At 46.0% G+C, this 64966-nt stretch overlaps 1 protein-coding gene, 1 long non-coding RNA gene and 1 other non-coding gene across 4 annotated transcripts in view; 1 reads left to right on the top strand and 2 right to left on the bottom strand.

Moving 5' to 3' along the window:
• The window catches only part of LOC107382354 (uncharacterized), a 3230-nt gene extending 948 nt beyond the window's left edge, over positions 1 to 2282 (bottom strand). The window contains exons 1-2 of the long non-coding RNA XR_001572597.3: positions 2152 to 2282; positions 1 to 330 (exon numbers count right to left, since the gene is read on the bottom strand). The exon at positions 1 to 330 is cut by the window's left edge and continues 948 nt beyond it. This is a non-coding gene — a long non-coding RNA (uncharacterized lncRNA). The remainder of the gene's footprint in view (positions 331 to 2151) is intronic.
• On the bottom strand, positions 890 to 995 carry LOC129167269 (U6 spliceosomal RNA). The gene has a single exon (XR_008566092.1). It is a non-coding gene; the product is annotated as a U6 spliceosomal RNA (small nuclear RNA).
• Positions 2283 to 24133: 21851 nt separating the features above from the next.
• LOC107382355 (zinc finger protein 638) lies at positions 24134 to 59680 on the top strand. Of its 2 annotated transcripts, XM_015954472.3 has the most exons (25): positions 24134 to 25665; positions 32885 to 32946; positions 33120 to 33149; positions 34273 to 34451; positions 36153 to 36257; positions 36566 to 36717; positions 36829 to 37044; positions 37135 to 37233; positions 40075 to 40106; positions 40378 to 40427; positions 41329 to 41360; positions 44734 to 44853; positions 48509 to 48640; positions 48720 to 48761; positions 48961 to 49098; positions 49176 to 49340; positions 49444 to 49788; positions 49878 to 50291; positions 50374 to 50538; positions 52661 to 52880; positions 52958 to 53188; positions 53506 to 53568; positions 55343 to 55447; positions 55554 to 55675; positions 58983 to 59680. In XM_015954472.3, exons 1-25 carry the CDS (start codon positions 24358 to 24360, stop codon positions 59031 to 59033), a joined length of 4578 nt encoding a protein of 1525 aa, XP_015809958.3. In that variant the 5' UTR covers positions 24134 to 24357; the 3' UTR covers positions 59034 to 59680. The 2 variants fall into 2 exon arrangements, with proteins under 2 accessions (XP_015809958.3, XP_054607800.2); XM_054751825.2 differs by lacking the exon at positions 53506 to 53568.
• Positions 59681 to 64966: the final 5286 nt, after the last annotated feature.

Below are 64966 nucleotides of genomic sequence, written 5' to 3'. Positions count from 1 at the left end.
TCAAGATATACAGTCCACTCTGTCCCTTCTTGGAGATGGCTTCACGCTTGTGTCTCCAGTCCAGTCTGTTGTCCAGATGAACACCGAGGTATTTGTAATCTTCCACCACCTCCCCCTTCTCCCCAATAATGCATGTTGAGCTATTCCCGTTTCTTTCTAAATCATCTCATTTGTTTTGTTCACATTCAAGATTATGTGAGTGTCCCCACACCACGCCACAAAGTGGTCCACCAGCTCTCTGTACTCTTGACCATCCCTCATAAACCCGACGACTGCAGAGTCGTCTTGAGTCTTTCTGCAGATGACAGGTCTCCGAGTTGTTCTGGAAGTCTGCAGAGTGAAAAGGAACGGTGAGAGCGCTGTACAGGCATCAGATGTACAAATGTGGAATAATTTTCCCAATGAGCAGATCAGTATAATATAACATTAAACAAAGAACATAAACAGGGAAATACCAGTTACAAACATGCTTTTACACTCAGAATACAGAAAATAGAGAACTTTGTGCCAACTGGGGACGTGGTGAAAGATCATTTCACACTACTCTCCTCCTCGTTAGTTCAGAAGAAAATACTACCATATCTTACAACATCGCTCGTAAGACAACAAACTGTTTTTTAACATGTTAAAAGTCTAATTGTTTTGTTTTTAAGGAACAATTGTACGTCTCAGTCAGTTCAGTAGCGGAGGAACGCCAGCTCGGAGTGAAAGAGGATCTATTTCAGAGTTGAAACAATCCAGCTCTCTATTTAGATGCTGAAAACCCTTGCTTCTCTAGCTTGGAACAACCCAGTCATTTGATTGGTCCAATGTTGGATCTGAGCAGGGGGACACGCTCCTAACTGCTTCATAACAGTGTCCTTTAGGGTTATTATGTTATTTAAAAAATAAAAATGAGGAACGCTTCACGAATTTGCGTGTCATCCTTGCGCAGGGGCCATGCTAATCTTCTCTGTATCGTTCCAATTTTAGTATATGTGTTAGCGAGCTAACACGACGAAAGAGCGATTCCTAAACCGGATTCAAGAGGTTAATGTTCGGGTTGCGTAATAACTTACGGTGTCAAAGGACCCAGCTGCATTGTGGGAGATGTGGGCGGACCAAGCGGAAGCACCGACTAAAACGTTGAGGATGAATGTGTTTAACTCATCTCAGTTACGCTATGAAAACACCGTGGCTCTAGCACTGCACACGTGATAAAAAATAACACCTAGCTCGTTGTGTTACACTGAACATTGGTTTTAGTCCCGCTGACCAACTTCTCAGCACTCTTAAACAGTACACACACGATCTGTCTGGTCCATTATCAACAAACCTGCTTGTTTTTTACTATATCGGTTGAATAAAACGCCTAACAGCTGTTTGCCATCTTTTAATTACCCGAAGAGTAAGGGCTTATTCACGTGGATTGTCGTAGGCGGAAAACAAACAAAATAAACTGTAATTGAGTTGACTGACCACCAGAGGTCGCGGTCAGACTGCTATAATTTCTGTTAAAACAGTCAAACGAGCAGTATGGTGTTGCGTCAGCTCCTCGTCGCAGAATTTATATTAACACCTTTAACCACGTCAAGCAGCACACTCTCTACCTTTCACTTTGTTTAACCAGTTCCCCTTTAACCAATTCTGAATAGTCAGACACTTATTTTACTGCATTTGACATGTTCTTGCAAAACTGGTTCATCACTACATGTTCATAAAATAATAAAACACTCATGGAACAAACTTAATAAAATATTTCTACTCAACGTGAGCTTTAAAATAATATAAAATATTTCTACTCCACATGAGCTTTAAAATAATATAAAATATTTCTACTCCACATGAGCTTTAAAATAATATAAACGTAAACCAGTTTAAATAACTCTTTTCTCATCAACTACCTTGCCTATTTTCACTATTTCACCTACATGAACAAAATAACACTTCTTTCTCGGCAATGCCATTCGTTTTACACGGAGCACACAAGGGTAAAATCCATGACGCAGTTAATGTGCCGCCGCCATATCAACTTCGCCATCGAGGGCCGTCGGGCCTACAGCTCATTAACCACACATTAAGAACAAAACTTCCCCAAAAAACGATTAACACATCTTCACACGGTTTTCTCCCGTTTTCACCTGTTTATCGCTCTTAAATGATGATACTAACCTGTTAAAACAGTCAAATGAGCAGACAGGACATCAGTAAGTTGTTGCTGCGCCAGCTCCTCGTCGCAGAATGAGGAAAAGCTAACGTCCGCGGCGCGTTAACGTGTCCCGGTCAGCTGCCAAGTATCATACTGCCCTCTACTGGCATTAAGGTGCATTACTTTTACAGAACAGTTTATAAAGACTGATAATAATGTCCTTAGAGACTCTGTTTTTTTTTTCTTTTCCTTTTAGCCTGGAATATATATATATATATATATATATATATATATATATATATATATATATATATATATATATATATATATATATATATATATATATATATATGCTGGGTCCCCGGAGGGCTTGCTGGCTGTCCTGGCAATGACTTTTGAGTGCCAGCCGGCGCGCTACTCCACTTCCCATTCCCGTGTCGCCCTGCTGACCTCACTGCTGACGGGTCGAGCCGGCGAATGGGCGGCGGCTCTTTACAACCAGAAATCTCCTGCCTGCAATGACTATGAAACTTTTGTGAAGGAGATGAAAAATACATTTATTCATCCCAGAAGCGAGGTCTTGGACGAGACTCGGCTGCTTCAGCTTCGTCAGGGCTCCCAGACGGTGGGTCAGTACACCTCCCGCTTCCGGACGATAGCCGCTCGGTTGACGTGGGATGACGCCGCCCTAAAGGCCGTTTATCTGGAGGGGTTGTCCCCTAGAATCCGGGAGGGCATGATTGGACATGAGGCCCCAACCTCCCTGGACCTGGCAGTGGATCTGGCCCTCCAGTTGGACCGCTGCATCCTGAACAGGCCGAGCACCATGCCAGCTCCCATCCACACCAGAACGTCACCCCGTTGTCCGGCCCACCAACCGACGAAGGAACCGATGCAGCTCGGCCATCTCCCCCCTGAGGAACGGGCACGGCGCTACCAGGAGGGACGATGCGCTTACTGTGGGGATTTGGGTCACCACCGTGGCACGTGTCCAAGAAGACCGGGAAACGGTCCCTCCGGGTCGGAGTAGGGGCTGTTCCGCCCAGAGTCTCCACTTTTCCGGTCCCACACCGCACCACTCTCCCGGTCTCCCTCCACCTGGACCAAGGCCCGACCAGACTGGAGGCTCTTTTAGACACGGAATGTTTTATCGACCAAGGACTGGTCACTCAGCTCAAGATACCCCTTACTACTCTCGACCGACCCATTCCTGTGACCTCTGTGGATGGCCGGCCCATCATGCCGTACCCTCTCACCCACCGAACCCAGGGCCTCCACATGACCATCGACCAACACCTGGAGACCCTCCACTTCCTGGTCATCCAGGCTCTGGCTACACCTTTCATCCTGGGCCATTCCTGGTTCTGCCGCCATGAGCCTCACATCTCCTGGTCCGCCAGTAAGGTCCTGGCCTGGGGCGCGGGTTGCCAGAACCACCGGGGCTCCCCTACACCTCAGACCGGAGCAACCCCTCCCAAGGACGTGGACCTGACGCTCGTTCCTCCTCAATACCACGACCTCGCTCAGGTCTTCGCGAAGGAACCCACTACCAGGCTACCTCCTCATCGACCCTATGACCTGGAGATCAGGCTCCAGCCCGGCACCACCCCTCCTCGGGGTCGTCTGTACTCCCTCTCTCCGGCGGAGACCCGGGCAATGGACACTTATATTGCCGACGCCCTCCAGAAGGGGTTCATCCGTCCCTCAACATCTCCTGTTGCCGCAGGGTTTTTCTTTGTAAAGAAGAAGGAGGGAGATCTCCGGCCCTGTATTTACTATAAAGGGTTAAACAAAATAACAATCTGGGACCCTCACCCTCTTCCGCTCATGGGCACCGCCCTGGACACCATCACCCAGGCCACTCTATTCACCAAGCTGGACCTGTGCAGTGCTTACAACCTGATCTGGAGCAAGGAGGGTGAGGAGTGGAAGACCGCCTTTATCACGCCCACCGGCCACTATGAATACTTGGTGATGCCTTTTGGCCTCTGCAACAGCCTGTCCTGTCTTCCAGCGATTCATTACAGACGTACTAAGAGACATGTTGGGCCGCTGGGTCTTTGTACATCTGGATGATATCCTCATCTACTCCCGCACGGCTGAGGAGCACATCCGACATGTTCGGGCTGTTCTGTCCCGCCTCCTGGACCATGAACTGTATTGCAAACTGGAGAAGTGTGCGTTTCACCAGGAGTCCACCTCCTTCCTGGGTTTTACCATCTCCTCCCGGGGCCTGAAGATGGACCCTCAGAAGGTTCAGGCAGTAGCTCAGTGGCCTCTACCCACGACCCTGAAGCAGTTGCAAAGCTTCCTGGGCTTCTCGAACCTTTACCGGAGGTTCATACACAACTTCAGTTCCCTCGCAGCACCTCTGACCTCCCTCACCAAAGCCACCAACCAGCCTCGCCCTTCCCGCCTTACTCCAGAGGCTGTCCGTGCATTCCATGTTCTGGTCGGGCGCTTTATTAAGGAACCCATCCTCCTCCACCCGGACCAGACCCGGCCCTTCGTCGTGGAGGTGGACGCCTCTGATGTGGGAGCGGGGGCCGTCCTCTCGCAACGGGGTCTGGACTCTAAGCTCCACCCATGCGCCTACTTCTCCTGGAAGTTTTCCCCCACACAGCAGAACTATGGGGTCGGCGACAGAGAACTGCTGGCAATAAAATGGGCCCTGGAGGAATGGCGGCAGTGGCTCTTGGGGACCACCGACCCTTTTCTGATCTGGACCGACCACCAGAATCTCATCCACCTTCAGATCGCTCGGCAACTCAATCCTCGTCAGGCTCAGTGGGCCCTCTTTTTCGAGCCGTACAATTTTCATATCACCTACCGGCCCGGCTCCAAGAACCTCAAAGCGGACACTCTCTCTCGGCGTATCGTACCAGACTCAAGCCCCCCGGAGTCTCTGACCATTCTGCTGCCTCAACGCTTCCTGGCTTCCCTCCAATGGCCGTTGGAACAATCCATAAGAGCCGCACTTCCTGGCGATCCGGCGCCCCCAGAGACTCCACCGAACCGCCTCTACGTTCCGACCTCCTGCCGACGAGAGGCACTCACGTAGGGGCATTGTTCACGGCTCGCGGAACATCAAGACCAAGCCCGTACCTTCCAGTTCCTCCGTCGGGCTCTCTGGTGGCCGTCTATGAGGAGGGATGTCCGCGAGTTCACTGCTGCATGTGATGTGTGTGCTCGATCCAAATCATCTAATTGACCCGGCGCTGGAGATTTACAACCTCTCCCTGTGCCCAAGCGGCCGTGGTCACACATCGGGCTGGATTTTGTCACGGGACTGCCGGCTGTCGACCACCTGGACACCATACTAACCATCACGGACCGGTTCTCCAAGGCTGTGCACTTGGTAGCCCTGGCCGGCCTCCCCACTGCCAAGAGAACGGCCGAACTGCTCCTGGAAAAGGTGGTGCGGCTCCATGTTTCCCCCAGGACGTGGTTTCCGACCGGGGACCCCAGTTCGTTTCACGCTTCTGGAAAGCGTGCTGTCGCCTGGTCAGCGCTTCCACCAGCCTGTCCTCTGGGTACCACCCACAGATGAATGGTCAGACAGAGAGGGCTAACCAGCAGCTTGGACGCTACTTGCGCTGCTTCGCTTTGTCCCAGCCGACCACCTGGCCCCGCTTCCTCCTGTGGGCGGAACTGTCCCACAACCTCCAGACCTCCTCTGCCACGGGTCTGTCTCCCTTCGAGACCTGTTATGGGTACCAGCCCCCTCTGTTCGACCATCAGGTGCCTGAGGTGGAGGTCCCTGCTGCCCAGATGCTGGTCCGCTGCTGTCGGCTCGCCTGGATCCGGGCCCGTGCGGCCATCACTCGGACCAACACGGAGTACTCCCGTCAACATCGCCGCCGCCACCGGCCTGGCCCCGTCTTCTGGTCTGGCGACCAGGTGTGGCTCTCCTCCGCTAATATGAGGATGCCGGCTGACTCCCGGAAGCTCACTCCTCGCTTCCTGGGTCCGTTCCCTGTCCTCAGGGTCATCAACCCTGTCATGTACCGTCTGCGCCTCCCGGCTACTCTCCGGATCCACCCGGTCTTTCATGTCTCCCAGCTGAAGCCGGTGGTCTCCTCTCCTCTCCACCCTCCTCCGGTCCGGATGCCTCCGCCCCGCTATGTGGAGGGGGATCATGTCTACACGGTCCGCAGGGTTCTGGACGCTCGCTGCCGGGGGCGTGGTTAGCAGTACCTCGTGGACTGAGAGGGGTACGGCCCGGAGGAGCGCTCTTGGGAGCCCACAAGCTCGTTTGTCGACCCTACCCTGTTGACTGACTTCTGGGCCCGCCGTCCTGGGACTTTGGGGGCCGTCCCTCGAGGGGGGGTCCTGTCACGAACTCCTCCAGCTAACTACGTTTACCAGCATTCTCGCCACCACTTCCCAACATTCCCGCCACCAACGTGGCTTGCTGACGTCATCACGCCGACACTATATACGGAAGTGCCGGCATTCATTCATTACTCAGTCATCGTTCCAACCAGACTTTGAATCGAGTTCTCAGGCTTACCAGCCCTCAAACCCAACCAAAAGGATCTAACCACGCTGTCTTCTTCCACCACTCCACGTCTGAGCCACAGACCATCTCCACCACGCTTCAGCTCAGCCACCAAACCTGACAACATTACATTCGCTGGTTAAAGCATCAATACGAAAAATGTGACCACATCTTTCTGTGTGCGTCACATATTTCCCAACAAAAAAAAAAGAAAGAAGGCTCCTGGCATTGCAACAAAACATAGAGTTAAACATCTGGATTCACACACAAAGGTTCAAATTCAGAGTGACATAACTGTCCCCCAACAAGGGCTAGCATGAGTGGTATAGTGGCCACCAGTAAGGCAACACCAACTTGGCCATGGCCACACCAACTGAGGTGCTTGCAAAAGAAGGAAAAGTGCCTGAATATAATAAGGTTCTGTCCCTCCCACTTGTGAATACCCCCTCCCATCTTTAGATATAGAGTTCACCATGTGTTTTGGCTGATAGGAGGGCTGTCCCAAAGACTCATAAGTCAACTGTTGAGCAGGCCTCCTCTCACGTGTAGATTTCCGAACAAAAGCTCTTTGATCCATGGACTGACCAGAGGCTGACTGGTTGGAACTGGTCAGATGATCTGAAAAGGGGTTTACCATCTGTGACCTTGTTGGACTTGAGCCTGCCTGAGTGTTGTTCAGCATTTGTGGTTGTGTCTCTGTTCCAACTTCTCCCTCTTGACTCCATGATGGACCAGCTGTTTCCTCATTGAAGAAGTCTCTCCCTGTTTCACTGCATGGTGTGCATTGATTGTGGCAATGAACGTCCTCCGTTTGCGGAATGACCTTATGAGGTGCATGGAAAGCTTCCTGCCTCGCAGGTATTCAAGCCCAGTGACCCTCTTCCTCTTCATCTGAAGAAGACGACACATCACTGTTCATGGACTGATTTCCTTTTCCTTTCCATGACCTTTCATTTCTGGTTTCCATGTGTGAAGGTGATTTGTTTTTGCCCTTGCCCTTTTTCAACCTCAATGAAGGTGATGACATGTCAATCGGTAAGTCATTCGCCAGATGTAGAAAGTTACGGTGTAATGTACGAGTTCCACCATTGCCCTTCTCTGGAGACACTTTGTACACAGGACTATTATTCATTTGTTCTTTCACCACATATACTGTGTCTTCCCAGTAGGACTTTAATTTTCCTGGACCAGCTCTCTCACTCAAGTTGTGCACGAGTATGCGGTCACCTGATTGCAGAACCACTCCTTTCATTTGACGGTTATGATGTTGTCTCCCTCTGTCACTTGATTGTTGACTGTGTTCAGCGGCAACTTTGTAGGCTTGTTTCATCCTCGCATTCCACTTTTCCACAAATCCCCTTAGAGATGTGACTTCCTCCTGTAGTGTCAGACCAAAGAGGAGATCCACTGGCAAACGTGGGTGCCATCCATACAATAAATAGAAGGGTGAATAGCCTGTTGATTCACGTCTTGTGCAATTGTAGGCATGAACCATTTGAGGTAAGTGCTCCTTCCATCTGGTCTTCTCTCTGTCTGTCAGGGTGAGAAGTAACTGTAAGAGTGTCCTGTTGAACCTCTCAGCCGGATTACCTTGGGGATGGTAAGGTGTTGTCCTAGAGTGTTCAACCCCCAAAAGCTGTTGCAGGGCCTTAAAAAGGTTATTTTCAAATTCCCGGCCTTGGTCGTGATGGAGCCTTTGGGGATAACCAAACCTTGGAATAAAGTCACTGAATAACCTCTCTGCTGCTGTCTTTCCTGATTTGTTGCAAGTGGGGTAAGCTTGAGCAAACCTTGTGAAATGGTCTACCACCACCAAGATATACTCGTAGCCACCTACACTGGACTCCAGGTGCAAAAAATCAATGGACACTAGTTCCAGGGGGGCAGCAGTGACGATAGAACCCATGGGAGCCCTGACATGACTTACTGGTTTCTTTTTCTTTATACAGGGGCATTTCCTTGTTACGTAAACCTCAATGTCTTTTTTCATGTAAGGCCAATAGAATCTGTCTCTGGCCAGACTGGTCACTCTTTCTGCTCCTACATGTTCCATTTCATCATGCAGGTATTTTATTGCTATCAATTTATATTTTTCAGGCACAACCAACTGTCGTCTCTGTACCGTCTTTCTATATAGTAGCCCATCTTCAATGTGTAGCCTTTCCCACTCATGCAACACTCTCTTCACTCGACCGCTCATAGCCTTCTTGGTGTGACTTGTGAGTTGTGTGTTTTGTTCTTTCAGTTTGACGATTTCACCGATTACTTTGTCCTCTCTTTGTGCTTGTCTTAGCTCTTCAGGACTTATGGAAGACTGAGTTCCCAGTGTGCAGGGCTCCAAGCCTTGATGCGAAAGGTCCAGGATACTCACATAAGCCGCATCTTTCTCTCTGGCAGCCTGGGTGCCTTCCCATGTTGCTTGAATGGTCTCTCTCGAAAGGGTCTCTGAGCATTCAACCACATATTTACTAATGTCACAAGGCAACCTAGAGAGGGTGTCCGCATCACCGTTGGCTTTGCCTGGACGGTATTTGATTTCAAAGCGGAAAACAGCCAACGCTCCAACCCATCTGTGACCTACAGCGTTTAGTTTGGCTGTGCTCATGACATAAGTCAGGGGGTTGTTGTCTGTATATACCAAAAAAGAAGGAGCATAGAAGAGGTAATCGCGGAACTTCTTACATACCGCCCAATTTAAGGCGAGGAATTCCAGTTTCCCAGAATGCATGTGGTACCTCTTCTCTGCGGGAGACAGTGTCCTCGATCCATATGCGATGACTTTCAGGTTTCCATCTTGGTGTTGATACAACACAGCTCCAAGGCCTTCAGCCGATGCATCTGTGTGGAATACAAAAGGGGATAAGTTGGGATAAGCTAGCACAGGTGGAGTGGATAAGATGTGGATTAGTCTGTCCAGAACATGCTGGTGTTCCTGAGTCCACTGAATAGGGGCTTTTGAAGAAAGCTGTCCCGCTTTTCCTTTACTGGTTTTCTGCTGAGGGTGAACGGCATGGTTCCCTTTGATCTGCAATAGATCATACAGTGGTTTGGCAGTTCTGGCAAAGTCCTGCACCTAAGCTCTGTAGTAACTCAGAAAACCTAACAGTTTTCAGACACCTCCAACTGTAGTTGGTGTCTTTTCCCTGAGGGCTTGGACTGCTTCTATGTCTTTCGGGTCAACATGCACACCCTCGGCTGACACCAGCCTTCCAACATAGCACACTTCCTTCCTGAATAACTTGCATTTGGTAGGCCTGAGTTTTATGCCATGTCGTTGAAGAGCACTTAAGACCTTCCTTAGCCCTTCCACATGGTCCTCAAAAGTCTTGGCATAGCAAAGCACATCATCCAGATAGGGAATGCAGCACTCATCTCTTAAGGAGTCAAGGACTTCCTCCATGCACCTCTGAAAAGCTGCTGGGGCATTTGACAGGCCAAAAGGAATGCAGACCCACTCGTATAGACCCCAGGGGGTTATAAAAGCAGTGAGGTGCCGGGATCTCTCGGAGATGTAGCCCTGGTGATACGCCTTCCCTTGGTCTATTATAGAGAACCAGTGGTATCCCCCTAGTCCCCATTTGGTCCTGGATTCGGTAGTGGATGTCGATCTGGAATGGCCTTACGATTTAAAGGGTGATAGTCAACGCAGAGCCTCAGTGTGCCATCCTTTTTCCGCACACAAACCACAGGAGCAGAGTATGGTGATTCGGATTTAACTATCCAATTCCTGGCTAGCAAATCTTGAATGTATTATTTAACTTCTTTGTAAAGAGGTTTAGGAATGGCCGAATAGGAGAGTTGTACCGGTATGTCGTTTTTTAAACTGATTGTCATTTGTAGATTTGAAATGCAGCCAATATCGGTGTCATTGCAAGCAAAAGCTTTGGATTCCTCAAACAATAGTTGTCTCACAACAACTTGTTTCTCGGACTTAGATGACTGATGTCGACTGGATGGTGCCAACCTGCTGCTGTGTCTGTGTTGTTATCTCCACTGATTGTGGGTTGTGTGTCAGTTCTAGTTGTCTGGTCAGTTTCAATAATCTTTTCAATGCACTGGATGTTTCCTAGCATTGTGAGATGAGGTAGGATAATTTCATGCTTTGTTATATTGCCCACTGGGATCTCAACAAATGGTCTTTCTGTGTGATGTACTTCAACTAGACCATCTCCCACATCCAGCCGCTCAACCTGATCGTAATCAGTGCAAAGTTCAAACAGAGCAACCGATTGGGTGAAGCTAGCAGGCACTGGAAACTTTATAATAGCTATTTGCCCTGGCTTAAGAACAAAATCATGATGGCCTCTTCAGATGTGTTAGCTCCCCTTTCTGCTTTAATAAAGTTGCTATCAGCTAGCAGACAAGACCACAACAACATAAAAAGGTTAAACAACACAGATGTCCCTCTTGCATTGAACAGAAGCTTGCTAATTGTCAAAGTAAGTATTTCTGCTTCCAGGCTCTGTCCACAAGACTAACCTGGGCGCCCGTGTCAAGCAGAGCTGTCACGGCGTAACCATTCATGTTACACTTTAGCAGATATTTGTTTCCAATTAACTGTGCCACTTTTTCAGATGTAGGCTCATCAGTGGCTGACATGTTGGTAAAACACGTTTGCTGCTGGCACTGTGGAATTTGTTTAGTATTGTTACTATTTGATTGGGACTGCTTGTTGTCCTCGATCACAGGTCGCCCCTCACATGTGACCTTTGTTGGTTTCCCGACTGCTTGCGGTTTAGGCAGCCTACCGCACGATGCCCTTCATCACCACATGAAAAACAGTGTTGACAATTAGCAAGCTTCTGTTCAATGCAAGAGGGACATCCGTGTTGTTTAACCTTTTTATGTTGTTGTGGTCTTGTCTGATAGCTGGCACAATAACAAGACTCCAGTGGTAGAGCCTGGGGTCGCATATCAGTTGGTTTTGGCTGTGTCAGCGATTCCACTAGTTGTGTTAATGCATGCACCTGTGCACTCAGCTTCTGCATGTCTTCATCCTTACTTCTGGGGTGGGGTCCTCTTTACTGTCTCTCAACTTCCCTGAAGTCACCTGCCCCCTCTGTGCATAAGCGTATTTGGCACGTGGGTTACGCCCAAGGCGGCTTCCTCTTTCGCTCTCTTCGCCGGTTGTTCTGATGACCTGTCTTAGAAGGGCATCATCTGAAACAGACTTTTCTGAGAGGAGCGGTTTTAACTCACGCCTTATATCTTCATGCTTTTCACTTAAACCCTGATAAACTGTGTGCAGAAACACATTCTGTACAGTTTCTGCTTCATATATAATCTCAGTGTCTTTCTGTTTTGATGTGAGTATCAGCCACTGTTTTAAACCCGCCATACGATATAGAAACTGTTGTGGTGTTTCATGTTCAAGCTGCTTAGCTGTTATCAGCGGTTATCAGTTCTTGGAAGAGTTCTGTGGTGCCCTTTTCCCCCATATGCAATCTCATATTTGTCATATAGAGAGGGTATTGGCGTTGGGGCTCCACCATCAGACGGTGTGGTAGTTTCTCCATCACTAGTCTGATTATTGGTAGAACGTGTAATCTTAGCACATGGGTTAACCTGAATAGCAGCAAACGGAACTACTACTTCTTCAGTAGGATCACTATCTAGTTTATGATGTGTGCGGCACTCCTCAACAACATCTTTTAAAGACAGTAAATATGATAGACCTTGATCTTCTAACTCAAGTAAGAATGATGAAGACATATATGAACAAATATAATCAAAGCAACCTCTTTCATCTTCTTTATCCAAGCTAGCCGAAGCTTGGTGAGGGAGTTCTGGAAGGTTCTGTGCAATTTCAAAGATCTGGTCTGCCGTCAGGTGCAGAAAACTCTTCTTCACTAACCAGACCAGTTCTCTTCTTGTGTGGGTTGCCATGGTCCACACCTATCAGGAGCACTGGAAACACCGAATCCCTCACTCTGATAGCAGACGTCTTGGGCCTGTGATTTCCCCCTCCAGCTCCAACAGCGTGGTCCTGGCAGTCCACGGGTTCAGTGATCACTGGACTGACGACCTCTCTCAGCTTCCTGGTGCCGCCAATCCCGGATGAGCCCCCATAAATCTGTTACAGGTCCCAGGGATGTGACCATGCAACAGGTGATTTTGTTAAAACAGTCAAATGAGCAGACAGGACATCAGTATGGTGTTGCTGCATCAGCTCCTCGTTGCAGAAGGAGGAAAAGCTAACGTCCGCGCCAACGTCCGCACCAAACTCTGTCCCGGTCAGCTGCCAAGCATCATACTTGTACCTTTACAGAACAGTTTACAAAGACTAATAATAACAATGAATCAAATCAAATCAAAGCTTTATTTATAAAGCGCCTTCCGCAACCCTGTCAGGAAGCCCAAGGCGCTGAGCATGGTACAGTACAAGTTAAAGAAAGTGAATAAATCAGAAAATAAAAGCAAGTCAAATTACAGATTACAAAAAAGGTGAAACATTCTAGTAGAAGACAAATGTGTAAAACAAGGGAAAAAGTGAACCAATGAAAACTGAGATAAAATCAACATAAAAGAGGGCCAAATTCAAACATGTTCAGGAAACGCCAAGCGGAGGAGATGGGTTTTTAGGCAACTCTTGAAGACTGGCAGAGATGGGGACAGCCTAACTGAGGGTGGCAACTGGTTCCATAGTGACGGTGCTAGGACTGAGAAAGCCCGGTCCCCGCGAGTACGACACCTAGAACGAGGGACAACGAGCAGGCCTTGGTCAGAGGAGCGCAGGGCGCGTGATGGGGAATGTCTGTTCAGGAGCGTGGCCAGATAGGGGGGAGCACCACCCTGGAAGAAATTAAAAACAAAGATGAGGAGTCTGAAGTGTGAACGATAACAGACCGGAAGCCAGTGCAGCGAGGCCAGAACCGGACTGATGTGGTCCCGTTTCCTGGTCCCAGTCAGGAACCTGGCTGCGCTGTTCTGCACAACCTGTAGGCGACTCAGTGATGACTGACACAACCCTGCATATAGAGAGCTGCAGTAATCAAGCCGAGAAATAACAAAAGCATGTAGTGCCCGCTCCAGGTGGGCTCTCGACAGCATGGGCTTGATTTTTGCAAGGCGTCTCAGGTGAAAGAAACTGGACCGGATCACAGAGTTGATGTGAGCATCAAATTTAAGTCCTACATCAAGTTTCTCCCCCAAACTGGTCACAGCTGGTTTTGAGTATGGAGAAAGAGGCCCAAGATCAACATAACGACCCACATTCCTGCTGTTGGGGTGAAAAACAATTAGCTCTGTCTTTCTCATTCAGATGCAGAACGTTGGCCATTAGCCAAGACTTCACCTCATTAACACAGGACACAAAGGACTGGATAGAGTGACCTTTCTCCTGACACAATGGAGAGTAAATCTGGCAATCGTCAGCATAGAGATGGAATGATAGGCCATGTTTACGAAAGATTGACCCCAGAGGTAGCAGATAAATGGCAAACAAAAGAGGACCAAGGATCGATCCCTGCGGGACCCCCAGCGGAGCCCCTCCCAAGAAGAAAAAACATCACCCAGTTTAACACAGAATGTCCTGTAGTGGAGATACGATCTAAACCAATCCAGAGCTGACCCTTTGATCCCAACCCATTGTTCCAAGCGATCGAGTAGAATCGTGTGGTCAACTGTGTCGAATCGAAGGCTGCCGTCAGATCTAACAACAGAAGCACCACAGATGTACCCTGATCTAGTGATAGATAGATGTCATTTAGGACCCTCAGTAGAGCAGACTCTGTGCTATGGCCAGACCTGAACCCTGATTGAAAAACCTTGAACAGATCAGAGTCAGCTAAATGTTAGACCAGTTGCTGATAAACGACTTTCTCAAGCAGTTTAGATGTGAAAGGCAGGGTCCTTAGAGACTCTAAATTTTTTTTTCTTTTCCTTTTAGCCTGGAATCCATTAAATATTTTTTTAACACAGGAATACATTACATTAGATGGTTAAAGCATCAATACGAAAAATGTGACTACATCTTTCTGTGTGCGTCACAATAGCACAACTTTTAAAAACATCAGGTTGCTGTTTCTTACGTACTTCGTCTTTAAAAAATCCAAAGCTAAACATTAAAAGAAATTAAGTCTTTCTGTTGAAGTATTTACATGCAAGTATAAATGGGACATAATAAATGTGCACTTGCAGAATAATATTCCAATGGAGCAGATCAATATATAACATTAAGAACACAAACAGTTAAATCCAGTTATAAAACATGCATATACAAGAAGAATACAGAAAATAGAAAACTTAATAACTGCCAACTGAGGTTATGGTGAAAGATTAGTTTATCATATATATCACAGCTCAGAGGATATTTCACAGTTGAAACAAAATCCAGCTTTGGATGCTCAGAATCTGTAATTCTCAAAACTGGAAGAACCCAGTCATTTGATTGTTCAAAAGTCCCCTTCGCTGCCTTGAACTGCTCCTTTGGTTGCCTCTCCCGGTATCTGCTAGGGTAGATGATTCGTTGTTTGACACGCTCTGGCAGGCGTTGCCAAAGCGCGATGAGTCTGTCTACTCTGCTGTCAGACAGGAGACTCCTGAGCTCCACCAGGGCCTGAGCCAGCTTCAGGACATGCTGGTATCCTGGCTGGCCGTCAGGACCCTGGATCTCCTCCTGAGAAACAAAGAAAATGGGAAAAAGAAGTTAAATTTCTGAAATATCTTTGAATACGTGAAAAAAAAACAAAATTAGGTGGGTCAGCTTTGAAATGATTAGCAGATGGGGGATCAAAGACCTCTGAATCAGAGGAGTGGTTTTCTACAGGAGTCTGGCTTCCAGGGACCTCGGGAGGGGCGTGATGCGCAGGGGCGGGAGGATGTGCTGGCTCAGACCCGGGTGCGACAGCTGGATCCCCTGACCGGGCTGCTCCTGAAGTGCTGGTGGACGGGACCTCAAGGCGGCGACGTGGTCGCCCACGTCCTCCTGGATACCCTCGTCCACCTTGTCCAGGTCGGTGACAGCAGCAGCCTCGTCCGGAGCGTCAGGGTCAATGCTGACGTCCTCAAGCACGCGGCCTGTCTGCTGGAACAGGTACTCCACTCCGATGAGCTCACCTGAGATTTTGTGGAAATGTAAACGGTTCAAAGCCCCTTCTTAGCAAAGTATTGGTGCACAGTGTGATTAAAAATCACGAGTAAATAAAACGTGTTTCTCTGTTCCTCTACCTGTGTAAGCAGCAGGCTTGGTGAAGTCCTTAACCATCTGATGACCAAGCACCCTTTGGCTCTTCTGGTTACGGGCGTGCCTGAGGTGGCCACCGTAGGACAGCAGAGGCGCCTCGTGTCCCTCAGCTGCCGCTGCGCGGTCCTCGTTCCACCTGACCAGTCCATCAATCAGGAACGCCTGGAAGTACTTGGCACTGGCCGACGTTCCTGCGTGATTAGATGAGAAAATCAGCTTAAGCTTTTACTGACACCTGAAAGTGAACAGTTTACAGAAATTTATTTGGGTGTCTGATTGTTTTAAAATTTTCAGAAAGACATTGGGTAGAAATTCAGGTGACCTGGTGATCCAAACATTTTGCACTTTTTATTACAATTTTACAGCCATAAAACTAACCTGGTCATTAGAGGGTTAAACATGTGATAAATGTTCTGCCTCGCACAAAGAGGTGGTCAAAGCGAATGTGAGCATGAATACATATGGTTTATTACTTAATTACGTATTTTTTAATTATTAACTATTACAGTATTACAATACTAGAAATAAATAATGAGGGAAATATTCTGGATCAGCACCATGAAGCAAACTTATGGCCGTAGTATGTGCAGTATTCTGGACATGGTAGGAAATGTCACTGTGTGTGTGTGTTTCCATATCAGATTGGCGTATCTAGATCAGAATCTAGATGAATGTGGGTTGTTGTTTTTCAGACTAATATAAACGATGTTGCAGTTAGGTTGGTAGCAGAGCTCTCAGGTTTAGTGTTAAGTTCAGAGTGACATCATAGATCATGGATCAGGAATTTCCTACAAATGGGAAAAAGATCGCAGATCACACTGGATACCTTTCTTTGGTTGCTGTTCAGTACTTACTGGATGAATGACTTTTTAAGAATGAATTAACAAAATGACAGAGAAAGATGGACAACTTGGATGTGTTATTCCCTTTTTCTTATTTTTTAATGCATTGCATTCCCACCTCAGATCAGGGGCAAAAAAGTGGTTGTGGCATCTCTAATAAGTCTGTTTTAACTAAACTATGTTAATGAACTAACATTGCCTTCAATGAATAACGCTAAATGAAATATGTTTCCTAGTTTTTATTATGTTGTTTGAACCAAAGGGTCTCACATTATCTGAAATTTAAAACTTGTTGGATCGTGAACCTGTTTTTAAAATTGGCCCTATATTGGGCACCCGCCCCTTCAAAGGTCTCTACACGCACTGGTTGGCATGGTGTGAGACGTGTTCAACAGGAACAGCTCCGGGGTCCTACAGCGGCAATAACGTGACGTAACCATCGACATGGACGTAACTCACCTCGAGCCTTATTTTGAAAATAAAAAAGTCTTTTGAAAAGCGGAAGCGGAAGTGTTTCTTGTTCCCGCCGATGGCAGAGCTCAGCGTTGTGAAAGCTACGAATCGAAAAGCTGTCTGGGACCACATAATTTTCAGAGACTCACTTCAGCTCAGTGTTAAAGGTATTTATTAAATGTGTAAATCACTTTGGGCTGTTACTCACGTGTATTGTAGCTAAAGAAAAGCGGTTGTAGCGCTGGTTAACATTAGCCACTTAGCTAGAAAACCATTCAAAATGGCTGGCATATCGGAGGGGGCCTACTAATGCAGGTCTCGTGTTTTCCTCTTACTGCCTCTATTTTCACATTCGACTGAGTTTAAAGTCCATCTAGCATTTTGGGTGTAAATACGATTGACTTACGTCGGTTACAAACACGGCAGCGTGTGTTTTATGCAGTGGAGGCTGGTGAATTTTGGTGGTGCGCAATTTTCAAGTTGCTGTGCCGAAAAAGATTTGCATGACCTGTTGTAGGAAGGTGTATACGAGTAACGATGTTTTTAATGTTTGTACTATTAACATGTTTCTTATTTGCTTCCTTAGAAAATAATTGGTTTATGGGCAGATAAATAAAAATGACGTTTTATTGTTCTACTGACCGAGTAGTCCTGTGCTGTATTTCAGATCTTCATTTACTTAGAGAAACCCCAGTGACCGACGCAACACGAGCCGTTTTCAGCTCTGTCTTGTCAAATGCACCGCGTACGTTATGAAACAAGTACAGAACATTATACAAACTGAGAAGGAGGCGAGCTGAAGAAAACCTAGGCACTGCTAAAGCAACGTGACCTAGAGAGTGAGCAAGCAAGCAGAGTGAAAAGTCACTTTGTGTGGGTGAGTCGAGAGTGGGGCACAGGCACAGCAGCTCCTCTGGCTGCAGGCTCAGATGGTTTTGCGTGTAGGGAGGGGCGGGCACTTCGTGTGACTGACCAATCACAGAGCGTGAAGACAGTCAGTCACCCAATCGGGATTTTCCTTCAGTACGGACACGGATATTGCAGACTTTTACTCGTTTTATGCTCGTACTCATCAAAAATGAGATGTATTAATAATAACCTCATCACTCATGATGCTAAGTATTAAGTCTGATATTTACAATTGTGACTATTGAGATTTCAGATGCACTATCTACATATCACTACCAGGGAACGCCAAATCACACCAACAAATCGGTTAAAGCAAAATGTTTAAAAAAAACCCTGCTTAATATTCACTGATATTCAGCATAAAAAACAAAGCTACTTTCATGAAGTTAAAAGCATTGACTCAGTCTTATCTTTTGTCGGTTTAAGGTTGTATTGTTAAGTGTTATAGTAAAAAACAATCAAATTAAAAATTTTTTTCCAAACTACACTTGAATGCAGTTTTTACACAACAATGCCATCAATTTGCCGCAACATCGTGGCAGCATCAGGTAGCCTTAGGTAGTTTATAAGTGGTCAGACTGTGGTGGTAATGTGGCGCAATCGTGTCCTTTTTGTAAACAATTAGGCGATGGCGTCATAAAGGGGAATGGGGCAGTCTGAGATGCCGCTGACTTCCATTTATCTTGAACATAACTTGCTTTTTATTGGGATTGAAGCTGCGATCGTTAGGTTTTAATTTTTTTTTTAATTTTTAACAAGCCCCCTCTAAAGGTGTCTGACCCCATCAGTCCCTGTGCGGTCTCTGATGATTTGAGCTCCAGCTCTAACAGAGACGCTTATGGTGCGCTGCGGCGCTCCAGTTTGCCATCTCAGCTGATTTTGTTCAAAAAGCAAACCTTACTGCCCGTGTTTACTTTCATTTTCAATATATTTGTTGGCCGGAGCTCGGCATTAACCCCCCACGTCATCGTGACGCCTCCCTCTGTTGCGCCATGACGAAACACAGTGCATCCGGAAAGTATTATAGCACTTCACTTATTCATGGAATGGGCAAAACTGCCCAAAGATAGGTGGAGCAATCTTTTGGCATCATATTCAAAACCACTTGAGGCTGTAATTGCTGCCAAAGGTGCATCAACAAAGTACTGAGTAAAGGCTGTGTGAATACTCGTGTTCATGTGTTTTCTCAAGTTTTTTATTTTTAATAAATTTGCAACAACTTCAAAGACACTTTTTTACATTATCTTTATGGGGTGTTGTGTGTTGAATTTTATGAGCAAAATGAATTTAATCCATTTTGGAATTAAGGACATTTAAGACATGTCTAGCTCTCAGCTGAGATGGATGGATAGTTACTTTATTACAGACTCAAAGACCAGTTTACATACAGTTACAAATATAGTATAAAAATGAACCAGGTAAAACACAGACATAAACCTTTGTGTGTGTTGACAGCTATACCAGTGTTTCTAAAGCTCAGACTGGTAGAGAATGGCACTAAGATTAATGATTGATAAGAGTAAATACATGTTTATGTATTTCTACTGATGCTTTTATGTATATAATTTCTCCAGATACCTTGAATGGAGTTAACTTGTAAATGTTTTACAGGAGGAAAAACATCCAGATATATATTGTATATCAGGAATTCAGCTAAAAGAAATTTGAGACATAAGTTTTGGTCCATATCGTCCAGCCCTACAAAAATCCTTTTAACAAATGCTCACATAAATGTGTTGAGTACTGTTGCTTGATGTCACAAAACAAGTTTGATGCAATGCGTACCTTGTTTGTAGAAGTTGATGTTTGAGTGTGTCTAGGGGGTGCTGCGTCAGATTAAATTAAAATCCCATTGAGATAGTCTTAAGTTGATGAAGATCATTTATTTGCAGTTTGATGTAAATCTGAAGTTGCATGTGTTGTTTATAGCCAAATAGCTCTTAGAGGGTGGAGCTAAAAGCATTTGAACAAAGGACCTCATACATCTGTTCAGTGCAGTTATGTGATGACTCCCAGCACCTTTGCTACATTTCTGAGTATTTAGTTTTTTTTGCAGAAGTTGTTAAAATTTTACTGTATACAGGGGGTGCTGTCCCAAATTCAATGAAAGTCTATTGAGCATGTTTAAAGTTGAGAAAAATCATTTGTGTGCAGTTTGGTATGAATGGCATAATGCTTGGTCTATTCAGGGCCAAGTTTCTCCACAGGGGCACAGCTAAAAAGATTGCAACAAATGACCACATGAATGTGTCCAATGCAGTCTTGTGATGATTAGGGATGGGTACCTTTGACATTTTACTCGATATGGTACTAATTCCCAGTACCTATGAATCGATACCGGTACTTAACGGTACCAATTTTTGAGTGTTTAATAATTATTTTAATAGCTTTTAAAATTAAATATATATTATTTTCCTAATATATAACCATATTTGATAATATGATAAATTACATACAGCTGTTTGTATTTTATCATCGTAGTGTCGTACAAAAACTGAAAACCTTTAACAACATTTTCTAAATGATGCAAAAACAAACCCAGCTCCATAGACTCCTAATCCTCTTCTATGCCCTCTGTCTGGAATAACTATCTTCATTCCATTTGCTGTTAATTTTCAAACAGTTGATTTTTCCTTCTCGGAATTCGGAATTTTCAAGTTCCGAGGAGGAAGAGAACGCACCATTAGCTGATAGCAAAGGAAGCTAAATTACTATTATTATTATTTACCAGAAGATCTAAAGAAATGTGTAGACTTTCTTGCCTGGGCCCCTAATGAAGAGTTGACTGATTTTGGTGGTGAACAGTCAAAATCAAGTTCACTACTTTTCTCCAAAATAAAACCTTAACTCATTCACTGCCAGCTGATCGGTAAAGCCCTTTGCTGTCAGTGTTTCTCACCGTTTTTACCGTTATTTTTAAGAGTCACAGAACGTTGCGCGCTAGGAGGATGTTGATGCCAAAACTACTAAAACAAAGCGGAGACTCACCTCTTACATCAGGAAGAATCCGCGCATTTTGAGCGTTATCCGTTCTTTCACAGTCCGTTGTTGAATTGTGATCAGCAGAAACTTTTCCGGTTCGCGCCTCATTTTTTTTTACAGCAATGGCCCAAAACGATTTCCTAACACATGTATGTTCTGCTTCCTGGTCACATGACGTATGTGGATGGAGATCAGCTTTAGAGCTGAGATGTTTGCTCTCGTGGTGCGGGGGCTCGTACCGATGCCCACACAGTAAAAAAAATGCAAATGATGACCTTAGTCGTCATTGGCAGTGAATGAGTTAATATCACAGAAAGCATGATTATTTGTTGCACATGTTACAGGATCCATAACTGTGGTTTGAATGGAAGTCAATGGGACGTTTTTGTCCACCAAGGTCAATCTGTTGTTACACAAAAACTATTGAGGCAAACATTTTTATTATTTATGGATATTTCATAACATGACCAAGGCCGATTTGTAATAAACGCTCCAGGAAGAAATAGTTTTTATTTTATTTTTTGGGGGGGGGGACTCATTGTTTGTGTATTTTGTTTTTTCTTCATAAATTACAGCAACAACTGAGTAATCAAACTGGCATTTGATGGGTTAAAATCCTCAAAATTACATTTTATATATTTGAGCAGTACTAAAGTTGAATAAATATGTGAAAAATAAAGCAAGAAAATAAATAAAAGTTAGTTTTTTTTTTTACCAGCGGACATTTTTGTCCTCTTAAGACTTGAGTGTATAGTAAACATAAATGAAAGTGAAGGCTGATGGTTAAAGCTATTTGCAGAATAATTAAGTTAGGACATGTGCAACAGTATCAAACTGTTTACCTGCCATTTTTTGGCTGTGTTTCTAAGTAACCAGGGTCCGGAATTAACACTTGCCACTCGCCAAATGCGAGTAAATTGCTCCATTTGGCGAGTAAATTTTTGAGCTCTACCTGCCACCTGGCGAGTAAATGTTTGCACCAAATTAGTTATGTTTATCAGTCATCTTCCACGGATTTCTGATACTCCTCCCACCTGCATGCAGCGTACACAAACGTACGCGAAACGTGAACGCCACATCCAACGTCATTTCCACCTATCCCATTCAATCAGTTTATCAAGTTAGCCGTTAGCTTCATGTTAAAACTAGCGGTGAAATGTGGCGGTGTTTAACTGGAGTCAGCCAGCCTTCCAAAAGAAAACTCGTCGAACTGGAAGAAAAACCACCAGGACCAGTGGCAACCAGAAGATTTTGTGAAAAGTGGCGAACCGGAGACGGCGGAGTCGTGAGACAGGCTACATTATGATGGCCACGTAGCGTTGCTTTCTTTCACAGACAACTGGCCCTCGGCATTCTTCAAATATCCAAAAAATGCACATACTTCCGACTTTGTCTTCTTTGAGGGATAATAAATGTCCCAAGTGCTGCCGTCTCCTCTGGCCATTATTTCAGCTTTAGCTTAAAGAAAGTTTTGGTCGTAAGCAACAAAGTGCGCATGTGCCGCCGGCAACTTCCAGCAGATGATACGGTGGCTGGTAAGGGTCACCGCGCCTACACCACAGCCACGGTACTTTTTTACCGGGGTTTACTGCTACACCGGTTACCGTGACAACCCTAGCCCTGACACACTTTCAGATATTCTCATGGTGCAGCTGTGTTCTCCAGAGATCAAGGACTAGGACCCAAATGAGGCTGTAATGCTTTGGCACAAAGCCGGTGTCAGAAGCAGGAGGCCAGACTGCATGGACAGAGAAAACAAGGAGTCTGACTAGATTTCAATGAAAGAGTTCATAAAAACATCTCTAAAAATAAATAAATAGTAAAAATGACAAAAGAGTTGTTTTTCTTATTAATTGATGTTTTTATTTTGTCACTCTGTTTGGAATCAACATAATATAGAATTACATGCTTTAGGTAGATCTAAATCATTTAGAATTTTGGCCGGTAAAAAATATGCTTGGCCGGTAGATTTTCATCATCTACCGGCCAACTTGGCCGGTGGGTAAAAAATTTAATTTCGGACCCTGTAAGTAACTGTTTAATAAAAACCACGAAACATTCAAGTTAACCCTTACCTGTTAGAAAATGATTGCTGCAAACTTAAGCACGGTCTATTTCAGCATCTCCTGTTTTTAGCTGGAGTTAACTGATCCACTTCTGCCGTCTTCTTTTTGTAAGTATTTTAAAATAAGGACTTTGACACACTAGACTTGGGACAAGACTAAATGCAGCGTTTCCCCTAGAAAATGAGTTAAGCCTGGAGGATTCTGGGGGGGGGGGTTGTTTGCGCGCTCCGTCCCGCAGCGCCCCTCCGTGAGAGAGCGGGGGTGGGGGTGTTGCACTTGTTCCTCCGCTGTTTCTTACCAGTATCAGCTGATGGAGGGCTCTAGATTCGTTGCGCCGTTCATGTCAGCGGACAGGGTAGGGTCGGTGAGGGGGTTGGGGCATGACGCTTAGCCTGGCGGGAGGCCAAGCAAAGCCTGCCGGGCCGCCAGGCTTATAAAGTGCTTGGGGAAACCCTGAAATGTGTTTCTTTGTCCCGATTAGAACGATTGCAACAACTGTAGACCGTACAGAACAGTGTAAATAGGGGTTTGTGCAGCGGCGGCTACTTCCTGTCCCCCAGCTGCATTTGGTGACGAGGACGCCAAGTCACGTGAAACCTAACAATTACAGGAAGAAATGACATCCAGTCAATGAAAAAGCAAGTTGATGAACTTTTGTAAATTTTTCCAGAGGGTTAGGTGTGTGTAGTTTTGGGGTTGTAAGCCATGTTTTGTCACATGTTTGGTCTGTTATTTCATAAATTGCTCTTACATGTTTCTTTTTCATCTCTAAACATTGGGCACATTTACAAAAAGGGTTACAATGGTTACAATACAGAGTTGCTTTTCTATGGAGACAGTATAGTCAGAATCGGGATAAACGTTTATGAAATGTGTGCTGGATTAAAGGAAAACGTCTTATAGCTGCTGTTGAAATGAATTTTGAGTCTTGTGTAATGTAATAGTATATTTCTGCTTTCCACCTCAGCCTCGCCGTGCACACAGACAGTTATTCACAACTTTATCCCACCCTTTGTTCGGAGCACAGTCCCGCACTCTTCATCGCCAGTCCTACGAGAGAGACCCGCCTCATTTTTGGACCTGTGGTTGTGAAGGCAGCTGTACAAATTGCTCAGATCAAGACTCAAACACAGATTGCTTTTAAAGCATTCAACATCATCTGCAATCAATTGCCAAAGTGCGATTTCAGCTGTGTGTCCTCACCTGACCCACCCGTCTTCTGACTAGACAGCAGGTGTCTGCTGTGAGCTCATACAGCAACACAACGTTTAACTGTTCTGCTATCTGCTGCAATGTATCACCAGCAACCACCACAACGGGGACCACAGCCTTTTTCAAACACACCTAGACCGTCTCATCACCAGCCACCTCCAAGGCAGCATCCAAATCGCAACACCGGGCAGGGGATAGGCTTCCAGTTTTCTCGTCCTAACCAGCTTCCTGATGAGCTAGAGTCAGCCCTGGCTATCAGAGGTGGTGGAGATATGGATCACCGCCAAATTGATCACATGAACCAACCAAACCCACACCAGAACCAAGGGCCAGGCTCTGGGATCAGTCAACATCGAGGCTATGGTTCCAACCCTTTATCAATTCCTGCTGATAATCCACCTGGACACCAGCAAGGAGTGGACTGGTCAGGCTACCAATCAGCCAACACACTCTTTTCTAGTAATCCATCAAGCGCTAACCTCCAGCAGGGACAACAGCAATCTCAGAGCAACCAATCAGGAGCCAGAACGCTAAACTGGAATCACCCTGACTTAACATCGACACAATCCCAGCAGTCACATGGCACTGGAGGTGGGGGGGAAGGTCAGGGGTTGTACACCCCAGAGAGTGCAGGAAGCATCTTGGCTAGCTTTGGACTGTCAAAAGACGACTTGGAGGTGTTGAGTCACTATCCTGATGATCAGCTGACTCCAGACACTTTACCGTTCATTCTTCGTGATATCCAAATCAACAAGTCGGACAAGGACAAAACTCTGGCTTCCACATCCTCATTTTCACGCAACATTCACGATATACCAACGGGTCCTTCGTGCTCTTCCCATTCTCCGGAGGTTCTCAGCCTTCTGACTGTCACACAGATGGCAGGTAAAGTCATTGACTATGGTCATGCCAGTCGGGTAAAGGACAAAACTGCTACCATAGAGACTTTCAAACGAGAGCAGTTGTCCAGTGAGAGGACAGTGAAAATGTATCCAACAGCTTCTTCACCATGTCCAAGCGCAGATAAAACTGAAAGACATCAAGTTCATTTAGAGCACAAGAACCCAAGCAAGCATGAAGATAAAGACTATCGCACAATGAGCAGAGAAAGAAACAAGAGTAGTCGGTCACCTGAGAGAGAATTTACACCCAAATCTCGTAATCTGGACAGAGACTATAGACATGAGAGCTCCAAGCCAAGGCCGCCATCTGAATCCAGAAGTGAGGATTCTTCTAGACGGAGTCTTTCCTCTTCATCTGCCTCAAGACCTCATGGCAGCAGCAAGAAGTTACCTACTCCCACCATGATAAGTGATTTTGAAGCTGCGTCTCCAAAGGTCTATCCTCATACCTGCTCCCTGTGCCACATACAGTGTGATCAGGAAACGGTGAGTACTACCACGTCCTCGTATGAATGTTCTAGTTTTATTTAGCGAATCATTCTTCAGGGAAACAGTCAAGACGAAATCTGTTAATCACTCATTTGTGTATAAACATATATTTCTCACACACACAAAATGTGTTTTTAAAACATTTTTTGGGGAAAAAAACACCTAATATTTCACAACATTCAGTGGGGTGATTTGAAAGCAATAATTATTTGGGTTCATATGAATATTTCTTAACCACAAATGGTGACGATTGCTTGACAGGAACCGCTGAAGATGCTGTGATAGACATCGTGAAAGTAGGAATACTACAGATTACAAGAGAACACCCCAAGTCCAGTAATTGTTATAGTCAGTTGAAGATGTAGGGGGAGGACCTACTCAAAACAATGACAGCAGAATAAAAATGGCTTCTTGTTTAAAAAAACAAAATATCGTGGACTTTTTAGCCATTTTGGAGTGTTTTTCTGTGTTAAAAGGTAAAAATGAGCATGCTGCATTGTCTGTCACTTCACTTTGTGATTGGCTACATGCAACAGGCAGCATGTTTGTTTTTCCTCAATAAATTGGACCAAGACAATCCAACACTTTGAATATCCCTAATGTATGATCAGTGCTGTACTGACATATTTCACAGAAGACCAGAGGGCTTAAAACTTACCAGACACATTTAGATTCCTTACTAAAAGGAAAGATGGGGTCAAAAATTGGCTTGATTATCTTGCAGAGTGTAGTGGGCCTAAAGCCTACTACACACTGGAAGCATCAGCAGCGTGGAACGGCAGTCGAATGTCACTGATTCAAATACGGAGGTGATTCAAACCAGCCCATAGAGGAACAACATCATTTATGACATCTAACAACGACATCAAATGTGATTTCCCTTTTTTGGGTGTAATGGCAAATGGCATAAACTTAAAGAATTCTGTGAGGATAGCGGAAATCTTGAGGGATTTGGTGATCTCGCGATTTGAGTGAGGAGCACAGAAAACGACTTGTGGTTGAGACCCTCCCGGTGTGCCCTGGAGTGCAGCGATTGTCACGAGTAAACCTTTCCGCTGCTGTTCTGCCCCGCTGATGCTTCCAGTGTGCAGTAGGGGTAAGTGTTTTGCTGTTTGTAAAAGGCTCCAATCTAAAGTCACAGCAGTATGTTTTTCAAAACGGTCAATTTTTCATCTCATGGATATTTATTGGGGGTGTAACACTACACTACAGCTAAAATCCCTATTCTATACATGCCTTAGGAGGTAGCCCTCATGGCACATCCTTTATTGCCACAAAGATTAGTTTTCATCTCTTTTTAGTTAGGCAACGGGACATATGCTGGTTGTAAGAGCCACAGACCTGCAAATCATGCTCATGGTCATCTTTTATCATCAAGACTCTGTTAATGACGTATTAATTGTTTACGATGGCCGAACAATGCATAATTTGATAAGAAACCCAGCAAACTGCAAGCAAAATACACTGTTGTGTCAGTGACTTTACAGCGATCCCTCATACTAAGCATGTATGTGGCTACTGTGGAGGGCAAACTCCCCTTTAACAGGAAGTTATATGTCCATGTGGGAAATCAATACATGTTTATGCCATACAAAACATTTCCAGTATGAATACATGTGCCCTTACACCCCAAATACAATTCATTACATTATTATTCTCATAATTACTGCACAACATTGTCAGAATAGTCATTTTCTTATGTCACCGGTACCTCTTGGGTGGATTCAACTTTAACACAGAAACACATTGTAAAATGGCCAAATCCTGCCCGATATACTGTACACTGTTTAGATATGGGATCACAACTTCGTCATATGTTTGTTCTAGACTACAGCTAATTTTCTGTTAGGAGAGTCATTTATTGGTCATGATAACAGATATTCAGACAGTGAAGCTGGTCTGAACTAAAAAAAAGCATTTTTGACTAAGCCATCATACATTGTATGCATGTCTCTGTTGTTGGAAACGAGGAAGCTATAGAATCACTTTATACTTCTGTTGCTGCTTTACATTTTGTGAACTGAAAGAGCTGTTGTATAAAGGACGAGTTCACACTGGGATCTATGGAACACATCTGTGTGGTCCTTTTGCCAAATTTAGAGGAATTACCCAGATTGTATCAGCAGTCAGAGAGACGTATAGTATAGTTGATCATAGTAAGGTTAGACTTAAATAAAGTGCTCAAATCACAAATGTTTCACAGTTTGGTTAGAAAACATTTTCTGCTGTTGATTTTATTAGTGTTGAATATGTTTGACTGGGTTTATACATTGTTATAGAATCTCAAACAGACTTTTTTTCCTGTGAGGATGGGTATCTGTGTGTTGGGGAAGTGTCCATTAACCTTGATGAAAAAAAATAATTTCTACTGTTTGAGTTTTTGGGGGTATTTCCTACTTTCATTAATTACGGTTGTGAGTCTTAGAACAAGTTTCTATTCTGAGTCGTGTTCATTACTAATAAAGTAGGATGGCTTCTCTCTATTTTTCAAACTGAAATCTAGATAAAGTATTTTTGAAAAACTGATATACACTAAAATCGCAAATAAAACAACCACACCCTATATAACTGTTATAAATGTATTTTTTCATGATAGAAATAAAATACAAGTTCCAGTGACTTTCCAGAATGCTGGTGTTTAGAAAAAAGGATGATTTAAGATTTTGTTCCAGCCAGTTTTTAAGACTAAATTTCTCTGAAATATGCTGACGTATGCTTTGGGAGTTGCGATCATGATGCAGCGTGTCTTGTTGGGGAGAGATGTTGTGCAGGCTGACTCACAGAAATCAGTCCTGTGTGATCCAGGCTTAAGAGGACCAGGAAATCTTATCTTCCAGTCAATTTCCACATCCCAGAATTTACCCTGAAGTTCCGACAGTGGAAACATGCCTATAGTTGGTTGTTGGTACCAGAACTTGCTAATCTACAGGGATTTGAACCCAAAAACTTCTCTAAGGTCTACAGAGACATAGTTAATAGAAAGAGAACAACAGTTCAGCACTGGTTATTTCCATGGTCTGCAGAAGCTCAACAGCAGCTCTACAGGTCCTTCTCAAATAATTAGCATATTGTGATAAAGTTAAATATTTTCTGTAATGTTCTGATAAACATCAGACTTTCATATATATTAGATTCATTACACACAACTGAAGTAGTTCAAGCCTTTTATTGTTTCTAATATTGATGATTTTGTAGGGCTGTAGCGAAGCCTCGACGAAGTCGACTGCTCGATTCTAAAAATTTGTCGACGTCAGATCCGGAAGTCGACGCACCGCGCCCACTTGTTGCATCCCCAGGAGTTTGTAAATAGAGGAAGAATCTGCCTGTTTTTCCTCTAGTTCGCCCTCTTCTCCGCCTTCACTATCATCTCCGCCAAATACCGAAGACCCGGAACAACGTCCGTCCACTACTAGATTATTTTCCTGTTTTGCCCGCCTTCGTCTCCCGGCAACGGACAACAACTTCCGGGGTCAGATGCGCTGCTCCGTCTCTACCGCAGATGTAGAAAATCACCGGGAGCGCTTCTCCCTTCATTAAGGAGCTTCTTTCAGACATGAGGAGAGCTGTTTTGGTGGTAGCAGTCTCTCCTCCGTGCTGGTCTGTTTGCTGCTGGGTGTTTTTGGTTTATTTAAACTTGGTAACTTGAACTTAACGTTGGTAAAGCTACTGTTAGCATCTTCGCTAACAGCTTCTTGCGTTGGGATAAGCCGTTACGTTTTGGTTTAGAGTTCATCTTTTTTGTGGTGTAGATCTCCCTTTTATTACATTTAGAGTGTTGTGGGTTTTCGGTTTAGTGTAAAATATCACCTGAGTTTGGTTTAACCCGTAAGACCACTCGCCTCACGCACATAAGTGACCAAAACAAAGCAGCATGGAGACACTCCATCTTCTACCACCTCTCAGGCAGCAGCCTGCACTCCCAAGTTCTACACGTCACCAGAACATAACCAACCGCAACACAATAAACGCAGTGTTATACAAAATGGAAGGCCTGTAGTGTTTATTCTCTTACAGTAAGAATTTATCAATTTTTTTGAGGAATTTATTTGAGATTTTCTGGTTTTTGTTAATTGTGCAATAGAAAAATAATCATTAGATTAATTTTCTAAATAGTCATTAGAATAGTCGACTATTCGATAAAATAATCGTCAGAATAATCGTTTTAAAAATAATCGTTTACCCCCAGCCCTATGATTTTGCCATACAGCTCATGAAACCCCAAAATTCCTATCAGATAATTAGCATATCATGAAAAGGTTCTCTAAACGAGCTATTAACCTAATCATCTGAATCAACTAATTAACTCTAAACACCTGCAAAAGATTCCTGAGGCTTTTAAAAACTCCCAGCCTGGTTCATTACTCAAAACCGCAATCATGGGTAAGACTGCCGTCCAGAAGGCCATCATTGACACTCTCAAGCAAGAGGGTAAAGGTTGGTTTATGCTTGACGCGTCTGCGAGGTCCGCACGGCTCCGCGCGGAAAAGTTGCGTCATTTTAACAACCACACCGCGCCTCCGCACGGCCCAAAATTTCCGCAACGCGTACCTAGGAAATTTTCTAACCACGCGGACGGTCGGACGTGGAAAAACATGGTGGTCCGGCAAGAACTAGTATGGCAGAGGTTCGTAAATACAGACATTTGTATGATTCAGCTCTCAGAGATCACCGTGATCAACATGTTGTTAATTCTTGGGGAGAAATAGCTCGCACTGTCGGAAAAGACGAGGACGCTGTTAAAAATGCTGGAATGCCATGTTGTAAACAGTAATTTCTACTTCTACTATGGTGTAGTGTTGGATGCATGCCGTAGAGCTCCATGCTGCCCCCTACAGTTTGGGAGAATATTGGCTCAGCGCAGAGACAAGCCGCATGAACCATAAACGCTGCGAGTTGTGAAGCTCGTTCCAGCCGCGAGCCGCATAACTCACAAAGTGAATGCGTCAAGCATAAACCAAGCTTTAGACACAGAAAGAAATTTCTGAACGAATAGGCTGTTCCCAGAGTGCTGAATCAAGGCACCTCAGTGGAAAGTCTGTGGGAAGGAAAAAGTGTGGCAGAAAACGCTGCACAATGAGAAGAGGTGACCGGACCCTGAGGAAAATTGTGGAGAAGGACCGATTCCAGACCTCGGGGGACCTGCAGAAGCAGTGGACTGAGTCTGGAGTAGAAACATCCAGAGCCACCGTGTACAGGCGTGTGCAGGAAATGGGCTACAGGTGCCGCATTCCCCAGGTCAAGCCACTTTTGAACCAGAAACAGCGGCAGAAGCGCCTGACCTGGGCTACAGAGAAGCAGCACTGGACTGTTGCTCAGTGGTCCAAAGTAATTTTTTCAGAGGAAAGCAAATTTTGCACGTCATTCAGAAATCAAGATGCCAGACTCTGGAGGAAGACTGGGCAGAGGGGAATGCCAACATGCCTGAAGTCCAGTGTCAAGTACCCACAGTCAGTGATGGTCTGGGGTGCCATGTCAGCTGCTGGTGTTGGTCCACTGTGTTTTATCAAGGGCAGGGTCAATGCAGCTCGCTATCAGGAGATTTTGGAGTACTTCTTGCTTCCATCTGCTGAAAAGCTTTATGGAGATGAATATTTCATTTTTCAGCATGACCTGGCACCTGCTCACAGTGCCAACACCACTGGTAAATGGTTTACTGACCATGGTATTACTGTGCTCAGTTGGCCTGCCAACTCTCCTGACCTGAACCCCGTAGAGAATCTGTGGGATATTGTGAAGCAAAAGTTGAGTGACGCAATACCCAACACTCTGGATGAGCTTAAGGCCGCTATCGAAGCATCCTGGGCCTCCATAACACCTCAGCAGTGCCACAGGCTGATCGCCTGCATGCCACGTCGCATTGAAGCAGACATTTCTGCAAAAGGATTCCCGACCAAGTATTGAGTGCATAACTGAGCATAATTATTTGAAGGTTGACTTTTTTTGTATTAAAAACACTTCGTTTATTGGTCGGATTAAATATGCTAATTATTTGAGATAGGAATTTTGGGTTTTCATGAGCTGTACGCCAAAATCATCAATATTAGAAACAATAAAAGGCTTGAACTACTTCAGTTGTGTGTAATAAATCAAATATGTATGAAAGTCTAATGTTTATCAGTACATTACAGACAATAATGAACTTCATCACAATATGCTAACTTTTTGAGAAGGACCTGTATTTGGACTCCCAACAGTAGAAGAGCACACCAGGTGTCTCTGCCGTCAGCCAAGAACCGGAAACAAAGGCCACAATTCCCTTAGGATCACCAGAACTGGACCAGAAGAGACTGGAAAAACCATTTCTGGTCTGAGTCCAGATTTCTGCTGTTGGGTAAGAATTTGGTTTCACCAACATGAACGCACGGATCCATCGATCTCTAAGTGCCACCTGAGTGTGGTTGAAACACCACAGCCTTCCTGAGTATTGTTGCTGACCATGTCCATCCTTTTACAACCACGTGGACCCATTTTCTGATGGCTACTTCCAGCAGGATTATGCATCATGCCACAAAGCTCAGATAATCATGAACTGATTTCTGGAACATGACTATGAGTTCACTGGACTGTAACGGCCACCAGTCACCAGATCTCAGTCTAGTCCAGAACCTTCAGGATGTTGTGGAACGGGAGGTTCTCATGGATGGAACTGTGTGAAGCTCTCGTCAGTTTTGACCAGAACGTCTGAAGAGCATTTACAACTGCTTGTTTGAATTATGACATGAACAATTATGATCATTTTAAAGGTACAAGAGGATCCAGCTTGGTAAATAGTAAAAGTCTTGTATTTGATAAAGCATCTTCATGGGCTCTACATCCCCCAAAGGCAATTTACGACACACCCCTGCACATATACATGTTGGTGGACTACTTTGTTGCCACAGCCACACTTAAAATGAAGCAAGGCTGCCAAACACAGGCGCCACCACTTCATGCTCTAACCACTACAAGCAGGCATGGTGCTAGCATAGTGTACCTAATAAAGTGGTCAGTGTATGTACATGTTGATAATGAAGATCCATCATTGATCTGAAAATGGTGGCAAAAATACCTAAAAGATATGTTCTGTGACTATTATGTTCTGTGACTATTGCTAACATCATCTTCACACCAATAGTGACGAAATTTCTTTGTTTCCGTTTCCATTTATCAGCTCCGATTAATGTCTCCAACCTCTTTCTGTTTATTTCTATTCATTCACTCATTCATTTCACTCCAGGACTGGGTCAACCACGTCAACACTGTCGATCACACAGCTGCCCGCAGAGACCTGCGCAACAAGTGAGGATCTTTTCATGTGGTGCCAAAGCCTTTGTTCCTTTATGGTTCAGTATAGTTTAAGTAGAGATGAGTAAAGATTAACATGGAAATGTTTGGTGTCTCTGAGAGGGCTGTGTATGAAGAAGATAGCAGTTTAAATCTTAACTGAGAGATGATTGTATTTGTGTTTGAAGGTACCCTGACTGGAGGCCAAATCCACAAAGGTCAGTGTGATTACTTTAGCTGATGAAGCCAGTAGAAGTTGATTCCTTAACTTCAATTAATTATTTATTATCAGGTGGGTGGGTGGGGTATAGCTTTAGTGGCATTGGAAATTGTCTTAAAGTGTCTTTCCCAAGAACACAAAAACGGCAGATGACTGAGCTACCGCTGGCCTAGGAAGCATGGCTGCCATACACAGAAACTATGGGCATCACACTTTTCCTTCAGTTTTGATAACTTTACTATCAGCCCCCTCATTGAAACCATTGCGCTTTGGTGTTAAGCGAGTTTTTTTTCTCTTCTGCCCGTTCTTCTGCCCGTTCTGTCGATTATGCGTTTCCCCACTGTAAGATGCATGCATCTGACATAGGGCCTTGTAAAGCAGTGATTCCCAGCAAGGGGTACGCGTAGTGGTCTGTGAGCGCATTACAGGGGGTAAAACCCGGAAAAACCCGAAGTCTGGTGTTGAACAGAGAGACATCCTCAGTTAACAACAGTAAGTTGTGTGCGTTAAAAGCTCGTTAACACTGATTCCCTTAAATGCCGTTCATTTTTTTAACACACGATAAACACACAGACTCCAACAGACTATGATTTCGTTTGAACAAATTTGTATAAACCTCCAACCTTATTTGATATTGTCAATAAAGCATGTTTTGCTTGTATTTTATTTAAATATCTTCACTTTAAGTTATTTTATGCAGATTTTTGTTTTGCGTTGTTTGGAGAATGAATCATAACACAACATAAAAACTACTTCAAACGTTTGGTATTTTATTTAAAGATAAGTTTTGAACGTTAAATGGTCTTTAAGTGGTATTCTATACCTTTTAGAAGTATTTGTTCTGTTGTTCTTATGTGAGATTATTCAAAACAGTCTTTTTGACATAAGCAGAAATAAATAATATATTGTGATATGTATTTTAGGCCACATGGCCCATTCCTACCCAAATGAAAACTAAACCAGCAACCCTCCAGTCATGAGGCGGGCACTCAACCCCTCTGCTACCGTCGGCCCTACACACAATCATTATTTAACACAGACACATGGTGCTGTATGAGACGTTTCTGAAGAAGCCTCACTGGTCCCTTTTGAAACAATACATGTTCTGTTTTCCATCATAGTGGACGTCATGGAGGTCATGCTCTGTGGGACCACAAGGATGGCTCTGCCTTTGACTCCGGGTCTCGATCCCGCTCTCGCTCTCCACACCTTCCAAAGGGCAGGTATCGGGGGAGATTCTATAGGCCACTTGAAAGGCCTTACTCCCCCTATCGCCAGCCACGGCCCCACAACTACCCAGGTAGACACGTTTCAAGTGTATTTCTCGTTAGCATCAAAATATGTCCTGCAGCTGGGTGGTGGTGTAGATGTCCTGCAGCTGGGTGGTGGTGTAGATGTCCTGCAGCTGGGTGGTGGTGTAGATGTCCTGCAGCTGGGTGATGGGGGTGTAGATGTCCTGTAGCTGGGTGGTGGTGGTGTAGATGTCCTGCAGCTGGGTGGTGGTGTAGATGTCCTGCAGCTGGGTGATGGGGGTGTAGATGTCCTGCAGCTGGGTGGTGGTGGTGTAGATGTCCTGTAGCTGGGTGATGGGGGTGTAGATGTCCTGCAGCTGGGTGGTGGTGGTGTAGATGTAGCTGGGTGATGGGGGTGTAGATGTCCTGCAGCTGGGTGGTGGTGGTGTAGATGTCCTCTGGCTGGGTGATGGGGGTGTAGATGTCCTGTAGCTGGGTGATGGGGGTGTAGATGTCCTGTAGCTGGGTGATGGGGGTGTAGATGTCCTGTAGCTGGGTGATGGGGGTGTAGATGTCCTGTAGCTGGGTGATGGGGGTGTAGATGTCCTGCAGCTGGGTGATGGGGGTGTAGATGTCCTGTAGCTGGGTGATGGGGGTGTAGATGTCCTGTTGTTGGGTGGTGATGGGGGTGTAGATGTCCTGTTGTTGGGTGGTGATGGGGGTGTAGATGTCCTGTTGTTGGGTGGTGATGGGGGTGTAGATGTCCTGTAGCTGGGTGATGGGGGTGTAGATGTCCTGTAGCTGGGTGATGGGGGTGTAGATGTCCTGCAGCTGGGTGATGGGGGTGTAGATGTCCTGTTGTTGGGTGGTGATGGGGGTGTAGATGTCCTGTTGTTGGGTGGTGGTGGTGGTGTAGATGTCCTGTTGTTGGGTGGTGGTGGTGGTGTAGATGTCCTGCAGCTGGGTGATGGGGGTGTAGATGTCCTGCAGCTGGGTGGTGGTGGTGTAGATGTCCTCTAGCTGGGTGGTGGTGGTGTAGATGTCCTGCAGCTGGGTGATGGGGGTGTAGATGTCCTGCAGCTGGGTGATGGGGGTGTAGATGTCCTGTAGCTGGGTGATGGGGGTGTAGATGTCCTGTAGCTGGGTGGTGGTGGTGTAGATGTCCTGTAGTTGGGTGGTGGTGGTGTAGATGTCCTCTGGCTGGGTGGTGGTGGTGTAGATGTCCTGTAGTTGGGTGGTGGTGGTGTAGATGTCCTCTGGCTGGGTGGTGGTGGTGTAGATGTCCTGTAGTTGGGTGGTGGTGGTGTAGATGTCCTCTGGCTGGGTGATGGGGGTGTAGATGTCCTGCAGCTGGGTGGTGGTGGTGTAGATGTCCTCTAGCTGGGTGGTGGTGGTGTAGATGTCCTGCAGCTGGGTGATGGGGGTGTAGATGTCCTGCAGCTGGGTGGTGGTTAACAGTTCTGATAACTGATCTGGGATCATGTGCTGGGATGTTTCCAAACCAAACCATTGTGCATCAAGGTGTGATGCTCTCTATTGTGAACCGGTAGAAACTGATCAGGGATCAGGGTTAACATGTCAGAGGTCAGACACCACCATAGCTGTTTATTACTGTCCTCAAATGAGAAAGTGTAGCAAAAGGGGATGAAAGAAAAGCAACATTGAACAGGATTGGCAGCCTAAAGGGTTTGGCTTCTTTAAAAATAGTTTTAGTAAATGTGGAACTAATTGTATCCATGACCTTTCATGTTTATTTCTGCTTTACGAAGAACGCGGCCATCGCTTTGCCCAGCGCTCACACAGCCCCCCCTGTTCCCGTCGGACATCTTTATCCTCCAGAGATCACTTGTCTAAGAGCAGCAGAGAGTTGTCAGGTTGGATGTCATGTTTGATTTTTCACACTCAGGTTTTTTTTTACTTGTTTTCTTCACTCTAATACTGAATTGGGAAAATGGGCCAAAACTCCACATAATGAGCGACTGTCAGCACACACATCAATGTTAAAAGTAATAATGTGTGGATTTTAGGTTTGGTCATTATCAGCTTTTTTTAGTCAAACATTTTCCACATGAAAACTGCCCATGTGATAAAATATCCTGTAAGATCATGACACATGTATGAAAATATTCATGTTTGAGGTTTGTCGATGATCTTGTTGTGTTTCCCTCCTGCGGTTGAACAGGAAGTTCTCGCATTGGTGTGAAGCGTTCACATGACACCAGTCGTAGTCCGTCATCCTCCTCAGCTGACCACAGCTCCAAACACGAGCCGTCGGCATCAGTCACCAAAAGCACCAAGACTGCAGCAAAGCCTGGAACCAAAACCACTAAGCCGGTAAGTGTCAGGGCTGTTTTGGGGTTAGCCCCTACACCTGCTCCGTAATGTGGTGTCAGGCTGTTGAACCTGAGCCTTAAAGCTCTACGTGATTGTGTTGTTGGATTTTAGTTTGTTAAACCTCCACCACTGAAGAAGAAGAAGAAGGCAGTGGCTCCGGCCAGCCTGGGCCCATCTGTTGCAGATCGCCTGGTTTTTCTCACCAACATCCCAAAGGATGCCACAGAGCAGGAAGTTAATGACTTGGCTGGGTCTTTTGGCAAGATAAACAATGTGGTTCTCATGCCGTGCTCTGAGGAAGAGGGCGAGAAGGACCAAGGACAGAAGGTATCCTCTAGGTGTTCTGAGTGGAATTGCATTATTTTGTGTCAGTAAAACATAACCATTAATCACGTTTGATTCTCTGGCGTGCATCAGGCGTCTGTGTGCATGATGACGGCAGAGGACGCCAAGGCTCTGGCTTCTGCTACAAAGCTCCACATTAGAGACCAGGAAGTCACTGCTTCAGTCGCCAAGGTGAGGCTTCCAGGTTATTAAGTATAAATATTATTTCTGTCTCTCTAATGGAACCCTTCTCATCAAATAGAAGGCAAGGGGCTGAAAATGATCTGGTTATCATGCAGAACAAGCTTTTTACTCTCAGCAGTACTCAAACATTCTCAGGCCTTATGCGCTGAATGACACGAGCATCCCAGAAAGTTCTGAGTGATAACTCAGAAAATAGACCTAGTTTAATGAAACTGTCTTCCTGAAAGAGAGGTAGATGAGTCTCGAGTCGCATTTACACTGCGGCCAGCTCGGTCTGGCCCTGGTGAAGTCATTGGCGTTAATTGTGCAGAGCCGACTGCATTTTTCGGTCCTTCTTTCTTGCGACCCATTTCGTGCTGAGCCCATCTATGTACTGATTGGCCAGCTGGAGTTATGTCACTCTCATGCCTACCTACTAGTAGTAGCCTCTGATTGGCGTGTAGAATCGGCCAGCTTGGGCTTCCCACATGGGCAATTCTCTGGCAGTGGGGTTAACATTTTCTCTGACTGGATGATGCTTCAGCTGTAGCTTGGGTATGAGCTGCTGCACAGTGAGCATAGGAAGCTGTGTGCTTGTTGCCAGTCTCCTAAAGCAGCACTGCTCATGCCTGATTTGTGGTCCATAGGAAAAACACCACCAGCTTCTCCGCACCTATTTAATGGAGCCGACCTATGTCCTTGCCAGCGTCTGCCTTCCTCTGGAAACACAACCTGGCCATGCTGGGGCGGGCTGTCCCCACCCAGCCCAGGCAGAGCTTACCAAAGTGTTAACCCGCTATCTGATGCATCTTTTCTATTGAGTTCATTCTGTACCAGAGCCTGACCATGAACTGGCTGTTTCTGGGTTTGTACGGGTGCTTGAAATCCTTGAAAATACTTTAATTTTAATAACGTGTTTTTAAGGTATGGAAAGTGCTTGATTTCTGTATTAAGTCCATTACTAAGCTGCCAAATAAATAAACTTAAACATGATTCCAGTGATATAAAGTCGTGATCTGGCCCAGTTTCCGATCTCGTGATCAGATAGGATCATCCCTATTATTAAAGATGAGGTGAAACATTCCTCTTGAGTCCTTAAGTATTGTTTTGTCTTCGTCGTATGGTGCTCGAAAAGTTCAAAAGTGTACCTTAAAAATGCTTGAAAAGTGTTTGAATTTGTCAGTGGGAAAAGTGTAAGAACCCTGTTCTTTGGTTTTCCATCACCAAAGCACCTGTTTTTTGGTTCAAAACCAGTTCCTTCCATGGCACCATCTATTTGTGGGGTCATTACTGGTGCTGGCTAAGAACCGTTTTCACCCCTGCCCGTATGGTGATCCAACCAAGGTGTGTGGCTAGAACCAGTTGGACTTCAGCCAGGCTGACAAGTTTACGTGCATTTTAAAAATCTGAAGGCAGTCTTATTTAAAGCAATAGTTTGGTTAACTAATGCACATGTAAACACACTGACTGACAGTCAATTTTTTTAATAGAGTACTTTTTTACGCCTGAATAGGAGACCAATGTGTTGTGTACACGAACATAATATCACACAGTAAGATCAACATAAAAAACATTTATGCTAAAAACGTTAAAAATAAAAACTGACTAAAGTTACCTGTCAGTAATCCTCCTGTGCTATTCTGAACCATCTGAAGCCTCGCAGCAGCTTTCTGGCTCCTACCAGCATAGATAGCATAATGATAAAAGCTAGGGATGGACAATATATCTGTATCGGCCGATGTTGGTCATTTTTTAACATATCGGTATTGATCCGATAAATAAAACCGGGCCGGTATTGACAGCCGATATTTTTCCATCTTGTCTCCGTTTGTTCACCTGCTTCAGAGGGTGGGGGTGGGGGGATTCGTAATTGTTTAGTCCAGTGAATGAAATCATCTCTGAAGCATAAATGTGTGTGTTGTGTGTACATAATAATGTAAATTCAGCTTTAATCGTTTTCATTTTAAACAAAATCTTCTGATTTTAGAAGCATTAACGTCAGTTTATCGGTTATCGGCCATAACAGTGATCTTGATATCTGTATCAGCCCAAAATTTTCACATCGGTTCATCACTGATAAGAGCACAGATAACAGTTTCTAATAAAGGCTTGAATAAGAATGGCTTAATCCTTGCAATGTGGCGAAGATCAAAAAAGCAGTTTCCACAAAGGGACCGGTTCTTTGAAAGATCATCTAAGAACATCTAAGCACTGGCTCTGGTACCAGCACCGGTTCTTCTTAGGTAGAAAAGGGTTTTGAGTATGCACCGAAAATAACATTCTTGGCTTAAACCGAGGTAACCAAGGCTGAAAACTGAAACACGGAAAGAAACGTTTGTCAATAATTAGAATAATAGCATTTATGGCTATGATGTGTACTAACCTCACTAGAATCAAGGCATTGCATCAAGTCAATTACAAAATCATGAAAACATAACAATGCATAATATAACTTTAAAAGGTTTCACTTGATCCCACTCATGTACATCAAATGAACATGAATGAATGAAACAAAAAGGGGTTCACCTGACGGCCTGATTCTGCCATGTTTGGTGATTTAGGTGTTTTGGTCAAAAACCGAAAATGTACTTTTTGGCGGTTTTCCACAGAAAAATTTTCAGTGGCTGAATTTTTGGTGCATTCCTATTTTTGAGTCTAGTTTCTAATCCTAGTCCACTCTTTCAACTTCCTGTTTTTCAATAATTAAAACATGACAACCAGTCAAGTTGACATCTCAAGCTAATTTATCTCAAACATTTAAACACATTTAACTGCTGATTTCATTGAAGAACCGTAATTTGTGTTTGTTCCTACATAAATCACTTGTTTGTTTGTTTTTTTGTGTTGCAGAGACCCGAGGAGCAGATTCACGACTATAATGGGTGTGTTTCAAATCTTTTTAAAGAGGTCCTTCACTAAGAAACCATTTTTAACTTATTTTTGAAAATCAGCCACTCTGTCAAATAGCAGAAAATAAGACTTTCTGTCATCTGAAGCTACTCCCTGTATGACTTACAAGGAATTCATTCCTACTAGAACACTGAAAATGTATTAAAAATATGAGTGATGGACCTCTTGAAGCCATTCTTTTCTATGCCACTGCAAAAGTTATCCTGAATTCAGCTCTCTAACTTTATTTTTGTCTCTTTGCAGCAAACCCGATGCAGACATAGGTGTAGCGGATGCAGCTGTCAGCAGCAGAGGTTGGGAATGAAAACAGGCTTTTTACCATAATAAAATCTGATAGAAATGAGTTGATCAGTGAGAAACGCACTCCAGTTTAAACACGATTCCAATTGAATCCAAAGCAGCTGTGATTTAAAGCAGAAATATAAAGTTTTTTTCTCAGAGGGCACCACCTGTACGCCCCTCTTCCAGCTTCTACGATGCAGCTGGAAGCAGCACCTCTCACTCATATGTTTATTTAAGATTTATATTCACTGGTCTGAGGTTTTTTATTTTTTCAAAAAGTTTAGTCCTTGAGTTGTTCTTTAATTTTGTTTGTCTTTAAGAAGTTTTTTTTTTTTTTGGACTGTGAAGGCGATTGTAGCCGCCCCCTCATTCCCCGTGTTTCTGGAAGCAGCTTGAGAGCACCGCCTAGTTTAGAAACTTCTACAAACGCCCTTGCATGCTCTGTGATTGACATCTGTATGTAAGCAGATGCCGAATGTTATTGGCTAATGCTGAGTAGTGGTCAAGAAAAATTATATGGGGCGCTATTAGTAATGCACAATATAAACTGTAGTAGAAATAATAATAATTTAGCCAACAGTAGAGATTAAGACTCTACTGCAATTGCACATGAATATTGTCAAACTCCGTCTACTTTAGACCAAAGCAGGTGGATGAGGAAGTGCTTGTAAAGAAGATGAGGTGAAGTTGAATGAATCACCTGCACATGTATAGCACCTTTCTGAGTCAGAGGACTCAAAAGCCCTTCATACGACAGTCATTCGTCCATTCACACCCTAGTGGTTCCCCGGGGCACAGTGACAGAGGCCAGGCTGCCGTACACAGGGGCTATGCACACATGTATGATGTGTCTGTCAGCTTTTACCAGCTGTGGGTTTTAAATGTTCTGATTCTTTTGATTCCTTCTATCAGGAGGTGATATTGACCAGAAGACTCCAGACCAGGTATGTGATCCCGATCCATGTGAATAATTGTGGTGGGGATTACAGTTCCTAGTGGGAAGTTGAACCCAACTCTGCTGCATTAGCGGTTGATCTACTGGTTTAGATTTTGCAAATGGGTTAGAGTTGAAGCTTAGGAGAGTTTGGGGGGTGTACACATCAAGTCCCTAGAGGCCACACGCCTTCATTTTTGACACACTTTCCTTGCTCCAACATTCCTGATAAAGAGTCTAGTTAAGGACTTGTTCAGTGAGGTTGGGTGTGCTGAAGGACAAAAACAAGCTGCAGAGGACCTTCAGGCCTTTACTTGGACTTAAGTATCAGATCGAGTCCTGACGAAGAAGTTCTTTTGAGCACAGACATCGCAATGTACGTGATCTTTAAACCGCAGTTCATGCTGTGATGTCAGATGTGTACAAGCTCCATGCACTCTCAGTAGGGATGCTTGAAATTGGCTTCTCTACCGATTTCTGATGCACCGGTATTGTCTGACTCTTAATTTCTGATACTGATATATGCTCCCACCCCCGTAAGAAAAGAAAAACACACATTTTAGGTTACTAATAGGCCTTTTCCATTGTCCAAACTGGCATGGAATGGGAAGGATTTGGGTCGCTAATTTTTTCGTTCCGATTGTAAAACCGGTCCAGACAACCAACCCGGACTGCGCCAGTCACTGGACTTTTTTGGCTCCCTTCTTTTGTAGGTCCAGCCACTTCTGTAGCAACGGTTAGGGTGGAGCAACAACACAGTCCACTGATTGGTTGACAGAAATATATCACTACTTCCAACAAGCAAAACAAACGAAGTTCTGCTGTTTGTATTTTCGTTAGCTGTACATAAATGTGAAATAATGCCAGCAAGTAGCAAGTTTTGGTCACCTTCAGAGTTCCATACATTTCTCATCGTCACGGATCCATCCATTTTCAGCCGCTTATCTGGAGTCGGGTTGTGGGAGCAGCAGCCTAAGCCGAGAGGCCCAGACTTTCCTCTCCCCAGCCACTTGGGCCATCTCCTCCGGGGGAAACCCCAAGGCACTCCCTGGCCAGCCGAGAGACATAGTTCCTCCAGCGTGTCCTGGGTCTTCCCTTGGATCTCCTCTCAGTTGGACGTGCCTGGAAAACTTCACCAGGGCGGCGTCCAGGAGGCATCCTAATCAGATGGCCGAGCCACCTCAACTGGCTCGATGTGGAGAAGTAGCAGGTCTACTCCGAGCTTCTCCCAGATGATGGAGCTTTTCACCCTATTTCTAAGGGAGAGCCCAGCCACCTTACGAAGGCCGCTTGTATCCGCAATCTTGTGCTTTTGGTCACTACCTAAAGCTCGTGACCATAGGTGAGGATAGGAACGAAGATCGACCGGTAAATCGAGAGCTTTTTTTCCTGGCACAGCTCCCTCATCCCCCCCAGTAAAACGCCCGCACCACTGCAGATGCAGCCCCAATATCACATATCGATTTCACATTCATGAACAAGACCCCGAGATACTTATTCCTCCACTTGGAGCATTCTACCCTTTTTCAACTCAAGACCGTGGTCTGATTCTCATCCCACCTTCTTCACACTTGGCTGCAAACTGCTCCAGTGAAAGCCAGAGATCACTGTCTGATGAAGCCAACAGGACCACATCATCTGCAAAAAGCAGACTTGATCCACCAAAACAGATCCCCTCAACACCTCGGCTGCGCCTAGAAATCCTGTCCATGAAAGTTAGGAACAGAATCAGTGAACTCTCACTGGAAATGAGCTCAACTTAATGCCGGCAATGCAGACCAAGCTCTGACACCGGTCATACAGGGACCTAAATGCCTGTATCCAAGAGCCTGTTACCCCCCACAGGGCCCCCAAGGGACACAGTCGAACGCCTTCTCCAAATCCACAATAGACACATAAATTGGTTGGGCAAAAGCAAGGATCCCCCAAAGGGTGTACATCTGGTCCAGTGTTCCATGGCCAGGTAGAAAACCGCATTGTTCCTCCTAAATCTGAGGTTTGGTAATCCGATGGACCCTCCTCTCCAGAACCCCTGAATAGACCTTACCAGGGCGGCTTAGGAGTGTGAGCCCCCTGTAGTTGGAACACACTCTGCGGCCCCCCTTTGTAAATAGGGGGACCACCACCCAAGTCTGCCAATCCAGAGAAACTGCCCCCAATGTCCATCCGATACTGCAGAGCCGCATCAGCCAAAACAGCAACACCCAGAGCCTTAAGGAAATTCGTGGGGATCTCATGCACCCCTGGGGCCTTGCCAACCTTTTTACCACCTCAATGACCTCTGCCCCAGAGATTGGAGAGTCCAACCCAAAGACCCAAGATTCCACTTCCTCACTGGAAGACCTGCCGGTGGGATTGAGGAGGTCTTCGAAGTATTCCGCCCCCCGATTCACAACGTCTCGACTAGAGGTCAGTAGCACACCATCACCACTGTAAACGGTGTTGGTAGCGCACTGCTTTCCATTCCTGAGATGCAGGATGGTGAACCAGAATCTCCTTTAAGCCACCTGGAAATCCTGCTTTGGTCTCACCAAACTCCCACGTACGGTTTTTCCCTCCATCACCACTCGAGCCGCATTCCACTTGGACTGCCGTTACTCATCAGCTGCCTCTAGAGTCCCACAGGCCGATAGGACTCTTTTGTCAGCTTTACAGCATTCCTAACCGCTGGTGTCCACCATCGGGTTCGGGGGTTGCCCCCACGACAGGCACCGACAAACCTGTGGCTGTGGCTTTGGCCAGCCACCTTTGACAATGGAAACACAGAACATGGCCTACTCAGGACTCGATGTTCCCCGCTTCCCTCGGGACGTGTTTGAAATTCTGTTGGAGGTGGAAATTGAAGCTCCTTCCGACAGGAGACTCCACCAGTCGTTTCCAGCAGACTCTGACAATACGTTTAGGCCTGCCAGGTCTGACCGGCTTCATCCCCCACCATTGGTCAACTTGACTCATACTTTTAACAGGTCTATAAAAAAAACGCAAGAGAAATATGAATGTATACATTTTCACAGCCATTTTTACAAGTGGATGTTTTGTCCACATTTCTGAGTGGTAATAAAGAGCATTTGCTGTGTCTGCGGCCATGGTTGGATCATGCAAATACACTCCAATTTAAGCTTGAGGGATGTAATTTCCTGCCATGGGAGGAGAGCAGCAATGGGTGGTTTATCTGATGAAAATTCATTGTTAGAAAAGTAAAAATGCTTATTGTGCACCCCTGCTACATGGTGTCTCTAAACTCTGCTGTTGTTGCTCTAATTATTGTCATAAAGTTTTTAAATTTCCTGCACGATGTTTAATGGTTGAACATATAAACTGTGACTTTATAGCTGGGAAATTGTGCGTCTAATATTCTAATTTCTGTACTTTGCCTTAAACAGAAGTGTAAGGTGTTGATCACAGGACTTCCCGCGAGTGGCTGGTCAGATGATGACATCATCAATCTGGTCCAGCCCTTTGGGCCTCCTTCTGACATCATCCTGGCAGCAAGCATTGGAAAGGTCAGCATCAGTGCTTTGTAAAATGAAACCTGACTTGTTACCTAGTGATAGTACTACTCACTGTATTACATAGTCCTGACAGTTTTCTCCGCTCACCACAGCATTAACCAGATAACAAAACACACACTGTTATACATAAAACTTATCAACGGGTTCCAAGCCAACCAGCGCAAGTCCCCCACCCAGCTCTGCTCCTGCCTTCGCCATTCCTAACATGGCCACGCCCCTCCCGCACGTTCTCCTGCCGGTGTCTTGTCAGCTCACTTCAATAGGCTTAATGAAATAAATCCCTCAGGAGCGGCCGAAATGAGTTTCCTCCGTAGGGTGGCCGGGCTCAGCCTTAGAGATAGGGTGAGGAGCTCGGACATTCGGGAGGGACTCGGCATAGAACCGCTGCTCCTCCTGATCGAAAGGAGTCAGTTGAGGTGGTTTGGGCATCTGGTCAGGATGCCTCCTGGACGCCTCCTGGGGAGGTGTTTTGGGCATGTCCTGCTGGCAGGAGGCCCCCGGGTCGACCCAGGACACGTTGGAGAGGTTACATCTCCAATCTGGTCCGGGAACGCCTTGGGGTCCTGCCGGAGGACCTGGTGGAGGTGGCCGGGAAGAGGATGGTCTGGAGCTCCCTAGTTGGGATGCTGCCCCCGCGACCCGGATAAGCGGAGGAAGACGACGACAACATTTAGCCATCCATGTCCACAGATCATATATTCCATGTAGGGCTGGGCGATACGGTCTAAAATCTAAAAAACAAAATATTGAGGATTTCACCTCGATAACAATAAATGGACGATAACTACAGGTATGCGCAGAAACAAAGGTTGTCCACGAGATGGGGCTGTCACATGTAACGGGTAACATCACATTTTTATGTGACTCATACAGCTCATTAAAGGGACATGAGCGTTGCCAACCTACACACATCTTTTCATTTTTCATCAAATTTATTGACATGGGAAAAATAAGAGTCAGAAATCTTGTTAACGAAAAATTTTCGATTTACTGCCCAGCCCTGGTTCCAAGTCTCATATTCATTCAGCAAAAAATGATGGAGTGGGCACAGAAAACAAGTTTTGTGTTATTTTTCGATATAGCAAAAATTCTAACCAAGCGAAAATGGCTTGTGGCGACAGCGCAAAAATGTTTTTTAGAAGAAAGGCTTTTAGCGCTTCTTGTGGTTTCAAAGACATCTTCAAGTCATGTAGAACAAAGCAAAGAGCTGCAGCGAACTCCGCTATGGACGCCATGTTTATGAGAAACTCAGCGTTGTGGTATGTGAATTCTCGGGGTGGAGTTATTTGAATAGAAGAATCAAAAGTATTGAGAAGACGGCTGAAAATGAGTCTATGGAGTAGAAGGGTTCCCAGACCCTATGCTTCCAATTAGATAGCATGGGCCTGGCTGATCAGGCTAGCCAAATTCCTCGTCGGGAGCATAATCGTGTAAAAAGCGGTGAATGTGAGGGTGATTTGCACATGCCTGATTGGCTTGCAACAGTTTTTTGAGCTGTCCCACGACCAAAATCGGCCTCCGAGAGTCTACAAGCATATTTGAAAACCTACAACTCCTGTCTGCAATCGATGAAACTGAATGAATGAAAATGAAAACACACCTTTGGCACGCCGCATCTGCAAGACTCCGCCTCTCTGCTTTGGTTTCAGTTCATGTTTAAAGGCAGATTTATAAACTACACACCAGTTTTTATTTTTCTTAATAGCCCAAGTTACACCGGAGTTATACTAAAAATAATTAAACTACATTTTTAGACAATCAGCTGAATTGGGAAAACTGCAATTCTGTGATCTGTGAGAGCTGAGAGGCGATGAGCTCACGAACATAAAAACTAAAACACAAAAACATGAGATTCCTTTTCTGTCGGTGGAAATCTCACATATTCAGCCGCTAAGGACGGTTCAGTGGCGTTTATCTGCAGAGGGACAGAGGAAGCTGCGCTCCGTGACAGCGGGTGTGATGAGCTGAACCACAGAAAAGTTTTGACAGTGACATGAACAATCCTGCGTGATGGCCGAAAATCGCAGTGTGATCCGGGCTTAACTCCACAGGACGGACGGACACACACACACACACACACGCACGCACACACAGGGTCCGAAATTAACACTCGCCAAATGCGAGCAAATTGCTCCATTTGGCGAGTAAATTTTTGAGCTCTATCTGCCACATAGCGAGTAAATGTTTGCACCAAATTAGTTATGTTTATCAGTCATCTTCCATGGATGTCTGTGATACTCCTCCCGCCTGCACGCAACGTACACAAACCTACATGAAACGTGAGCGCCGCATCCAACGTCATTTCCACCTATCCCATTCAATCAGTTTATCAAGTTAGCAGTTAGCTTCGTGTTAAAACTAGCGGTGAAATGTGGCGGTGTTTAACTGGAGTCAGCCAGCCTTCCAAAAGAAAACTCGTCGAACTGGAAGAAAAACCACCAGGACCAGTGGCAACCAGAAGATTTTGTGAAAAGTGGCGAACTGGAGATGGCGGAGTCGTGAGACAATGGCTACATTACGATGGCCACGCAGATGTGTCATGAGATTTGAAGCGTTGCTGCCTTTCACAGACACTTTTTCTGCACGTGCTGCAAACAGGATAGCCGTCTTCTATCAGCTGTCCCTCGGCATTCTTCAAATATCCAAAAGATGCCCATACTTCTGACTTTGTCTTCTTTGAGGGATAATAAATGTCCCGAGTGCCGTCTCCTCCTGTGGCCATTATTTCAGCTTTAGCTTCAAGAAAGTTTTGGTTGTAAACAACAAAGTGCGCATGTGCCGCCGGCAACTTCAGCAGATGATACGGTGGCTGGTAAGGGTCACCGCGCCTACACCGCAGCCACGGTAACCCACAGAGATAATATAGTTTTAAAAAACAAGACGGTTATTATTATTGTCAACTTTTTTACCGGGGTTGACTGCTACACCGGTTACCGTGACAACCCTAGCCCTGACACACTTTCAGATATTCTCATGGTGCAGCTGTGTTCTCCAGAGATCAAGGACTAGGACCCAAATGAGGCTGTAACGCTTTGGCACAAAGACGGTGTCAGAAGCAGGAGGCCAGACTTCATGGACAGAGACAACAAGGAGTCTGACTAGATTTCAATGAAAGGGTTCATAAAAACATCTCTAAAAATAAATAAATAAATAGTAAAAATGACAAAAGAGTTGTTTTTATTAATTGATGTTTTCATTATTTTGTCACTCTGTTTAGAATCAACATAATATAGAATTACATGCTTTAGGTAGATCTAAATCAATTAGAAATTTGGCCGGTAAAAAAATATGCTTGGCCGGTAGATTTTCATCATCTACCAGCCAACTTGGCCGGTGAGTAAAAAATTTTATTTCGGACCCTGCGCACACGCACACACGTACGCACACACACTCATCATGACTCCCTCAGGTACTGGCTGGCTGATTATTTTAGTGATTTTTATGTTGTGTTATTAACAGTCATGACTTTTTGTTCAACACATTTCTAATCTGGATCACTTCTAGTCTCCCCCCCCCCCCCCCAGCACAACTTACAAGGCATCATTTCTTCTAGAGACCAATTGCAAATGTATTAAAAGTTCGCGTGAAGTTGACCTTTAACACATTTTAAATAGCCAGAAGTGAAAAGAATCTGTTTGGATGGTAGGCACTTGTGTCACTGCCTGATCTGGAGGTGGCTGAAGAAATGGTGAAGGTCCACAGCTTCAAGCCTGCGAGGGTCAACAACACCGAAGTGAAAGTGAGCCTTTTGAAGCAGAACTGCGGCTTCGACTCTCCGGTACCGGTTGGCTCTTTGTTTTAGATTTAATTCAATGATTGATTTTTAGTTTAACACTAAAATTGTGTCTGACCCACAGGTGGCGCTGTATAACCTGCTCATAGGATCCCCAGATCCACTGGTGAGTGCTGGCCTGCATTTTGCATCTCTGCCCAGGGAGACTATAGTCTGGTTACTGCATTAAGGTTGGGCTTTGGTCCTTTCTGATTGGATGAGTCACAGCAGCTGTTGGGGATGCAGCAACATAGCAGAAGCTTCTACCGGGCTTCTTTTCCACCTGTTAGAACCTTAATCGGGTCTGTATCTGCTGTGCATTGCAGGGCAACCCAACCCCCGTCGGCTGGAGCAGTTTGCTGGTGATCAAGAATGTTCCAGACTCATCGTCTGGCTCCTCTGAGGTCATAAAACTGGTGCGACGATTTGGTACGGTCATCAAAACTCTAGTGCTCAACGGCATGGTGAGTGCTCAGGACCGCCCTTACCTTTAAGGTGACGTAGTTAGGGGATGAATAAATGTGTTTTCTGCTCATTTCAGGTCATTTGTGAGATGGCTACAGCAGCCATGGCCTTGTCAGTCTTCAAACGATTCCAGATGTTTCCCTGCATCATCAACAACAACCCTCTGTTTTTCCAACGCAGGGCCGACCCCAAACCCTGCACACAGACTAAAGTCATTGCTGCGTTTTGTGGCTCCTCCCAGGTCAGACCTTTGGGCAGAAAGATCCGTCTTCTAGTGTTGTTTTACAATCCTGATAGAAGACGGTGGTGTGTGTGTGTGTGGGTGTGTGTGTCGCCGCTGACAGGATAAACCTCCTAGTGAGAAGGATGGCCCAGCAGCAGCTCCAAAGGAAATGGCAACAGCACATCAGCAGGATTCTCAAACTCCACAAGATTCTGATGATGAGGTGAAAAGCATTGAGAAGACGGCTGAAGATGAGTCTCTGGGAGAAGGTGATAAAACGGAGGAGGTCGGGCCAGACTCAGACCTGGTGACGGACTCGAAGGAAACTTCAGCAACTCAAACCGATGACACAGAAGAGAAAAAGGACCTTGGCGCTGTGGAAGAAGAAAACATGCAAAAGACAGAACCTGTTAGCTGTGAAGGCAAAGCAGCTTCCCAGGAGCCGGCCGTGCCAGAGCTGCCAAAGGTGCAACATCTGCTCTGCCTCTGGAGCTGCAGGTCATTCTCTGGCTCAGGTGTCTTCATGTCTGTTTGTGTTGTTCTGTGTGTGAGCAGATGACCCAGGCGATGGTCAACGTCTTACTCATGGAGTGCAGAACCAGAACCGCCAACCAGACCAACAACACAGCCGCTCCCTCTGGTGGTGAGGAGGACGCGCAGGGGGGCCGAGCTGAAGATGAGACCAAAGACTTGGCTAAAAGCACAGAGGAGAAGGTGAAATTGCAGGAGAGGGAGAGAAAAGAGAGAGAGGCAAAGAAAGAGAAAAAAGAGAGGGAGAGGAGGGCTTGGGAGAAGGAGAGGGCCAAAAGGGAGAGGGAGCGTTTTGAGAGAGTCAGAAGGGAGAGGAGAGAGGAGGAGAGGAGAGAGAAAGAGAGGAGGGAGAGGAGAAGAGGCTCTGGGTCGAGTTCCTCCTACAGGTCCAGTTCCTGGCGTGACAAGCGCTACGCCATGGAGGATGAAGCCAGAAAGGTCAGACGACTGCCAGATCAGCAGCTGGGAAATCCTGGAATTCAATCTCATCCCAACTGGTCTGCTTTTGTTTTGATGTCAGGAGGAGGTGGAGGAGTCTGAGGACTTCCCTTTCAACTTCAGTGACTTTGTGACAGTTGATGAAGTCGGAGACGTGGCGGACCTTCCTTGTGCGCCGTCTCTCACCACGGAAACTTCAAAGGAAGGTGGTGATGCTCCCACAGCTGCTCAGCAGGAAGCTCTCCAGGTACATCTTCAGGTTCATAAACTCAAAGTTCTATCTTCTGACGGGAACTTTTCTAGCAACAAAGTCACCCCAAAATTCCACTATCTCCGCTCCGGCACGAACTCTGCAGCAAAAACGGTCCCGTTGTAGTCAATCAGAGCTGTTCCACCACTGCGGCCTGCCGTTCCGCCATCCGGCAAAAACAGGATCAATTCTATTTTTGCCGGACGCCGGAGCACCAGGAGTAACGTCATTTGTATCTGTAACTTTTATATCCTTGATGACAGCTGAAACAACGTTCAAAGAACGGTTCGGAGTGAAAATGGCTATTTTGTTGCTAATTAGCAGGAAATATCTAGAAGAAAGTTCTACAGAAAGTAGCTAAGGGTCCTCAGAAATGTAGCTAGCTTTGTCACTAGGCGTTAGGAACAGCGACAAAGTGGCACTGCCTCTCTCTCTGCTGCTAAAGCTACGGATAGCAAACGCTACGGGCGATGCCTGAGCGTGAACGCGCATGAAGCAGCCTGCTCGACCCGAGCATCTCTCTTTTTCTGTGATTTTACAGAAAAACAGGCAATCACAGTAAAAATGCCAGGGCTCATTCTACAGGACCAGGGCATTGCAGGAGAATGTATGAAGAAGACATTTATTATTTCTACACATGTTTTGGCTGTCAAATAGGGCTGGGGTAAACGATTATTTTTAAAACGATTATTCTGACGATTATTTTATCGAATAGTCGACTATTCTAATGACTATTTAGAAAATTCGTCTAATGATTATTTTTCTATTGCACAATTAACAAAAACCAGAAAATCACAAATTCCTCAAAAACATTGATAAGTTGTTACTGTAAGAGAATAAACACTACAGGCCTTCCATTTTGTAAAACACTGCTTTTATTGGTTATGTTCTGGTGACGTGTAGAACTTGGGAGTGCAGGCTGCTGCCTGAGAGGTGGTTGGAGATGGAGTGTCTCCATGCTGCTTTGTTTTGGTCACTTATGAGCGTGAGGCGAGTGGTGTTACGACTCTTCCTGGGGAGTTTGGCTCGTGTGCAAAAAGGAAGGGACAATAACGGGATTTAAAAGTTAAAATGATGATCAGTTTTATTTACAACTACAAAAAAAACATAAATCTTTCCATCCACAGGTTGGGAATAATAAAACTAATTCTGCCTGTGGGGAATTAAAACAAAAGTACAAATAAGTAGGGATGTCCCACTGAGCAAAGATTACTGGGTTCTGGACCAAAATAAGGATCTCCAAAGGTCCAAACTCTAAACTGGGCGGTTAAACCAAACTCAAGGTGATATTTTAAACTAAACCAAAACCCACAACACTCTAAATGTAATAAAAGGGAGATCTACGCCACAAAAAAGATGAACTCTAAACCAAAACGTAACAGCTTATCCAAACGCAAGAAGCTGTTAGCGAAGATGCTAACAGTAGCTTTACCAACGTTAAGTTCAAGTTACCAAGTTTAAATAAACCAAAAACACCCAGCAGCAAACAGACCAGCACGGAGGAGAGACTGCTACCACCAAAACAGCTCTCCTCATGTCTGAAAGAAGCTCCTTAATGAAGGGAGAAACGCTCCCGGTGATTTTCTACATCTGCGGTAGAGACGAAGCAGCGCATCTGACCCCGGAAGTTGTTGTCCGTTGCTGGGAGACGAAGGCGGGCAAAACAGGAAAGGAATGTAGTAGCGGACGGACGTTGTTCCGGGTCTTCGGTATTTGGTGGAGATGTTAGTGAAGGCGGAGAAGAGAGCAAACTAGAGGAAAAACAGGCAGATTCCTCCTCTATTTACAAACTCCTGGGGATGCAACAAGTGGGCGCGGTGCGTCGACTACCGGATCTGACGTCGACAAATTTTTAGAATCGAGCCGTCGACATCATCGAGGCTTCACTACAGCCCCAATGCACACACACATGCATGCACGCACATGGATGCACACACACACACACACACTGGATGTTTGGCTCAAAGTGGCCCGCGATCTGGGAGCAGAGCCGGAGGAGAGATCTGGTCCAGGACAGTGTGGATACTGGGCGTCGTTAAGCCATGGGAGGCTCCTTCCCTTATCCTCTAGCCTGATGAGATGTTGGTTTCTCAGTGATGCTCCACTTCTTACCTTCTAGGACACGCCTGTGGAGAGTACAGCGACCTCGATGAAGTCTGAAGAGGTGTCAGAACCCGATGGTGTGAGTGTGGAGAAAGCTTCAGATGGTTTGATGGAGTCCCTTTCAACACTTGGTCAGGAGCTCAACACCACACAAGCTCCACCTCTGGCTTCAACGCTTCACTCTTCTCCACTGATTCAACCTGAAGCACCAGAGGCTGACCTGAAACCTAAGCCAGGTACAGCCTCCTCCTCAGGCACCATCCTGTCAGTAACAACTCAGCGCATGTCCCTGAAAGCCTCTGTTGTTCTTCAGAACCTCCGGTGACCTCCTCCCTGGACTCAGGTGCTGAGACCGCTCCTGAAATTTCAGCTGATGTTCCCTCAAACAGCCAAGCAGCAGTTGTGACTGCAGGGAACAACAAAGAGAAGGAGAGCGGTCCTGAGGACCAGAGTGAGGAGGGGGAGAAGAAGGTGTCCCAACAGGAGGATCAGAACTTGACGGAGGGAGAGAAGAATGAGGCGATGACTGAAAGTGCAGAACCAGGTAAGATTCAGAGTAGAGGAGAAACAGAAGCTCTGGTTAGTTTGGGTTGTGTCCAGTCCTGATGCTTAGGTGTTACTGGAAGAGTCTGGAGCTCCAGCTCATCTCCTCAGTCCGTTCCTCTGTAGCATGTCAGAGACTTCAGCCAGCCTGACAGGACAAGCTGTCTTCTTTAATGTCCGTGTCCTGGATTCAGAGATGGGACTGGTGCATTACTAGTATCATAAAAAAAACCCTTACAGGGTCAACGCTTGTTCTGTCTTACCTTCACAAACCAAATTTGCTGTTTTATTTGAATGAACGTCTGTCTTTGGTGACAGGACTGCAGACTTCGTCTGTGGACGGTCGACCTGCAGGTCAGCTGCCAGCTGTCTCGCAGACAGGTAAAGACCATCAGCACAGGCTAATAGAGATTTAAAAGGGACTACGCACTTGTGAAGTTCCTCAGGCTGCACAGGAAGCTTGTTTAAATCCTTCAGCACACGTTCACAACAGATCCTTCTGAAAGTCTGACCCTTATGGCCCTTTCACACTAGCATCAGCTCCACTCCGCCTGGATAGCATAGAAAGTGTTCACGTTAGCATAGCCTGCTTTTTCTCAGGGTGCAGCCGGCCTGTTTTTCAGCCCTCTTCCTGAGGTGGTCTGCTTCAGGCTGACCAGGGCCAACACACCCACTGCTGACTGATTAGCTGGTAGGGCTGTCGCGGTTGAGGAATTCCCCCTGCGGTGATTCAGGGTGGCTTAATATTGCGGTGTGCGATATTATTGCAGCACTTTTTTTTATTGCAGTACTATCTAAACATAATTTTTACACATTTAAAAAAGGTTAAAAATTGCCGTGCCTTCTTTTATAACACTTTACTGAATGCAGATCAAAGGGCAGTAACAACACAGATCGCAGCAACGTTTGTTTCTCCGACAGTCGGAGTCCGACTGAACATAAAAACAACAAAATTCAGGAGAAGGTTAAACTTTTAAATGCAAATTTGGCTGCAGCATCTAACAAATAAGAAACAAGTCCCCATTTTGTTTAGTTGTTTAAAATCAAGCATAAAAAATTACATGTACCGAGGGGGGGGGGGGGGGGGGCACTATCATTTCACTTTCACACACACGAATGACGGTGCTTTATAGCTCGGTCACGTCCTTGTTACCCACAAGGAAAACCAGCATGTTAACCATATACGGTTTGAGAGAGGATCTGAGAGGGGGGGCAACATTTCCAGCAACACTGAAAACCCTCTCAGACGGAGCGCTCGTTGCACTAACGCACACGTACTTGCGTGCGACTCTGGCGAGCAAAGGGAATCTCTCCCGGTTGTTGCTCCACCATGTCAGGGGGGTTTTCTTTAGGGTGGATGCATTCCTCCTGCAGGTAGCGAGTGAGCTCCAGCTCGGCTCAAACTCTCTTCGGGACGGTTGCAGAAGCAGTGCTTGTCCGGGACTTCAGCAGGTCTCCGAGCGTTTATTTATTATTTATTGCCGCTGATGGCAGCTCCGTCTCGGCCAAGGACTCTGGCTGCGCAGCAGCTGACGTACTGAAAACCAAAGCGCTCCCAAAGGAGCGAAGTAACGTTTGGTTTTGATACCAGTGCAGCCATCCTTCTCAACATGCATCATTGAGTTGAACCAAGTTCAGTAATCGCGGTGGCCCATGATGCAGCGCGGTGGGCTTCTTCATATTGCGATATTTCATTTTTGCGGTTACCGTGACAGCCCTAATAGCCGGCTCAAATTCATACCTTCCATTAGGGGAAGCCTCCGATTGGTGGGTAGAATCAGCCCACCCGGGCTTATGGCATTATCATGCTGATTACCTAGGAGCTGAGAACTTCTCTGACTGCATTCTTTGCACACATCCTTGCTTAGGAATGCAATCAACTGGGCCAGGCTGGGGCTATCCAGGCGGAGTGGAGCTGATGCTGGTTTCCTCTTTACTGAACAGGGTGTAAAAACCTTTAGATGTACTATTCCTTCTGTCCCTGTTACACTTGAGGCTAACAACAACAATAACAACAACAGCTTGACATCAATCATGGAGAGGAGGGAACAAGGAGTGGACAGTAGAGAGGGGGGACGGGTGCAGGGCGGGTGCTAGTTAAGAAGATGCTCTCTGAAGAGCAGGGTCTCTGTGAAGACAGTCTTGTCTCCAACAGGACAGTCTGGTAAGGCAGAGGACAACACAGACAGCAGAGAGGAGACGGAGTTGAGCGTGAAGTCGGACCAGCATCTCCCTCCATACGACGCAAACAATCCTGTTGGTAAGATTCGGTTTGACCTGTGGGGACGTTCTGCTGGTTCTGCTCTCGTAGCTGTCTCTGCTGTGCAGACCGCGACGGCACCAACCCCATGTGTCTGTCTCTACAGGTCTGGAGTATCTTGTTCCAAAGACGGGGTTCTTTTGCAAGGTGTGCAGTCGTTTTTTCAGTGGAGGCAAGGTGGCCGAGATCAGCCACTGCAGAACTCTGAAACACTACGAGAACCTGCAGGTCAGACAGCCGCTGAGCAGGGTTACACGTGATGGCATCAATCTGTTGGCTGATCCAACAGATGATGTCATCGATCCACTCAGTGTTGTGTAACTAAAGCCTAGTTTATGCTTCTCCGTTGGTGTCAGTGTTGTAGAATAGTTCTCCACCAGGACAGCAGAGGGCGCAGCGCTTTTCTGGCGCATCCTGCTATCAACGCAGTTTATTTAACCAGATGAGTCGATTCTTGTTTGCAACGTCGATCTGGCCCAGAGGCAGCAGCGTCAGACACCTAGTTAGCTTTACATCAAAGAACAACAGGTAAGATAAAAACATACAAGATAAAAATAAGATAAAACTGTTGGAAATAAAGACAAAACACTGTTCTCAAATATAATATGTACGAGCAATCAGAACAGACTTAAAACAGTCTCTAAGTACTCAGAAGCACATTGATCAGAAACTATTGATCACCATGAATTATTGAAGGTAGATAATAGAATGTAGGTAGTGAGCTTCAGTGGTTTTTGCAGCTCATTCCAGTCCTTGGAAGCAGCAAACTGGAATGAGGAGCAGCCAAAGGAGGTGGGAGCTTTGGGAATGACCGTTGAGATTAAGTTACTGGAACGTGATTTGCGCTGGTTGTTGGAAGTGATGAGTAAAGAGAGATGATATGACGGGGTTCTACCAAGCCCGCATAATTCGGTTCTGGATATGAAGCAAACAAGGAAGTGGCAAAAATTGCAGTTCCACCCTCATCCACTAGGGGCGGGTGTCAGAAGTAATCAAATCCTCATTGACTCCCATGTTAAAAATGCCAATTTCACGCCAGAAATAAATAGCAAGAAAAACGCGGTAATGCTAAAAACGCCTGGGAAACTGTTAGCTTCGAACTACAGCCTCGCACGGTAGCCAGTCGGTCGTGCGAGCGTTCTAAACCTCCCTGAACCGTCTACAGGTGGTTCAGAACGCCTGTGCTCGGCTTCTGACCAAGTCCTCCAAACACACCCACATCACCCCGCTTCTCCTCCAGCTTCACTGGCTGCCAGTCAACTTCAGGGTTCATTTCAAGATCCTGGTTCTGGTCTATAGGGCCCTACATGGACAAGCACCATCTTACATTGGTGATCTTCTTAGTCCCTACACCCCCAGCAGGTCCCTGAGGTCCAGTGATCAAAGCCTACTGGTTGTGCAGCACCAGGCTAAAGGTCAAAGGTGACAGATCATCTGCTGCTGTGGCCCCCAGACTCTGGAACTCTCTCCCCCTGAGCCTGAGATCAGTGGACTCAGTGGTCTCCTTTAAAAAGCAGCTGAAGACTCACTTGTTCAAGCTGGCTTTTGTATGACCTTCTTCACCTCTCTCTCTTTATTCTGCTCTCCCCACCTATTCCACCTTCCTCAGGATCCACTGATTTCCCTCTTTCCTACTCACTCTCTCTCTTTCTTTACATTTTTAATCACAATTGTCAATTTTTTTGCTCATTGGATATATTTGTAATCATTTTCTAAATGATTTTTTATATTTGTACATTTTTTGTTTTTGTGAAGTGCCTCGTGGTTTTTTTATCTTGAGAGGCGCTCAAGAAAAAAATTTTTTACTTGTTTTTTTTTAGTTTTATTACAAAAAGTGCATTTTATGATGAAATTGATGAAAAAAAACAAGAATTTCTTGATATTTCGCATAAAAAAAATACAGCGAATCAGTGAAAAATGCCGCGAATCTGCGAATTCTCCCTGAAAAAGGCTCCAAAGAAAAAATCCGCGAAGCAGCGAATCCGCGATGAACGAACCGCGAAGTAGCGAGGCATTACTGTAGTCAACTTCACTATAGTGACTTTTTATGCCTGTCGTCGACTAGTCGCTGTCACGTGATAATGACCGGCAAGATGCAGCCCTCGGAAAAGACAGCAGCCTGCTATCAGCAGGTGACAAGCTCCTGCTCTCGGGGGGTGGGGGGGCAACGCGCTGTGCCAGACCGTAGGTTCTGACACGCGATCGTTCATGTCGGTTCATTTCCTTTAATGTTTTCTGTCTTTTATTTGCGCCTGATGCGTTTCGCTGCTGTGGAGCGGGGCGCTGCGCGCATCACCTTATCCTCCAACGCACTGATCACTGATACGGCCGCCAAACAGCAAGCGCTCCGCTGTTTTAGCGGTCGGTAGATCTTTTAGAACTGCAGTTCAAAGGTAACTCATGAGGTGAATATAATTGAACCCAGGTAGCAGTTTCTCTTTAGGACTGAGAGGAGATGCAGGAAGATAATAAACAGACAGGACAGAAAAATAGTCAAATAAAAACAAGTTAGTTTTTGTACCTGCTGGTTGCAACAAACAGACACCATTGAAGGTAATCAGAAGTGAGGAACAGAAAATGAAATAATTATTTTAATGTTTAGAGCAGCAGGAACTCCGAGAGGCTGCAGGCGCATCAGTGAGTTTGCGGCCGCTGCGCAGGGGGAGGGGGGAGAGGACTGAAGCAGGAACTACTGTTGTTCAAAGAAATGTGTTTAACTTTGAAAATGTGGGCGCAATTTTAATTGTCAAAAACTCCAACGAACCATTAGTTCATTTTGCTCAAATAGAAATAGAGGCCTGCCTCTAATACTGGCCCTCCTTCCAATAAAGGCCTGGAGCTTGATGAGCTTCAGTCAAATACATGCCCGGGCCTGTATTAGAGGATTTACGGTATTTTTGTACACCTTCAGTCACAAGTGCATCAACGTGAACCGTACACATTCAGTTGGTTGTGAAAGGGGGCTATTTTTAGATGAGCACATTAGCTGGTTAAGCTAGTGGGAGCTTGCATCAGGGGGAAGTGCAAGTTTAAAGGGAACTGGATGGCTAATCCCATGTTCGTGACGTGGTTAGCACCGGTTACAGGTAATAGCTGGAAATTATAGCTTAAATGACATTTTTAAAAAATAGCTTAAATTTGGTCAAAGTGGTCTTAAAAAAAGTCTTAAATTTGGCCCCCTTAAACCTGCAGATACCTTGGTTTATATTGTCTGACGTTCTTCGAGCTGCTCTGTGTCTGCTGCTAGACATCTTCGATTCTCCTTTTTGTGTGTGGAGAGGCAATGGCAGTGCTGTTGACAAACTCAATTGAAGCGGCGTCCTGACCAATCACAGGCTTGCGGTCTCCTCTGCTTTCGACGCTTAGTTAAAAAGTGGGCTCATCCTTGCGAGCCTGTTGGAGAGAGCCGTGTGACGGCGGATAACGGCGTTGTGTGTCTCCACACAGACGTAGACGGAGAAGTATAAACTAGACACCGTGTTGTCCACATGTCGGGTGGTTTCAGGATCTTCACTAATAAACTTCTGTGTTCCAGAACTTCCTGCTGAAGATGAAACCCTCAGGCGTGAAACAGGACTCCAGCTGAACGCCGCCATGGAGCTGTGATGCCACATTAGTGCTTTAAAGTTTAGTTTACTGTGAAGTTGTTGTTTTTTTCCTCGAAGCAGCTGAGCTCGACACGTCAATAAAATGTTTTTACTGAATCGGTTACACCTCCAGTTATTCGTATCTGTCAGACGAAGGTCCGGCAGCTTACTGGATGACATGTAAACATTTAGATTAATGTTCTGGGTTATGATTACTAGCATCTTAGCATGATGCTGTTTTCTGTTCCAAGCTTTTCTATCACTGTTGGAAAGAAAACTAATGTGTAAATAGAAACGTGTGCAGGTCTGAGCTTCCAGGTCTCTTATTCCCGGGAAGGTTTTGGGATGTGTGCTGCCAAAAGAATAATGGATTAGATGTTAATAAACACATTTCTGTGGTTTCTATGTCCTTAAATAACTCAAAAGTAGTTTTGGTTTTGTTTTCATCAAAAAAATAAACAAGATCTCTCCGCTCCAAAAGTAAAAGCCTGGAACCTCCCTTTAAAAAAGATTCATTAGACTGTTGTCTTGTGTAGTTTAGAAGAAGCTAACTGCTAACCTTTTGCTCTGGAGGACAAAAGCTCCAGCATCGTTTTCCTCTGTTTAACCCAATCCCACAATTTCAAAATAAAAGCATGTTCATGTCTCTCTGTCTCCAGTTCTTGACCCATTAATGAGTTTATTCTGTTGGTTCAGCATGATGGCTCTCTGGGTGTTGTCCTCAGTTTTCTTTAAGTAGCAATAAACAACAGCCACAACATTATGACCATCTTCCAGTACTGAGAAGCTCACGTTGAGGTGTGAGCTTCATGAGTCCTCTGGCGGTCTGCTGGGAGGGTTAGCAGATTCAGTGTTCTGCCCAAGCCACCTCAATGCGAGTCTAACGCGGAAGTGAAATCAATTACAGTTCCACCCTCATCCACTAGGGGCTGGTGTCAGAAGCGAGCAAATTCTCATTGACTCCAATGTAAAAAATACCAATTTCACAGCAGAAATAGACATGTTTACAGCCTGTTACCAAAACATGTTTTTTGTTTAATTTATCTAGTTTACACTCAGGACAACTCTGAGGGGGTGAATTTTTTTCTCACTCTTCTGTTTAAGTGTATTAATTATAGAGCTAGGATTGGGACAATATTCAATGTAACTTGGAACATGTTTCATGACACGTAACTTTGGATTCGTAACTTGTAACTTCAGTTTTCTAACTTGTAATTCTCAATTTGTACTTGTATTTCTTGTTTTGTAACAGGAAATGGGCCTGTTGTAGAAATAACTCGGCATAAATGATTCTTCCCTCCTTTTTTGTCTTAACCAAAGAAATTCCAGTAATTGAGCAAAAACATTTATTTTTTTACATTAGATTTTATAAAATAACAGGACACAAAGTGTCGGTACATTTAAAAAAAACGTTAAATAATAAAAGGGGCCCAGAGAGCTGCAGAGTGAGTAGAACATTGGGTGGTGAAGGAATAACAGAGCTGTCAACAGTGTTATGGCTAAATCATATCAACACATTAGCTATAACAGTCAGGGATATGTTTATCCTGTTTGCATGAAAATAAATCTGCCCTAAACGCAAAATTCAAAAGCAGCGAGACTCCCACCTGGAAGTCTTTCACTGCTTTTGGAGCTGGCCATTAAGACAATCGGCAATATTAGTAAAAAAATATCATTTCCCTTATTTGTGAAATGAACTTTGTCTGACAAAAAATGTCCCTGGACTGTCATGTCTGATGTGAGGATGCACAACAACGGCACCATTTAAGCTAGAAATAAATGTAGCCATAACACTGCTGACAAACCTCCTGGCCTTCTCAATTTTAGCAGGTTTTACACCTGCCCTCCATCTACATGGACGATGGACGACATGATGATCATCATATGAGGGTGTAGAAGGTGAAGCCGGTGCAGATCCTCCTCCATCATGTTGACCAGCTTCACACTGCTGACCACCCCCATGTCAATGCTGCCACAGTGGATGAGAAAGACATCAGGTGCTGCTCTTCCTCGCAGGGAGTGGAAAAAGAAGTGGAGAAGGTCTTCCCACCTCAGTCCGCCCCAACAGGGAGGCACGGACGTCAGGGAGGCCAAGGTTGTCTCCGAGGGCCTCTGCAGCTCTCCGGGCACCACGCCTCAAGTAGCTGTCACCGATGATCCAAATGGCTATGGAGAAAAAGATAACAGGTTTGGCCTAGCTGTTTTAAAGTACAGAACCATACATGAAGTGGTCAAGACAGGCATTTGGAACTTACACTTGCAGCGTTGTGTAGCTGACGTTGGAGACACACAGGCTGCCATGGTGACATTTTAACATCTCAGAAAAAAATGTAATAAAAGAATGAAACTTAAAAACTCCCAGACCTCATTTCATGATTGCTAATCAGCTATGGCTGATTTATTGTTTAGATCACAGTGAGTAACACTAATTCTAATATATCTTTTTTCTATTATACATACATACTTTTTAACTGTTATTTTCACATGACTGTTATCAGGCTCTCTTGTTCTGGTTCTCATGATAATAATTCTTTTTCTTCCAGTAAGTTATCTTGTGCTTACTTCATCTGTATAATGTCTCTTTTGGTGAATTGTACTGAGTCCAGAATAAAGGCTAGTTGGCTGTATAAGATACAAACAAGTATTACGTTTTAGAAATACATGAAATGTATTTAGCCTGCTAATTTATGTCAAATACTAATAACTACCGTATTTTCCGGACTATAAATCCCACTTTTTTTCATAGTCTGGCCGGTCCTGCTACTCCGGAGCAACTTATATAACAAAATATGAGGGCTATGCCGTGCTGCTGCTGCGGAACAGGGTTGAGCTCCCCTGTCCCACTGGGAATAAAAAACACAGCGACGCGGGCGCAGCAGCGTGCCACGGTCTCCAGCAGAGGATGGCAGTGTTTGAAATCCTCCTAGCGGGACAGGGAAGCTCATTCCTGGGTCGGAGCCGGCCCGCAGCAGCGCACCACAGGCTGCAGCAGGTGATGGCGGGGCAGAGGAGCTGAAACCTGGGTCGGATCCAGCCCGCAGCTGCGCGCCACAGTCTCCAGCAAGTGATGGCTGTGTGTTTTTAGCTCCCTGCGGGTCAGGGTAGCTCACTCCTGGGCAGGTGTTGTGCCCAAAAGTGATCGTCTGCCAGAAACTGAGTGCCGTCCGCGGGAGCGCGCGCAGCTGCTTAAAGCTGCAGCGCCTGGATTACTTGCGTTGCCAGCTACTTCTGTGCAACCATGTCGATGTGTGCAACTGATATTACGGGGTGGGGGTGGGGGGGTGGGGGGTCAACAAGTTTGAAGCCGGAATATTGTTTCAGTGACAAGATACAGCCCACAATCACTTTTTGGTAGTGTTGAAATGCCATGTTCTCAGTCGTTATTCCGAACAAACAAGAAAGTCATGGTGATAATAGGTCTTTATTGGTTAAACTACTATTCGACAGTCTCATAACAAATATGAACAATGAGAGTAGACATACTGAACCTGTAGGCATTAATTATTCCATCATTATGCGTGTAGTCATTCGTGACAGCGCTACACGATGAAAGCAAACTTCTGACAAGCATCATAATTCGATTACAAGAAACGTTAAACATTCCATAAATGCATACCTTTGCCTAATAACAAAGGCATCAATGTGTTTGGGTTCCTTCTGGAGGCGGCGGCGTCGACCACTGGACTGGAGGCGGCGGCGTCGATCACTGGACTGGAGGCGTCGACCACTGGACTTGAGGTGGCGGCGTTGACCACTGGACTGGAGGTTGCGGTGTCGACCACTGGACTGGAGGAGGAGACATCGACCACTGGACTGGAGGTTGTGGTGTCTACCACTGGTCTGGAGGAGGAGACATCGACCACTGGACTGGAGGAGGAGACGTCGACCACTGGACTGGAGGAGGAGACGTCAACCACTGGACTGGAGGCGGCGGCGGCCTCTGGACCGGAGGGGGAGACGTCGACCACTGGACCGGAGGGGGAGACGTCGGCCTCTGGAGCGGAGGGGGACACGTCGGCCTCTGGACCGGAGGGGGAGACGTCGGCCTCTGGACTGGAGGGGGAGACGTTGGACTGGAGGGGACGTCGACCTCTGGAGTGGAGGAGGCGTCGACCTCTGGAGTGGAGGTTGCAGTGTTGACCACTGGACTGGAGGTTGCGGCGTCTGCCTCTGGACTGGAGGGGGAGACGTTGACCACTGGACTGGAGGCGGCGGCGTCTGCCTCTGGACCGGAGGGGGAGACGTCGGCCTCTGGACCGGAGGGGGAGATGTCAGCCTCTGGACCGGAGGGGGAGACGTCGGCCTCTGGACTGGAGGGGGAGACGTTGGACTGGAGGGAACGTCGACCTCTGGAGTGGAGGAGGCGTCGACCTCTGGAGTGGAGGGGGCATCGACCTCTGGACTGGAGGTTGCAGTGTCGACCACTGGACTGGAGGTTGCGGTGTCTACCACTGGACTGGAGGCGGCGGCGTCGACCACTGGACTGGGGACGACGTCGAGCACTGGACTGGAGGAGGAGACGTCGACCACCGGACTGGAGGAGGAAACGTTGACCACTGGACTGGAGGCGGCTGCGTCTGCCTCTGGACTGGAGGCGGCGACGTCGACCACTGGACCGGAGGGGGAGACGTCGGCCTCTGGACCGGAGGGGGAGACGTTGGCCTCTGGACCGGAGGGGGAGATGTCGGCCTCTGGACCGGAGGGGGAGACGTCGGCCTCTGGACCGGAGGGGGAGACGTCGGCCTCTGGACTGGAGGGGGAGACGTTGAACTGGAGGGGACGTCGACCTCTGGAGTGGAGGAGGCGTCGAACTCTGGAGTGGAGGGGGTGTCGACCTCTGGAGTGGAGGAGGCGTCGACCTCTGGAGTGGAGGGGGCGTCGACCTCTGGAGTGGAGGAGGCGTCGACTTCAGGGCCGGAGGCGTCAACTTCAGGGCCGGAGGCGTCGACCACAGGACTGGAAGAGGTGTCGACCACAGGACTGGAAGGGGCGTCGACTTCAGGACTGGGGGTGTCAACTTCAGGACTGAGGGCGTCGACTTCAGGACTGGGGGGCGTCGACCTCCGTCGACTTCTGGTCCAGAGGCGTCGACTTCTGGTCCGGAGGCGTCGACTTCTGGACCGGAGGCGTCGACTTCTGGACCGCCGACTTCTGGAGTGGAGGAGGAACTGCTGCAGACGTGACCGCTACCTTGGCTGGAGTCGCCGGACTGGGCTCTGACATCTGGACAGGCCAGCCCGGGGGAAGAGCCTCATGGGTCACCGCTGGAACTGGAGATGATTGAACTGGTGGTGCCAGTAACTGGGAGAGCAGGGAGGATAGATTGTCCAGCTGGAGCTCCTGGAGACTGAGGCTCTGATGGAGTTGGGCCAGCTCAGCTCGGAGACCGGCGAGCTCTGCTGGGTGGACTGCGGGCTCGATCCTTTGGCCTAGAGACAAGGGAGCTGCTGACTGGATTGGAACCGTCTCCTGGTAATTCGGGGAGGATAGGGTGTCCAGCTGGAACTCCTGGAGGCTGACGAGCTGATGGATCTGGCCAAGCTCCGCCTGGAGGCTGGCAAGCTCTGTCTGCTGGGCTGTAGGCGTGGTCCCTCCACCTGCAGATGACGGAGGCGCTGATTGAACCGGAGACGGGACCGCTGATCAGACAGGAGGCGGGTCCAAGCTGGCGCGCCGAGCAGGGGCAGCGGCGAGCTCGTGGCTCCGTCCTGGGACAAGGGGTGACGGTGGAGCCCGGCAACCTTCCCAACGCCGTGGGCCAGCTCCAGGGGAGCACACAGCCAGTCTGGTGCAGGAGCGGTCTAGCTGCGTCTCCTGGTCCAACCTCACATCTAGCTCCGGGAGGGTGGAGGGGATCGTCGCAGCCGGGGTTCGGTGACGGCGCCCTCGGCGAGGCAACGCCGGAGGAGGAGAAGCCGGCCGGTGGTCCGAG

The sequence above is a fragment of the Nothobranchius furzeri genome, chromosome 7 (genome assembly GCF_043380555.1).
Source record: "Nothobranchius furzeri strain GRZ-AD chromosome 7, NfurGRZ-RIMD1, whole genome shotgun sequence".
Taxonomy (NCBI): Eukaryota; Metazoa; Chordata; class Actinopteri; order Cyprinodontiformes; family Nothobranchiidae; genus Nothobranchius; species Nothobranchius furzeri.
This window is presented reverse-complemented; position numbering and strand designations above follow the sequence as displayed.

What these genes read in the sequence shown, in the direction of transcription:
- LOC107382355 (XM_015954472.3), top strand. Translation starts at nt 24,358, where the DNA reads ATGTATCACCAGCAACCACCACAACGGGGACCACAGCCTTTTTCAAAC. An exon ending in TGGCAGCAAGCATTGGAAAG is followed by an intron (nt 44,854 to 48,508) that starts GTCAGCATCAGT and finishes TTTGGATGGTAG; the next exon opens with GCACTTGTGTCACTGCCTGA. An exon ending in AACACTACGAGAACCTGCAG is followed by an intron (nt 55,676 to 58,982) that starts GTCAGACAGCCG and finishes TCTGTGTTCCAG; the next exon opens with AACTTCCTGCTGAAGATGAA.